The following is a 70706-nucleotide window of genomic DNA, read 5'->3' as shown; positions in this document are numbered from 1 at the left end:
GATGCTGGACTGAATTTCTCGGGTTCGAGTTTAAGGGGCTGAGGATGGCAGAAGCCTCGTTAATAGGATCTAAAGACGCGAATAGCTGGCCGGCGGAGGTCTGCAGGCTGGGGAGGTGTAGCCCCGCGGGCCGCCCGCCCGTGAGCAGGGATGTGAGATCTGGGGACAAAGCAAAAAAAAAAAAAAAAAGAGTCGGTTACACTTCACAGCAAACCCATACTCTTTGGGCCGAGTTGTCCCTCCCCTCCCCCGAGTCCTCCATTTGGTTTTCCTGGAGCAAAGTCAGGAGAGACCCCTGTCTCCGCCCTAAACCCCTCTCTCCCGGTTGCGGCCAAGGGGCGACACACAACAGGTCCCACACGGCCACCTCCCAGCTGGGATAGCAGGGAGGGACTTCACCTAAAACGAGGTCACTTTCAGGTGCCTTTTAAGAATTCCACAGACCTAAACCACGCAACGGAAGGAGCCCCACGCTGCCCTCTCCCCTTGGGAGTTGAGAGTTCATTTGTTTCTCTACATTCCTCGGGTTCAGATAAACGAACGGAAAGTGTTCCCCAAAAGGGCTTTCCCTGACAGATAATATAGTTCTCTCTCCAGGTATGTGATTAAAGACAGACAGGTGATAGTCATTTCAGCAAATGTTTACAACCACCATTTTCATGAGTATCGATTCTGTGAAGTGTGTTTTTAAAGCATTCCTGGAGGGCTTTTTTTTTTTTTTAATTTAAACAAGGATCAGGTCGGTTTTAAACCTAGTGCTTCATAATCTTCTCACAATTGATTTTCTTCTCCCTCCTTTTATCACCACTTTGTCCTTAATTGTAAAAACACTCAAAGGTAACCCGAACTGCCCCAGGGCCCCGTCAGAGGCCTGCGGTCTCTCGCCCCAGACCTACCTCTCAGCGTGTTGCCTTCCTTGACTTTGGGGTCAAATTCTGCAGACAAAATACGGTCAATTCCAAATTTGAGGTCCTTGCTGGAGGGGGCTGGGGCCGAGCCGCTATGGTGGGGGTTCGGGACCACCCGTGTTCCGGAGACTGGGGGCTGCACGGCGCCGGCCCGCGGTGGAGGCGGAGGCTGTTGCTGCTGCGGTAGTTGCTGCTGCTGCGGCTGCGGCTGGTGATGGTGGTGGTAGGCGGCTGAGAGCGGAGACAGCCGCTGCGGGAAGCCAGCCGGGACTTCGGAGGGCGCCACCACTGGGGTGGGTCGGAGCGGGGACCTGGCGGTAGCTTGAAAAGAGGCGTGCGGGTGAGCTGAGCCCAAGTGCGCGGCGAGGGCGGCGGCCGAGGCTCCGGCCAGGCCCTCCGGGGCCGCCCCCGGCTCCCCCACGCCGGCGTGCAGGATGTCTGCGATGCAGAAAGAGGGTTTCTTGACCGCAGCTGGGTCTAGGGGGAAGGAGCAGCCGCCCGGGCCGGCCGGAGAGCAGTAAGCGGCCGACCAGAGGCTGAAGTTGGAGGCGTAGAAGGGAGCCAGCCCGGCGGCGAACATCCTGGCCGGGTGCGCCTAGCGGACTCCGCGGCCTGGCCAGGCCGGGCCGGATGGATGGGTGGGTAGGGGCGCAGGGAGCGGCGCGCTGAGTCCCGGAGGAGGCGGCCGCCCAGCCGAGGACGATCCTCTTTCGTTTCTCCGTCCGCCCTGAAAAGAGGCCAGGGAGCCCTAGCGCCAGCGAGGAAGAAGGCGAGGGCCGGATCCCCGCCGATCACAGCTCGCCCTGACCTCACTTTGAAGGCGGCGCGGGACCCGCGTTCCCCGCGGGCTGGAGGCGAGCGAGGGCGCTGCGGTGGCTCGCGGGCCGGCGCCGCGGCTCCGCACACGCACGGGAAGCCGGAGAGACAGGGGCCGGGCACCGAAAGAAAAACCCAAACAGCTAAGCCCTAAGAGCTAAATTTAAAACAACAACAATAATAATCCGTTAGTTAAAAAAAAAAAAAAGGAATAAGAAAAAAAAAAACTCCTCTCTAAAAACTCCCAAAGTTTTGGCAGAAGCTTTCGAGTCAGACTCAGGGTAGGGCCTCGATCTGAGCTCTGATTGGCCATCCTTGAGACCAATGGGAGAGGAGAGTGAAGGGGAATTGGCAAAGAGGGGCGTGGCTCTCCCCTCGGCCACGCCCCGGCCACGCCAAAGTGTTTGCCGCTGCCGTGTGGGCCGAGCAGGGTCCTGAGCGTCCCTCTCGGCGGCGCCAGGGAATTCTGACCTTCCAGTCACTTCTGCAGCGCCGAACCGGCACCGGGCGTGGACAGTTGGTCACAGAGGCCCTGGCGCACTCTCCTGGGGAAACGGACGATCCCGCATAATTTTGGCGGGTACAAAGCCCGCCTCCCAGAACGCACTGGAGGCCTCCGAAGTGTCTTTCTCTTTACATCTCTCGGGCCCGGTTTTTCTTCAAATCGGACCTTCATCCCGAAAATCGGTGTCCTCCCCAAGGCTCCGTCTTTCGCGCCCCACGCTGCCCAGCCCCGAGCTCGCGCGCGCGAATGTTGCGGCCCTGGGTCCCCACCCGATTCAGCACCGCGCCCTCTTCGCCGCCTCTGAGATCCTCCGGGAAGAGAGGAGGAGCGGCCGCAAATTAGCTTTATTTTGAGCTGTCACACGGTGACAGCTTGAACGAGTAACTTTTCAAACAAAATAAGATGAATGGCTCCAAACGTCTGCCTTGGACGCAGCCAAACTTTCCCTCGAGCCGCAGAGACAGCACAACAGGCCGCCGACCGAAACCCGGGAGGGCGGCACGCGCGTCGCCTCTGCGGCTGCACCTTGTAGGAAACGTCACCCTCCCTCCTCGGCCACATCCCCGGATCACGTGGCCTCCGCTGTTTTGCAAGTGCCCACAAGAGCAGATTTCCTTGGGGTTAAATATTACTTTCAATGCATCGACTGCTTCCCTAGGAACCCCTGGGGCCTGGTCTCCGGAGAAGCTGCAGGGGCCGCCTGCCTGTTCCTTTCGCACTTTGGGTTTTTGGGGCGCAGGGTGGGTGCTGTGGGGGGTTTTCCGCAACATCAACATCTCTATTTTAAGAATCCCGTTCTCTTTTAAATTATAGTAAGAATGGATTTCCCCACCCCTCTCCCAAACAAACCACAGGCCACCCAAATGAGCTCTTCTTGCACATTTTCAGGAAGAAAATAAAATAATAACAATAATGAAACCACAAAATCTTTTGTTTTCGATTATCCTAATAAGCATCTCTTAACAGAGCAGCTGTGCTTCTGTGGTATTCCTCACCCTCCCCCCCCCCAAAAAAAAACCCTCTCAATATAGTTGCAATAAATCCTCTGTGGCATTTTTTTATTTCACTTCAGCACTAAGGTTTCTTACCAAATAAACCCAGGAAGGCGATTGAATTTGCCATGCCGATTTCGAGTTTAGGATTTGGCCTAATTGAATTAATTTCTAATGGTGTCTGGCCCTCTATTTGCAGATGTTAAACTCTGACTTTCTCCTGAAATGTAATCAATCGCTAATCAATCATCTCCGACCTGCCAGCTGAGAACACCCCCGCGTCCCCAGTCTCTCTGTCTCTTCCTCCGTCTCTCTTTTACTGAAGGGTTTTCTTGCCCTGCTCCTTGGAGCCAGCGCAGAGCTGGTATTTCCAGCGACTGACTGTGATGGACTGAGAGCACCGGCACCTGGGGCAGGAGATGCCGGGAGACCAGTCCTTCCGTTTCTAGTGCGAGGAGGAGGAGTGACAAGCCTAAGGCCACTTGAGACCATTAGACCCTCCTCGGAAGGCAACAGTAAACGCGTTGTGAGCAGAGGCTGAGGATGCTGACGAGGGTCCCGTGGCAGGGCGCGGCCTCCGCAACTTCACAGACCTCAGGGAAGTCACTAGGACGAGTGCGTGTCGCTCTTCTCTAGGGTCGCTTCCAGTTCGGTTTCAATTCCAACGAGACAGCCAACATTCCAACCGCGGCCTGCGCCTAAACCCTCCTTTCTAAGAGATGCATTTAGGGCCCACCCCAGGCCGCCTACCCCCAAATAAGACGCTGCCCTCGGGGGTGGTTGCGCGGGGCAGACTGGGGAGAAATGTGGGCCCTCCGGGTTTCCCGCGGCAGCCACGACCCGCGCCCGCAGCACTTAAAGGCCAGGTGCACAGGGGAGGTTGGGCCAAGGCGAGGCCGGGAAGTCGGGTTTCCCCACCGACTCCCCTCTTTCCGCGCAAGGTCCGCGGCTCAGCTGTAAATTGCACCTCGGCCCGCGCGCCCCTCGGGCCTCCCAGGCCCTCGGCTTCCTTGCAGCCGCATCAGCGCCACCCTAGCCTATCCGGAGCTCGGGGGTGGGGGTGGGGGACCGCGAAAAGGGGAACCTTTGAAACGGCCCTCTGCCCCCGGACTGCCCCCTCAACACACACACACACACACACACACACACACACACACACACACACACACACACACACTCCTTCCCCAGGCCCCGTCTCCACCGGCCCCCAGCCCTCTTCGGAGGCCGCAGATTCCCCTCCTCCTTACTCTCCACCCCTCTGAACCAAGAAAGCAGCAGGAAACCCTGAGCTCGCCGGAGTTCAGGTCATCTCCTGTTTTTTTGATGGACTCAAACTCTGAGCAAATGAGCGGATGTGCCTGCGAGATTGGTCTCAAAATAGAAGCGGCCTTAGTATTTTAGGATACTGCAGAAATCCTTATTTCTTCCGGAGAAAAACTCTATAATGACTCCTAGCACTTCCCCTTTTAATATTTGTGCAACTTTATCTCCACCGACAAGTTGCTCGGGTGACGCAAATCCGCCCTTGTGTATTACAACTACCAAAATAAATGCACGGAAATCAATTCCCTTCTAGCAATGAAAATATAAATATACAGCTGCGACTTTCCCCTTTAATCTTTGCTTCCCGAAGGGCTCCGAGCTGTGGCGAAATGAGCTGGCCCACGAGCAATTGGGCCTGGCGCGGAGGCTCAGAGGCTGGGGCAGAGGCGAGGGCTCCCCGGGCCTGGTAGCCCCAAAGCTCCAAGCTCCAGCAGAAGTGCCGAGGCCCGGAGCAAACCAAATAAATGAACTTGAGCTTAAACGTGGCTGCGCTGTCTTTGGAGGAAGCTCATTTGTAAAGATTATTTCATCTGAGACCGCATAGCTACAGGAACCAATTACAAATGGACAATTAGAGCAACGGAGAGAGTTCTTTATACTTGAAAGTTAAACAGGTTTTTTTTTGGGGGGGGAGAGTGGGGGAAGATGCCACCATGGTAGGGGTCTCTGATCAATTCTGATGACTGTCTTTAATGCATAGGACTCCCCCTTCTACCTTCCTGGGTAGACACAGCCAAACTACTTCACTATCCTGGGAATGCACAGGGACATAGAAGGATCGTTTTATGATGTCACATGTGGTTTACAGGGATTTAGGATTGAAAGAAGGGGTCTAAGTTAAAGGTTTAGGTATTGATCCAAGCCAGAGGTGGAGGCACCCCGCCATGCTTTGATTGTCCAGGGCCTCAGAGCCACCATACTTAAATCACCAGTGAAAATTCTTGTCCTAAGCCTGGGGACACAGATAACACACCCACTGAGCATAAAAGTTCAATGAGAGTGACAGAGAGGATTTGCTTATCACATCACACTTATGACTGAGGCTGTCCAGATCTGCTACCTGCTTTTTTTTTTTTTAATAGACTCTGGGCAAAATAATGTGCTCTGTAGATGCCCTCTTCATTTTACATATTCTTTCAAATCTGGAACATTCCCACTTCCAAGAAAGAGATGGAAACAGTGAAATATTCACAGTGAGAGAGAAGATATGAAGCTTCCCCTGCCTTGTGAGACTACAAGAGGTTTGCAGCCATGCTCCAGTCTGTGTGCATGCTGCCCCTCATTCTGCCGGCTGAGGGATTGCAGACTGCAGGGCCCAGTGCTCACATTTAGTGGTAGGTGTGGGACTCCTGTTCCTTGTGGATACTAGATGCCAGAGTTTAGGGCTCTGGAGGCCTCCACCCACCCACACACCCCACCACACACACACACACCTTGGATCATTCTAAGTAGGCCACAACTCCCTTTTGCTGGAGACTTTAGTATTCTCAGCACTCCACAGAGTTCCCGAGGTTTTTGAAGATTGGCTTTGATATGCGGTAAGAAGTTTGAATAACAATGTGATGAGACCATGAGAGGTCCAAAGTCACTGGACTTATTCCTTTTTCCCTTTTCTGGTTTCCCAGGTGTGGCAGACTCACAGGTGGCCATCTCTTTATGTGGCCATAGCCCTGACTTTGACCTCTTGCCACAGATCTGGCTTCAGAGCCTCAGACAGCCCTTTGGGCCTGGTCCCGTTTGCTCTCCTTTTCCCCATTACTGGGATCCACCAGTTCACACATGGGTGCTACCTCTCTCTCTCTCTCTCTCTCTCTCTCTCTCTCTCTCTCACACACACACACACACACACACACACTCACTGGAAAAGGGTGGGGTTTCTCCCTTGCAAACAGCTACTTCCCTCTCTCTCCCCAGTCACCTTTTCCACGCCCAGCCAAGAAAGACTTCAGACCTCATAAAACTTAACGGTAGGACCCATTTCAACATGACTCAATATGTGTGCAGTGAAATCATGTCCCCACGAGACTAGGCTATGAGAGATCATCCTTGACACAGAAGAGACTTAGTAAGTACTTCATCGAACAGGTTTCTATTTGGCAGCTGGAAACAGCACTCACCTGCTCCAAACATATTAGCTAATGAGCTTGTGGGAACTACATTTGTTGCCTGGATGATTATTGAATCTGGAGAGCTTGGAGTTTGCCTCCAGTGAGTGAGCTGAACATTAAGGTAGGAGATAGAGATGTAGGCGAGATCGTATGTTCAAAACAAGCCTGGCATTGAGAGGGAGAGAGGAAAGTCATTGCCCAAGTAACGCTGATCGAAACTAAGGCTTTCTTTCCTTTGGGACAAGTTTCCCAAGTTAGAGTTGAGGACAGAGGAGGGACTCAGGCCCAGACTAAGAGGCAGAAATGGAAGGAACCCTCTAAAGGGGGAGGATCCTAGAGCCGAAAGAAAGGAACTTTGTAGATGGAGCTGAAGGGTTGTCACCGTCTCAGTGCCCCCCCCATCCCTCCACCCCCAAACTGACATCTCTAGATTTAATGGTAGAATCCTGCCAGCCACTCAGCCCACCACGCCCCAGCGTCTCCTGGATCCCCTGAGGAGCCAGCCTAGCACCAAAAGTTGGTTCTCTGCTGCCACCTGCTGGACTATCTCTGCACTGCTGTCTGGCCGTGCCTGTCCTGTGCCAGCAACCTCGTTGTGATGAAAGCCGGCTCTTCCTTTTGAGAAAACGCACGCGGGTTTCTAAAATTGGCTTGGACCAGCAGCTGTTTCCTTCCATATGGCCGACAATATGGAAAGATCTCGTATTAGGCGTTGAAAATCACCAGACAGGATGAGGGAAGCTCTCACCCTTCAGCAGTCACACCTCACATTTTGCAGCTCTCAAGGCCAGTTTGTGTGCACAAGCTCACGTACCCTTTAACGTCCTAACCAGTCCTAAGAATACAGAGGTGCTGTTATCACCCCTATTGGAGTCGAGGAAGTTGACCCTCAGAGAGGTTAAGTGGCTTGCCCCAGGTTACATAGTTAGGAAGCCGTGTTCCAGCAAGCTGAGGCTGCATTTTCTGACTCATCAACCAGAACTCCACCATTCAGCCAATTTCTTTACGGGAGGCAGTTTATTCAGAGGAAGAACTCTCTGCCCTCAGTCAGAAAGTGCCTTGGTTTCAGGCCAAGGGGCTGCAGAACAGAATCCTAACTCAGAGAGCGTCACAGGAACAAGGGCAGATTGGGGACCACATCACTGCTTTGGGTCTCAAGGTACTGGGAAGACCCCAATTCACAGATGGGCTCACCAGGTTTCTCTCCCTTTCCTCTCAGTGGCTGTTTTGTTAGGGACAAAATGGAGGAGGTTCTGAGAAGGAGATACAACCAAGGACACCTGTGACTATGGGTCACAGAGGGAGCTGCCTGGGAGCACTGGGCACAGGTTCCCTGCCGGGTGCCAACGAGGGAAACTGGAGGGTGTCAGTTCTTCTAGGGTCTGTCTTCTCTGTCCACAAGTGCCATACATGGTGAGAAGGGAGAAGAGATGGGTACTCGACACCCTGGCACTCTGACATTCATTTCCCCCACCAGCACCAAATCATTCTATAGCACCAAATCATTCTATAGGATTGGACTACAAACAAGTTGTTCACTTTTGAAGTTCATGGTCATCCACCAGTATAACTGTATTGTAGTTATTTCATGTACATACAGGTGTTTCACGGTCAGTGGCTCTTTTGTCTGAGTTTAGGTATAAAAATGCCCACAATACTGGTTTTCATGGGTCTTGAAGAATCAGAGATGTACAGAAGCAGAAAGGCAAGACTGGGGTCACCAGGGACTTCCGTGGGATGGGGATCCTGCTAACCAGTGTCCGCCTAGCTCAGCCTGCTTAGAGAAACTCTGTTTCCTGGACTGAAGCCAGGGGCTGGTGGGTGTGGATGGAGACAAAGGCAAGTAACTTAGGCTGCTCAGGTGGTAGAATGGACAGGATAGTCAGTGACTTCATCTTTAAACAGTCCCCATTAGAGAAAATTGTCTTCAAACACACCACCTAACTGTACTCAGTCACGGGTTTATAGACAGAGCCCCGGATGATGAGTTAACACCCAGGTTCATGGTTTGTTTCTCTCTTGTCTGACTGCTTCCTTCCCCGGGAGAGGCTGACTCAAGGTGCGCAGTCCTTCAAAGTGGTTGGTTGTGTGTAAGTTTAGACTTTTGAACTCAGGGCTAATCACTGTGTCTACTTGTAATTGGACACACATAAATAAGCTGTTAGGAGGCAAAGAGATAAACAGATTGAAGGTAAACAAGTTGAAAAAGATATATTCTTTTCAAGTTGCTGTACTAAATCAGACAAAACAGATATTATAATAAAACTTATCACTAGAGCCAAAGAAAGACATCTTATGCTATAAAAGGGCCAGTCCATCAGGAAGATATAATTACAGTCACATATGCTCTTAACAACAGAGCCCCAAAGTAAGCTGTTAGGTTCAAAATGGGATAATTACAGCTGATTTGGAACTCCCATAAGCCTGCTGAAGAAGGCAAAGTTTGGAACATAATAGGACTACTTCTATATCCTCACTCTGTAGAAAATAAAACAGTCAGGGTACATTTAATCTTCAAGTGGGTTATCTTATTTTCCATTGAGTGGTTAGCTTTAACAGTGCTGTAACAAATCGCATTTCCACTGTCAATTATAACATTACTTCGCCACATCCCCGCCAGCAATAGATGTTATTGGCCTTTTAATTTTTACCAGATTGAGATCCGATATTATCTCAATTTGCATTTCCCTGCCTTCTGCTGAGAGGGCCCCATTTGGCTTCTCTCTGATACAGCAGATGGTCATAGTCACTAATTTTTGCTGCCCTAATTGGTAAAAACACAGATAATTTTTCAAGTGCCCCCCTTTTCCAAATTCTTAAGTCAGGAGGAATCCCAAATTCCACACCAGCCTGCAACCTCTCTCCAGCCTTCAGAGGGGTGCACATGCCACCATGGGTGCCAGGCTGGCCACCGTCAGACTTCAGCGAGTGGCATAAGACTGTGTCCAATGCACATGTGCAAATGACAAGAAATCCCTCAGTTGATATTCAGGTGTCTGCATCACTGAACGTGAATCAGCCTGAATAATTACAACATTCCAACATTCCAGCAACAGGTGTAGTCTGGAAGGGCCTAGGGAGGCGTCGATTCAAACAGTCCCACCTTCCACTCTTGCTTGCCCTGAGTCATAACATCCAGGTCACCTTTCTCCATTGCAACCGGAGAGGGGCGTCTATTTCGGTTGCAGGCAAAGCCCCACTCAGGCTCCATGACTCACTCGCGCTCTGAAAATGCCTCTCGGCTTCAGATGTTTCCTTATTTCCCCGCCGCACCCTCCTTTCCACTGCCACGTGGGACAGAGAATTCCACAGGAAGGGTGGCATCTCAGGTTCTCAAGACACAGGATTGCAAGAAGCCTATGGGTGGATTGTAGGAGGCTTTTTGGCAGGTTCCCTAAGGCAGGAGCCCTGGAGAGCAGCAAGCTACACACGCAAGCATGCACGCACGCACGCACGCACGGCCTGTTATCCCAATCTGCTGGGAAGGAAAACAGTTTTAGCTGCCCTCTCCCTCCCCCATAGCAGATACAATTTAGCCATCAAGGTCACGGAGAATCATCTGCAATTGATCTTGGAATTTTTCACTTCCTGGGTCAGTCTCCTTGCTTCAACGCCTAGATAAACAAAAATGGGGCACGCTGGGCCCAGCATCCTGCTGGGCACTCACAGTCATTGTCCCACATGACCCTCAGATGAAGCCCAGGAAGGAGCTCATTTCCATCTCACTCAGGGAAACAGGGTTTTAAAAGATTAACTAACTTGCCTGAGGTTGCAGTTAGTAGGTGATGAACACTGGATTCAAACCTGCTTCTTTGGCCACTGGGGCCCTTGTTCATCTCTTTTCCAGTCTGTCTGTGTTCTTAGTCTTTCTATACTTCAAAAATGAAGTAGAAATTAAGACATTTCAAAATACATAAAACTAACTATATATATATTTAACTAAAAAGTGTACTAGAAAATGCCTAACACAAAATAAGGTGGTAATAAAGAGCAATAAAATGAACATAAGACTATAAAAACATAAAACCACAAGAGATGTAAATCTTACCTTATTAGTAGTTATATTCAATGGAAATGGACTAGACCCTCCAATAAAAATAAAAATTAGCAGAAAATGTTTAAAACCATATTCCAATTGTACTATCTATAAAAAACATACTCGAGGTTCAAAGACATAAACAGATTGAAAGTAAAAGAGTTGAAAAAGATGTATCTTTTTTGAGTTGGTATAACAATATCAGACAAAACAGACATTATGACAAAAGTTATTACTTTTGTCAGAATTACTAGAATCAAGAAAAATGTTTTATAATGAGAAAAGGGTCAACCCATCAAAATTATAATCACATATGAACTTAAAAACAGAGTCTCAAAATACATGTAGCAAACAGTGGCAGAATTTGAAAGAAGAAGTAAATAATTCAATAGTAACAGTTGAAGCCTTCAAAACCCCAATTTTAACAATGGATGGAACTGGAAAATAAATGTAAAAAACAAAGACTTGAATAACGCTATAAATCAGCCAGACCTAACGGATATCCATAAAACACTCAACCCAACAATAGAAGAATATACATTCTTCTCAAGTGCATCGTGGGACATTCTCCAAGATATACCACATGTTGGGCCATAAAACAAGTCTCGTAAATTTAAAAGGATTTAAGTCATAAAAAGTCTGTTCTCCAACCGCATGAAGCTAGAAATCAATAACAGGGAAAAGAAACCTGGGGAAATACATTAATATGGGAAAGTTAAACAACATACTCCTAAGTAACCAATGGATTTTTTTAAAAAGAAAGAAATCACAAGGGAAAATAAAGACTATTTTGAGACAAATGAATATGAAAATACAACATACAGAAACTTATGAAAGATAGCAAATGTGGTGCTTATAGGAAAATATATAGCTGTTAAAGACCTATTTTTTTTTAAAAAAGGAAGACCTCGAATCAATAGCCTGACCTTTCACCTTAAGACTTTGGAAAAATTAGAGAAAACTTAATTCAAAGCTCAAAGAAAGAGAGGAAATAAGGTTAGAGCAGAAATAAATAAAATAGAAAATTAAAACATAGAAAAAAATCAATAAAACCAAAAGCTGGGTATTTGAGAGGTCAATAAAAATTTGACAAACCTTTAGCTGGCCTGACCAAGAAAATAAAAGTCTCAACTTACTAAAATCAGGAATGAAAGAGGTGACATCACCACTGATTATAAAGAATAAAAATAATTATAAGAAAATAGTGTGAACAATTGGGTGCCAACAAATTAGATGAAGTGGACAGAGTTGTAGAAAGACTCATGTCCCAACACTGATTCAGGAAAATAGAAAAGTGAATGGATATAAAATGAATAAAGAGATTGAATTAATAATAATAATAAAAAAAGAAAGTCCCATCAAAAATAAAATCTTATCTCCAAGGCCCAGATGGCTTCTTTGGTGAATTCTATTCACCCTTTAAAGAAGAATTAGCATGTGCTTTACAAATCCTTCCAAAAAATAGAAGAAAAGATCACACTTCCCCACTTTTTATGAGGACACCATTATGTTAACATCAAATTCAGACAAAGACATCACAAGAAAGTACAGAACAACAGCCCTTTGAATATAGATGCAAAAATTCTCAACAAAATACCAGCAGAATAATCCAGCAACATATGGTCTAATTTTTGAAATATTTTAAAAAATAATGTGTTGCATCTGTTCGGTGTCAGGTTTTATACATATCTTTTAGCTATACATATTATTCTTCTTATGCTATTTTAATCATTATATAATTATAATAATTATGCTATTATTATAGGGCTACTCATTTTTTATATTTAACCTTGTTTTTTCCATTGTGACCTTTGTCAGTTTCTTCTTGCATTTCTATTAGTTTTATTTTGTATGTTTTGCAGTTGTCATTCAATGCTAAGGCTAACTTTTCCATGGACTGTACTTTTAATCGATATGAATCTGTCCCCTTCTCCTTTTAATGCCTTTTGAGCCTAAATTCTATTGTATCTTCTATTAATACTAGTTTATTTAAATTTAATTTTAAAAATTTGAATAGTGTTCTATTCCCATAGTTCAACCTTGAAAAAAAATCATGAGCATATCAGAGAAGTTGCCTTTCGGTCTGGCTTGCCCCAGCCCCAGAACTTCCCTCCCCAGACACCTGTGTTTTCAGTGGATTAGATACATATCTGCATCCGGGGAGGTACAGGGTGGCTGGCTGCCATCCGAGCAGTCAGCACTGGGACTGCCGTCCGAGCCAGTCTCTGTAGGCCCCTGTGCTGGGAATGTGGTCTGGAGTGGTACAACCTCACCTTAGACCCAAAGAGAGTTCCCATGATCTACTCACCTTGGGCTCATGGGTGAGGGAAGCCCCTTCTTATTCGAGGACCACTGGCTTCTAGCTTGTTGGTAGGAGGGGAGGAAGTGGTGGATGTGGACGTGTGGACATAGGTGTGAGCCTTGACTTAACCCATCCTGGAGAAGTTTGCAGGAGTTAGTCCTTGAAACGCCCACACAGGAGACTTTCTGACATTTCAAGACTCTGGGACTTAATCAATTAATTGATCAATCAATCAACTGCCAGTTTTCACTGATACTATTTTAGTGTGGATAATCATTACAGACACAAGCCAGCTCCTACCCTCGGGGAGCTTAAAATCTAGATGCAGTGAAAATATTTGTGAAACAAGTAACAATATGAAAAGCATAAAATCAGGTGTATATATCAGGGCAGTCTCATTGGTCTCAGAAGAGTGCTATTGGGATAGTTTACAGGCTAGAGAGATAAAATGTCGTTATAGAAATATTCTATATATTATATTATATTGTTATTATATTATAGAACTCGTCTATGTGTATGTATATACATAAATTTCACAGAACTCTAATTGTTTTTATGTATATCACTCAGATGTCCTTTTCCCTGTATATAGTTCAATATTTGTTGATACCTGGAAAGCATAGTTATTTTAATAGAAAACATTTAAGTAATGGAATTAGCCCTTTATATTTTAAGTAGAATGACTATTTTTAAACGCGGCCTTTCTATCTCTAAATGGGGCGTTCTCTCCTGCTGGCCGTTCCTTGCAAAGCGCACTTGGAAAACACCCCGTGACGTTCATGGGAATTGCGTCCAATGCCGGATTTATGTTAAGGGACCACATACAGTTGCCGAATGCTTATTTGTATCACAGACGGAGCCTGAACTCTTCTCTCTACCCTTCATCTTTTTGCCATTCTCCCTCTCGTCATCCTGTCTTTTCCTTCTCTCTCTACCACCCCCCTTCCGTTTTCTCTCCACAATTCTTCTCCCTCCGCAGGTCTGATGAAGTTATTCCCAACCAACCAGCCCTCCTCCGCGGGCCTCCCTCCCGAGAAATTAGGTGGTCGGGTCAATGCCTCTCTGCCTATTTTTACTCTCGTGTTTGTCCGGCGTCTGACGTCGTCCATCAGTCTCTCCAAAGGCCCATTGTCCGGCACTTCAAGAAGAATGTTGTTAAATTGACTGTTAGTGCGTCAGCCCGGCTGTCTCCAGAGGAGGCTCTTGGATGAAATTAGATAATTTCCATTAAGAGACTGTGCATTATTAGTCCCTGGTGCCAAACTGGAGAATAAGCCAAGATGACTATTTCTGGCCTGGCTCACCTCAGGAAGGAACCTTCTTGACTTTAATGGGATTTTGCTATTGTTGGTTGCCTTCTGTTTGGAACCAGGCCAGCCCAGGGTTGGAAATTGTTTAGAAAGCTGCATGAAATATAATAGAACCCCAGCCATTTGCTGAGGTACATTCCTCCACAATGTTTATTTTGAAGAAGGGGGAAAAAATATATTGTCCTTGGCAGACAACAATTAAAAAAAAAAAAGCAGTAACTTGAATCTCTGACCATATGCTTCTTATTACCAGTTGTGTTTGAAAACTCCCTGTTGGTATCAGAGAATTTCACACTGAAGTGATAAATCTCTTGTAATATTTATAAGCATCTTCATTGCAAGAAGATATTTAAAATCGCCGCCGTCTTCAAGGCCGAGGCTCTTTGGACCGGCTGGGTGTTGAGGAGGGATCTGGAAGAATATTCCAGGCTCACCTTGGTCCCAGTCTGGGCCCAGACCAGACATCAAGCCCACAACAATTTCTCTGCCCTGCTGATCTAGTTAAATCCTTTCTCATGAAGCTGTAGGAACCGAACCGAGGCGTTGTGAGTTGGTTGTGTTCTTTTTTTAAGACTTTATTTTTATTTATTTTTAGAAAGAAGGAAAGGGAGGGAGAGAAACATCAGTTGCCCCAACCAGGAACTGAACCCAGAACCCAGGAATGGGCCCTGACCAGGGATCGAACTGGCAATTTCTTGGTTTGCAGGATGACTCCCAACCAACTGAGCCACAGCAGTTGGGGCGTTTGGTTGTGTTCTGAGCAGAGGTGATTGTTGAAGCAGCAAAGGATGGTGGGAATACACTTCTCTTCAGTCTCGTGGATGTCATAAAGATCAGTGTTTGATCAGAATGGTGGTTTTTTTTGTTTCTTTTTTGTTTTGATTTTTGTTTAGTAAAAGCTGGTCCACCATCAAAGTTGTCTCTACTCTGGCAGAACTACTGCATGAAGTGCCTAAGGATATGGAAAGGTTGGACAGTTTTAAATGAGACTGAAAGCCCTCAATTGCTTTCTTACAAATTTGCTTAGTATCGCAGGCTCAGCCTTCTTTCATTGTGCAATAAGATTTCGGGCTAAGTGTCTACACGTGAAAATGGTAAAGTGCACCAAACCAACTCTCAGGTGGAATGCCAAAAGACAATCCTTGAACAAGCCCTCAAATTCCACTTATAAGAGTTGCTTGGATGAAGTAAAATAAAGTTTTCTAAGGCTGTTTGAAGATAAAAATCTTCAGGCCTAGAAGCTGATTCCATCCATTAACATCTGGATGTCCTCAGACATGTTGCTTCCTTTCCATTATTTGGCGTTAACCTTGGCCGTTTCCTCTGTAGCTGTTTCAATAAATAATATGAACAATTAAGTCTTGACTGTCCACAATGATGGGGGAGAGGGAAAACAGAGATAATTAAAAGATAATCACCATAGATAATCACCACATCAACTTCAGACATAAATGTCATCTTTTTCCCATGAAATCCTTCATCGGAAATGCTGACCCATGGCCAAAAGTGGCCAATGGGTGGCGGAGGGGCCTCACAAAAGAGGAAGTGGAGACGTACAATTCCAAGTGCACACAGCTCGCACACACACTCTGCCCCGGCCTGGCCTACATGATGGGGTCCTATTTGAACCTGAAGGTGGCCAACACCTCCACAGCCATCAGGAATGAGTTCCACGTGGCAGGCAGAATCCTAGTTCCAAGTCCCATTCCTCAGGTATGCATGTCCTAATACCATCTCTGCCCCCTGAGATGGACCGAGCCTGTAAACAGGACAGGAAATCACTTGTGATTGGGGCACCTTCTACAGCGAAGATGAAGGGTTGTTGCAGACCCAGCTGAGATCTCAAATCAGTTAATTCTGAGTTAATCCAAAGGGAGACACTCTTGAGTGGATCTTACTTAATCAAGTAGAAGACCTCACAAGGAAGATGAGACCCCACGCCCAGGAAAGAGCTATTCTCCTATTGGCCTTGAAGAAGCAAGTAGCATGGCATGGGCAGGCCATGGAGAGGGGCAGCATCTCGGCATTGAGAGGCCCGACGAGGACAAGGAACCGAACAAATTCTGCCAACAATGGGGTTGAGCCTGGAAGCAAAGCCTGAGCTCTCGCTGGGAACCCAGCAGGTCAGCATTGGACTGCAGCCTATGAGACCCTGAGCAGAGGACCCAGCCCGGCCGGGTCCAAACACCTGGCAGCGGAAACCGAGATAGCAATGGGTATTGCCTTAAGCCATGAAATATGTGGTAATTTGTGGCACCGTGTTAGGCGGCTAATGCAACTGCCCGGTGGACAGCTTGGCCAGTTCTAAAGAGCCAGAAGCTCTCTCTGAAGTCTGCCTCTGACGCAGGCCCACCACGGGGAGAGGCCCTCTGTGGGACGTGCCTGCACTGGGCTGGAAGATTCCTCAGGGTCCAAGACCGAGACCCCCCAGTTGCCATCAGCTGGGCCCGACTGCCCTTCCCGAGGTTTCCGAGGCCCTGAGGAGCCACTGGCCTTGTGTTTCTGGAGGCAGCGTTGTGGACAGTGGGGGGAAATGACATATTTGAAGACCACACTTCCCTGGTTTGAATGCCCTTTTTGATATGTATCAGCCACGTGCCTCTGTGAAGTCAGTTAAGCCCTTTGAGTCCTAGATTTATAAAATGGAGATGAAAATGCAATGTTCAGAGTTGTTGTGAGAAGTAAATGAATCGTCTATGTGAAACACTTTGCCCGGAGACTGGATTATACTACGCGTACTAAGTGTGTTCATTTTCTTTCAGACTTAGCCTACATTACATCAGCTGCCAGCTTCGATTCCCGACTCTGCTGCTTGCTGGGAGTTACTTACATTCTCTCTGCTTCTGTCTTATCGTGAGTAATATAAAAACAGCATGAGCATTTATTGTATATAGTTAGTATAAGGATAAAATAAAACAGTCCAAGTAAAATACTTACCACTCACATGGCGCATAGTAGCATCAGTTTGTATCATCATCACCCCCCCCATTCCCAAACTGGAATCCATCACTCCCTTTTCTGTGGCCTCGGGTCTTTGATTAGATTTCTAAAATGACACTTCTCCTATTCGCAAGTACCTGTACTGTAAGAAATTATGTGTGTCTCTTTCTTTCCCATCCCATCTTTTGCTTATAAGGGCAGAAGCCATGACTAATTCAGTTCTACAGTCCACCAAGGCCTTCTTCATTACCTTCCACACAATAGACTATGAAGAAGTACTGACTTGACTGAATGTTAATTGACTTGATCAGAACTGCTGTCAGGAGCTAACTGTGGAATCCCCAAAACAATAATGACCTTATAGAGTCGCTTGGTCTCACCTTCTTGGTAGATCAAGTCAGTCGAGATCCACAGGTCCCTAGCCTTGGCTGGAGGATGCTTACCTTAGGAGCTGTCTATACTATGTATTCATTCATCAAGCACTTGAACACTGATTTTCCTGGGCACATGTATAGATGCCGTGCAACCAAGAGGTAGAAACAGATTCATGGGGTCCCAGGAAACACCACCCCCTAGATGGGAACTTCTTTTCACTCAGCACCCCTCCCTCCCTGCTCAAGTTCGGCTCCTACCTTCGCCTTTGAACTCAAGGGAGACTCTGAGGTCAGCTGCTCTCCATCCACAGCCACGCGATGCCCCCATAGTCAAGGCCCATGACTGACTCACCTGCCAGCCCTGCCTCTCACGCAGGGATATTGATGGTGACCTGCCTGGCAGGGCGACGGTAAGAAATAACTCATTAAAAAGGCCACGGGGTGAGAGGGACGGGCCAGAGGAGAGGGCCAGGCTGCCTCCTCGGCACTCCATTCATTTTCCAGGGAAAACAGCTCTGGGTCCCAGCTCTGAAAAGGGTGCCAAAGACAGAAGATAAAGCGTGCCTTGCTCGCTGCCTGGGGCCGTTTGTTTTCAATGAGGACCCGAGTGCCTTTCACAGCACATTTGTCATCCGCTCTTACGTTCATGCTGGGTCATTTTCATTGTCTCCTGCTCTGAGATGTTTGATAAGGATCTAGCTGAGAGGCAGAGGAAAATCCGCTGTTCAACAAAGGCACCCACCATTGTGCCCTGGGCACTTCAAAGCTCACACAATATCTTATTTTTATTATTTCTTCTCCCCCCCCCAAAAAAAAAAAGTATGAACCGTGTGTTTTGCACCCTAGACTGTCTGTGGGAAAATGTATGTCTCAGTTGGATCCGGAGCTGCTGACAACTGACAAAAAGAGAGAGTAATTTGGGCTAAGATTTGTTTAAATGCTTTAAATTCCTTTTTCTTCTACATGGTGTACAATAGCACCCATTAGACCTCAGCACAGCAGAAACCTGGGGCAGGATGCTGCCAGGAGGTTATTCCAGACTTCACATGAGCATCTCTGTTCCACTGTTGGTTCGATGGCTCTGAGTATTGGGATCAGGGTGAGCGGAGTGGGAAGGGCCCACATTCTCCTAAAGGTCCTGACGTGTCTACCAGACACTATTGAGAAAGACGGAAACAAGCCCCCCCCCCAGTGGGATGGGCATGGAGTGCCAAGTTCAAGTGGGTTTTAGACTTGAAGCTCACAATTCTACAGACCACGTGGCCCAGTACGCAGGGCAGGTGAACAGATCCAGTTAATCCCACAAAACTGAGAATATATCACAGACGTCGGGAATTAAGAGGGAATCCAGCAGGTGGCAAGGAAGCATCAATGGAGGGAAAATGATAAAGGGACTTCCTGCGATCCATCCCCCGAAGCAGAACTGATGGGGCAAACTCAGCAAAACGTCATTATTTTGGACTTTCTTCTTCTCCAGTGCCCCCCATGGACTGAGCACAGGACCAGAGGTGGCTGCGTCTTTTCCTGTCCTACTGTGTGGGCCTGGCCACCCCTTCGAGACTTCCTCCCTACAGCCTGGGACCCTGGAGGCATTGAATTCTTGGTCTGGACATTTGCTGGAGTGGAGATGCATGGGGAGCTGCAGGTGGCCCTGGGAAAACTGCGGAAGGCTGTCTGGAGTTCAGAAGCCCTCCCAAAGTGCAGCGTGGTGAATGTGGGGGAGAGGCAAGGTGGAGAGGGAGGCTGCCCTGGGGGAGGAGAGGCCCTTATTGATACCTCCGTTGGCTTCAGCCAGGTGATCGCTGAGGACAAGGAAGACCTTGTGGTCCTCTCAGGAGAACCAAGGAATGTAACCTGATCCCCGAGATCCATCCCAGCCCTTCCCAGGTGGAGAAGCTGAGGCTCAGAGAGGAGAAGGGCCTTGGCCAAAATCACACAGCAAGGTCAGGAGCAAGGTCAACTGTTTCTCTCTGTGGCTTATTACTACACCAGAGAAATAGAGAATGTGGGAGAAAAGGCAGGTGTGAGGAGACGACGTGGAAATTTGGAACTCGTGCTCAGCTATTAGAATGATCAGAACTTTGAGGTCAGAGGGGTTCTTTCATTTTTCTAAGAAAGAAATGTGTTTTTATCATCCTACTTCATGGCTGGTGGGAAAAAAAGCTCTTCAAGTCCCTAAGGACTGTTAGGAAACCCTCCATTAAATCTAGTCCTCAGATCTGAGTCACAGTAACTATAATAAACTCTGTGAGTGTGTTTTTCTTTTAGGGTTTCTCTTTTGGCCGGTCACGTCAGGGGTACGGAGGGGGTGGCCAGTAGGGATGGGCAAGGGTTCTGAGCATAATACAAAAATACACAAATGGGGCTGGTCTCACAGCCAGCTGGCCTCCCTGTGTGTGCTCAAGAAACCCCATCTGCATCCTTCCGAAGGGAGACGGCTCTGGGGACCGGCCCTACTGAGGGACTGGCCCTCCTACTGGAGGCTGGGTTGGGGTGGGAATGGTTATGGGTACGTGTTCCCTTTGCTGCAACGGCTTTCCCCACTTCCGACCCCAGCCACTGGCACCCCCATCCCTGGGCTGCGGTGTCACCCTGCAGGGCTCAGGTGAAATGTCACTCTGACACCCTGCACTTCTGCCTTGTAGCACGCATCACTCTTGCAAATACAGGTACCCCCGCTTTTTGAAAGTCTGCCTTATGCCTTTTTTATCCTTGCCTGGGAATATATTTATGGATTTGAGAGAGAGAAACATCAATGCAACAGAGAAACTTGATCAGCTGCCTCTTATACATGCCCTGACTGGGAATCGAACCCGCAACCTAAGTAGATGCCTTGACTGGGAATCAAACCTGCAACCTTTTGGTGTATGGGGTGATGCCCCAGCCAATGCAGCTACCCGGCCAGGGCTACCTTTGTTACTTTTTTATTTAAATTTAAAAAATTGAAGTATAGTTGGCATAGCACATTGTATTAGTTTCAGGTGTGCAAAGTGCCGCAACATTGATATACCTTACGACGGAACCAGCTCACACCTGCTCTTTCATGGGAGGCCCACACTAACCTGTGTTCGGCAACCTTAACTCATCCGAAGAGCATTTTTGCATTTAGGAAACAAGATGAGCAGTGAAAATACGGTTCAGCGTGTGCTTTGCATAGGCCATTGGAGGGGCTGCGGGAGCCCAGAGTGGCGGGAGTGGCCCCCGGTTTTAACTCCCATACAAGCCGAGTGTCATGCGCACCGGGGGCACTATTGTCACCGTCGCGTCCATGCTGCATTATCGTCATCGTCCCTATTATACGGGTGTCTGGAAGGAGGCCCAGGAAGGTTAGGGATCCTGCCCCTGGTCGCACAGCCAGAGCTGGGAGCAGACGGCTGCTTTCCCTGCCACCCACCTGTGTCTCCTCGCCCAGCTCTGAGGCCTTACGTCTCTCCAAGGGAACTGGTGCCGTTGGCGCTGGAACCTGGAGCCCTGCCCTCTGGCAGGGCCTCATCCACCTGGATTTTTCCACAGGCTGACAACCCTTATTAAGCTCTCTTGACCTGTGACCCGACAGTGACCCCAGCATTTGGCCTCTGCTGTGTGTGGTGGTGTTGGGCACGTACCTGGAGTCTCAGCACCCCTAGAGGTGGGGGCTTGTGGAAAGCCGACCACTGCAAGTTCACTGCCAAGGCCCGGGAACCAGAACCCAGGCCTGGTTTCCGAAACCAGCCTCCAGGCTGTTGTCCCCAGAAGAGGCGACCTCAGGGGGGAACTCAGTCCTGAGCACAACTCAGGGGCAATAAGGGAGGAAGCCAATGAAGCGGTCTATCTCATTTATTTCTTTTTCCTCCCCCATTTCCGCTTCGGCTCCTCCGACCCCGGGCCCCCTGCCTCCGGTTTCCGGCCACTTTCCGGCTCCTGACCGACCTCCCACATGAGCGTGCCAGCCCCTCTCCGCTTCCCCTAATCTCTGCACCGGACTCGGCTGAGCTGCGTCCACCACCGCACAGGATTTCCGAGGGTGATAACTGCGGAGCCCGGTCCCTCCCCAGCCGCCCCCCCTCTCCTTGGGGGTGTCTGCTGATGGCAAGCGGAGGATTCGGAACTCCCCCAAGACCGGGACTGTCCCTAGGTGTCTCACCCACACCCACAGCTGCCCGAGCCTCCTGGTGTGTAAGAATCGCCCCCACCCGGTCTTTTAAGTGAACGGCTTCTCCAAGTGGAAGATGAGAGATAAGGTACCAGGGTTAATTTTCCGAGGCGGGTCGCTCACTCACCAAGCTCTAGTCTGAGGACTGCAGGGAGGGACCCGCAGAGGCCTTGGCACAGGCCCCGTGATCAACCAAGGTCCCACCGGAAGGGGACCGGCACCCGGCGCCCCCGGTGGCCATCCTCACACCTCGGGCGGCCACCCCACTGCACTCCTGCCCCGCGGCACTGGCAGCGCCGCGCTCAGAAACCTGCCTGTGGCGCATCCGGAAAAGCGCACGAGGCGCAAGCTCACTGACCTTTCACAAAGTGGACACGCGGGGGTCATCGGCGCAAACAGTAACCAGACATCTCCCGCCGATGGAACCTATTCTTCTTCTTTTTTTTTAAAAAGTCCCCCGAGGATATAGTCACAGATTCCAGAGAGAGAGGAGGAAGAGGAGGAGAGAAACACAGAAACATCAGTCTGCTGCCTTCTTGCTTGCGCCCCAACCGAGATGGAACCTGAAACCTAGGCTGTGCCTCCACTGGGAATTGAACCCACAAACTGTCGGTTTCTGGGGCAATGCTCCAACCAACTGAGCCACAGCAGCCAGGGCTGGAAGCCCTGTCTTAGGTCCCAACCGGGCCACTGCCCCCTCCTCCCTCCCCCAGCCCCCCACAACCACTGTCCTGACCCCATCCCCGCCCTGGTTTTGCCTCGTGGGGTTCACAGTGAAGAAGCCAGATTCCACCGAGGCATAGAGGAGACTTTAGTTTTTCTTCTTCCACAGGATCTGAGAGGCAGGCGGTGTGCTGAGGCTGACCAGGGTGTTCTATTTTATTTTCAGCTGCCAAGACCCCTACTTCCTTAGCATCACGTACACTGTGAGGAATTTGGGGGAAGGAGTTACCTTAGTGAGAAACTCAGCAGCCAGCAGAATGCCACGTTGCAGGGTGGGGGGCACAGGGAATGAGACAAAGAAGAGGAGGCATTGTGAGGTGATGGGGGCGCCCCAAAGCCAAGGCCTCCAGGGGGGCTGCCAGGCTTCCGGGAAACTGACCGCATGTTGACATTTTGCCCAAAGAGGGAGAGAAAAGCATTCCACTTGCTCCCTGCCACACCCTCACCTGCTCTGCTTCAAACAGGCGTTGAACAGCAGGCGTATAACGTGAGCCACAGAAGGTACGTCTGTCTCCTTGTTGGGGTAAAATACACGGGACATGAAATGTGCCGTTAGCAACATTTAGTGCATTCGCAATATTGTGCGGCCACCACCACTGCCCAGATCCAGGATGCTTTTGTCACCCCAGAAGGACACCGCACAACACAGTCACTCTCCTTCCTCACACCCATGCTTAGATGCCACCAGGTGGGTGACCACGCCTTAGCCACCTGTGCACTTTCCGGGCCCAAGGGCCTTTTCCATCCTTGACAAAAGGGTAGCTAAGCTTCTCTCCTTTATACGACACCCACCCTACAGTTGTAGACTTTCCTGTAGCCACGTTTGAAAGATAAAAAGGAACAGATGAAATGAATTCTAATAACTTCTTTAATCCAATTTATTTAAATCAGTATCATGTCATTAGGTGCAAAATAATTGCACGAGTCTGTGAGATCTGGTGTGTGTTTCACACACACAGCATATCTCCCTCCGGAGCAGCCACGTTTCAGTGCTCGCGCCCCATCCTGGCTAAGAGCCCCCACCGTGGGACAGTGTGGCTTTACGCAACCCACAGGACTCAACCACCTTTCCGTAGACTGATCGTCACACATGCAAGCATTCTGAGTCTATGGTCTTAACTATAACTTTCTTTTCTTAATTATAAAAGTTAATTATGTGTAAATCATACGGAAAATAATCACCCACCAGCTCCACCACAAGGGAAAATGTAATCACTTTTTAGCGCTCCGTATGTTATGACCTCTCTGTCATTCCTTCCTCGTCACTGCTCCACAGAGTGGCACCACCGTCACTCGGAGGTGGGAAACTGGAGGCCAAAATGACAGACAGCTAGCTCACCAGAAGATGGGAAGCTGCCCCCAGAGTCAGGGTTGTCATTACCCAGGACCATGAGCCTGACCTGGATGGTAGGGAAGTTGGTGAACGAGCTTGTGTCCAAGACTTCTTCCAGCCGGAACATCCCCAGGTGCTAGGACCCCGCTGGCACTCTCCACCCAGCAGGCACACACACTGCCCAGTCTCCAGCTTCACCCCACAGAACAGCGAGCAAAGGACCAAGTTCACCTCTGCTCGGCCCTGCACGCTCGCTGGGAGCCACCGAGCTGAACGGAAGAGCTTTTATCTAGCATCCATGCTCAGAAAGAAGACCGAGCTAAAACCCAACTCAGTGTCCAAGGCTTTATAAACATTTTTTTTTACATCCCCAGAAACTCCTTGCCACAATGCCCCACGTGGGGAAAAAAATGTGCTGTTTCATAGGTTTGAAACAGCATCTGATTTAATACTATACAGTTTTGCTTTGTCACAAACCAGAACTACTACTTCCAGATTGATGACACCCTTCTATTCAGAGACCAAAGCAATCCTGGTTAACAATGCGGCCATTCCGTGGCTCAAGGAATAGCTTTATAATTCTTTGGGCCTGGAGATTCCTGAGAGACAGGTTATTTTCGAGAAGGATTTAAGGTTTTAAAGCTCTCAATGAAGCTTGAAATTCATCTTTTCCAGCTCACATAAAAGGTTTTCCTCTGAAGCTTGGCCGGGAGGTGGGAAGAGAGAAAAAACAGTTGGCACAAAGAATCTCCCTGGGCTCTTAGAGAGCAAGGCTATCACTCACCAGCTTTCCAAATCCTGACCTTGTCTTAAGAATAAAACAAAACACAAAAAACCACACCACTGGCTCTTGTGTTCCTTACATTGTTATTGCTGTGTTTTGAGCCTCTTACTGGTGGATTCATTAAAAGATACTAATTGATTCTTTAAAGAAGCAAATATTCTTACAAAGCATCCTGTCTCATTTATCTATCCCCCTCCCCTAACACACAGGCATTTGGTACAGATGTGTACACAATTGTTAGGCCCCAAGCCTGGCCTTTTCCTGGCATATTGATTCAGGATTAGCTAATGATGGGGCAGTTAGCTCAGTTGCTTGGGCCCGTAAAGGGGTCCTGAGGACCCGTGAGGGGTGAGGGACGGGAGTTTGGATCAGTGCGCACCCGTCACCCAAAATGGCCACAGGCACGTTTAACCAAGATGTACTCGAGCGAGCTCTATGTTTCTAAGAAAGCCAGAATTTCTTATGCCGGTATTTCCACATCGTTAAAGAGAATGTCAGCACTAAATTGGGGTAAGAATGTGTGTGAGAGAACTTGACCTACAGAAAATCAGGTGAGCGTTTAGAACAGCTGGGTCCTTATAAAAAATGGGGACTCTTGCGTCTGTCTTGCTGCAGACCCACTCCGGGATGGCTGGGTGTCAGATCCCGAAACACCCACTAAAAACGTGGTTCCCAGGTGACCCACGTGCAGCAGACACACACACACACACACCTGCCTCCAAGTCCCCTCCACGGAGTCATCAGCAAAGGTTTCAAAGTAAGACTGTTGGACTAAACCAGATTCTAGTGGAAGATGGTGCCACTGTTTGAATTAATGCTGTTTTGAAAGTTTTTGTTGATTGATTTAAGGTAGAAACATCAATTAGCTGTTCCACTTGTTTATGCATCCATTGGTTGCCGCTTGTACATGCCCTGACTAGTTATCAAGCCCATACCCTTGGCCTAGTGGGACGATGCTCTAACTGACTAAGCTACCCAGCCAGGGCCTGAATTAATTCTTGCCAACTTATGGGAAAGGTCAATTGCTTTAGCGCTATGGCCAGAAGTCAAAAGTCTTGAGTTTTAATTCCAGCCCATCGCCTTTAACCTGGGCACGTTACTTAACTTTATCAAACCTCACTGACAGGAGTCATGCAGTTAGAGAAACGTGAGATTATCATTCTGGGGCAGCTTGCACAGGGGTTTACACCCACCTGACCTCCCTGGATTAACGGGGAGCTCAGACCTCAGGCAGACTACAGGTCGGATTGTTTCTGAAATTTTATTGGTGCGAGGACAGTGCTGTGATACTCCGGGTGGCTGGAACTTTTTGATCTGAGTCAAAAGTGAGGCACATACAACTATGTTCATAACAGCACTGTTCACCGTGGCCCAAGACCCAAGTGTCCACCGACAGAAGAATGAGTGGTAGCCTCTGGCAGACTTCATGGCAGTCACCGTGTGCATTTGGGGCACAGTTCAAATGTGGACGTCGCTTTAGATTTTTTTAAAAGTCCTATTTATTTTTTTGAGCTCCAAATATCTGTTTTATTACTGGCAAAAGCCAGGCTGCAGAATGTGGTTTACGAATATAGAAGCAATGGAATGTCTATGATGGGTCAGCAGAGTCCATTATGTTCTGCAAGGCCTTTCTGTGGTCCACAAGAGAAAATGCAGATTCTCTTGTATTTTCCAAATCAGATTATTTCGAGCCACGTTGACCGAGAAAACCTCTCAGAGGTTAGGCAGTGAAACCTGGTGAATCACAAAGTCACCCCAAGAAGAAGATGTTCTGCACTTGAACTTAACCCCCTCCAAAATATCAAACTGCCAGGGAGCCCCAACTCTGAAATGAAACCCCCTTACAAGTGAAGGTTCGAAGGAGTTAAAACAAAAAGGTAAAGTCTGAAGTTAAAATCTCACCCTCCATCCAGATTAAGTTCAAAGACTTCACATTTTCAACGTCTTATCCTTGTTAGGCTGGGCGAGGAGAGTTCTTGATGTTCCGGGTGGGGGTGGGTTTTTTTTTTCAGTGTCTGTGGCCTGGGCTGTTGCCCCAAAAAGGGACTTTAGAGTTTGGATGAATTCACCTCCATGTCTCTGATATGCCTCACTGTATTTCCTTTTCTATTTTTTAATTGCGGTTAAAAAAAAAAAAGCTTAAAAGTTACCCTTGTAACCATTTGTAAGTGCAGATCGAGTGTCGAGTACACTCACGTTATCGCGTGCCTGTCACCACCCTCCATCTGCAGAACTCTTCTTGTCTTGCAAAACTCACACTCTGTCCCCATTAAACAGTAAGTCCTAGTCCCCTGCCCCCCAGTCCCTGGCAGGCACCATCCGACTTCCTGTCACTCTGAATCCAACTACTCCAGGCACCTCAAAGAGGTGGAATCTACAGTATTTGTCTTTTTGTGACTGGCTTATTGCACTCAGCACGGTGTCTTTGATGGGCACCCACATTGTAACTTGGTTCACAATTCCCTTCCTTTTTTAAGGCTGTATAACATTCCGTCGTGAGCATCTGCCACATTTCGTCCACTCGTTCTTCTGTCGGTGGACACTTGGGCCTTGGGCCACAGTGGACAGTGCTGCTATGAACATAGTTGTATGTGCCTCGCTTTTGAAACAGATCAAAAAGTTCCGACCACCCAGAGTATCCCAGCGCTGTCCTCACACCAGTAAAATTTCAACAATAACCCAGAAACGTTCCAGGCAGAATCACATTTCTGAAGCCCCTGTGTGATCCCGGCAGAGGCCACTGTGGATGGAGAAGGGAAGATTCTTCTAAGCCAAGAAGGTCCCTGGCTGTCTTTGAAGCGCTCTTCGGTCATGGCCAGGTGACCACAATCCACAGAGGTTAACCGTGGCCCCGTGTTTACCATTGTTCGGGGGGGAGGGGGATGAACTCACCGCTGCAAACAGTCTGCCTTCTCGGAGACTAGCCTTTGAGGCATTACTGCCTTCAACGCCGTTTCACGGTTCAGCATGAGAACACAATTAGCAAGCGTGGAACAAGGATTTATATCCTGCCTGAGAAGCTTAAAATGTGGCCACTGTGAAGCAAGGCCAACACTTCTGAGGGGGACGTCACGGGGAGGAGGACGGAGGGCTTGATCTGTCCCGTAGCTCCTGTCTGGGGCAGCGTCTGCCAACACATGGGGTGCCCACTGGAATGACGCAAAATGTCACAAACAGCTGAGGAGAAGGGACCCCCCCCCCGGAAACAATGTGGGCACCGGAGCGGGGTGAGGGGGGAGGACTCACATAATTAAAACTCGAAGAGGGGGTGGAGCTCAGGAAACAGCAGCTGAGCCACACACGGCGAAGACTTGAAAGCTTCATTTTGTTCCGTCTCAAAAGCCTTTATTTTGTCAGCGGAACGAGAATACAGCTTTAAGAACTAAGATTCACCCCACCAGGCATTAACAGCGTCCAGAAACTACGTGAATAATCTTCCTCGACATCCTCAAGACGTTTAAATCTGTCCAACATAAAACCGCAGGGGGAATCGTTAATTTTCTCAGTTTTCTCAGCACAGGTACACCAGATCTCTCAGCCCCACAAAAAGCTCTAAATATATTCTCTAGGACTTCAACCGCCTTAAAAGATAGCCTTGCATTTATCTTGGCCACATTAACGAGATCTGTTTGACCAATACATTTATATTTATGATGACTAAGGGCAGATTATGCTTGTTAAAATTTGTCCCTGGGACATGAAAACACTCCTCTGTCATTAATACATTTTGTAATATAAACCATGATGTCAGGTCAACGTAAAGGGTGAAAACGTTCCGAAAGTATGCACACATCATTTTTTAAAGCAATTGAGCCTAATGGAATAACAAAGGTCATCATAACAAACCATTACAGCCTCGGTCTTGGCAACTCTAGCCACAGAAGAATCTCCAAGAAACGGTCATCATTCCTCCAATGTTATGGCATCCGGACGACAGGAATGGCTCGCACATGAGTCATACGGGCTCAGATCCTCGGTAGCTATGTGAGCGCCGGCCGATCAATTATTCATGTGTTTACAGAGAGCTTTCTTGGCTGATGTTAGCCAGAGCTGCTTGCAGAGAAGAGCCCTCCAGCTGTCCTCGGCCGTCCCGGCCTCTGACTAACAAGCCGCTTTAATTGCTTAAGCAAGTCATCTGGAAGGTGTCCCTCCCCGAGACCAAGCAAATGCAATCTCTCTGAGACTTTCCTACGTGTAAAAATATTCGTCAGAAATAGCGAGGACAACAACGCTTTATGGACAGCACCCCCAGCAAATCCCAAAGAGAGGGAGAGAGTTAGACTTGACTTAGAGACCGCAGGGCTCCACTGGGACGGGAGTCTGGACTTGAAGACACAGATCAGGGATTGGTGGAGGGTAGAAAGAAGGAAATGAAGGGGAGAAAGTTTGGGACTATGGGCGTATAAGGGAGGAAGGAGAAAGAGCAGTCTAGAATGTTCTGTGAAGGGGAGGGAGCATAACTGAGGATCACCAAGGGGATATGATTACATTGGTCAATTGCCAACCGTGAGTGAACTTGACCTACCCATCAGCGTTGGGAGAAGTTGGATGGGAAGCCATTTCTTGGCCCCCTTTGTTACCTAATATAACCTACAGCCTGTCCTTGAAGACTTGGGACTGAAAACGAGTCCCAAGGGAATGCTTCTCCCCAGGACTCATAACAGGAAAGCTAGTCTGACACCCTCTCTACCTGTCCTTTACCCTTTAAGCCCCAGTCCCATCCCTCCACAGGGGAGAGGACAAGAGGAATCATGCCAAGTCCAGGAGGCCTGTGAACTTCCTCAGCCTTCCCAGGCATGCACATTTCCTGCTACCTACGATTCCTTGTCTTGGCTGGCGGTCCCTGGAGATGGGAGTGGTACTTTTCCCAGGGGATTAGACAGAACCCCCTTGGGGGGGCGCGGTGTGAACCACCAACAGCTTTCTTCCCTGCGGGTCTCCAGAGCCTTCAGTGGGCTGCTGGCCTTTGAGGAGTATGGCAGACATAGCACTTCCCAAAGCTACTGGTGCACGGAACTCTCTGAGACGCATCCCTCCAGGCAAACTTTCCCAACTGCATGGACCGATGAGCCATAGGGAAGTGCAGTGTTGGGACACAGCAGACAACAGCTACCGTGGACACCTGGTCTGGGAGCTGCTCTGTCTGCCATTGTGGACTGTTCGAGCTCATCACACTCTCAGAGTTCGGGGGTCACTCCCAGCATGCCAGCACTGGTGGCGGCAGCCCCACAGATGGTTTCCCAAAGTCACACTCGGCTAGTCGAGCTCACCGGGCCTCCACCCATAGTTTCCCCAAAAGCTCCTCACCCTGCCCTCAAATCGCTAGTCACACTGGGGGAGGCAGCGCATTTCCCATCGCCACACCATTGCCTCGCTTCCTGAGCCCACCTGAGTTCTCTCTGCCCTTGGGTGTGGAAGAAGCTGCTTTTATCCCCTGGTTGCAAATTTCTAACTTTTTCCGTAGAGCCTCTCAGCAGCCTGCGCAGAGCCCTCCCATGCTGCCGGTGGCCAGATGTCCAGCTCTGGCTTCGTAGCGCCACTGTGACTGCAGCCCAAAGTCGCCACCAGAATGAAGCCCCCATCCAGGCTGGAGGCTTTGACCTCGACTCTGCACCCCCTGCAGCCGCAGGACCTTTCTGGGGGTCAGGGGCCCACAGTGCAAGCAGAAGGGTGTGCAAATGTTCAGTATCCAAAATAACAAGACATCGGCCCTGTCTTTAGCATTAATCAGCTCATAAATATCAAACAAGCGCAAGCAAATGGCTTTTAAATCTCACTGACAAGAAGCCTGGCAGCTACTTGGAGATTCTGAGGCCGTTGGAACCTCTGTGCTCGAACAGGAGTTTTCCCCACACTCCGAGGAACGGAAAAGGGGTGCCCCCGCCCTTTGGGGGATTACCCTGCGATGCAGGAAGACAACAGATCTGTGCGCAGTGTGGCCTTTGCCCAGGTGGGGTGTGGGCTGGGGAAGTGCACTACTGCCTGCAAGGGTCAGAAATTCACGTCCAAGGTGTCCCGCTTGCCCAGCTACAAACATCCAGGCGCAGCCCCCCAACCAGCCTTGAGCTTCTCATTGGTTCCTAACTCTTGGCTACTCTCGCAAAGCCAATATTCACATAGTTTCTTAAACCCCGTGGGCGTCCTCCCCTGGGTTCCCCAGGTCCCATTAGCAATGCTCTTGTGCTGAACTCTTATTTTTGCCACAATCTATCTGTAGGTTCAACATAAAGTGGATTTACAGGGGGAGAGGATGAGCCAGATTACTCGACTCTTTTAATTCTTCACCTCCCAGCAAGTGGGCAGAAAACAAATTGTAATGATTCACTGACCAGAAAACACATATATAGGCACCTGTTCACTTGTAATTTTACCTTCAAGCTAGGCTTGATTCCAACAATTTCTGAGCCCTTTTATAAAACAGTAAAAAATGCACAGCTTTTGGGGGAAAAAACATGGTTATTTGATGCCCCTTCAAAAGCAGGAGTTTGCTGAGGCTGCTGTGTGAGCGGGCCCATGTCTGCAAGCCCCAGGCCACAGAATTAGTGGCTTTCCCTTTGTCCTTACCTGAGCCAGCTCTCAAGGCCTGCCGCAGAGCCCAGAAGTTAATAAGATCTGAAAGTACTCAAAGTAGCTTCCTTTTATTTACATTTTTGAAACTTTTTCCCATGATTTCATCAACTTCCTAATAATACAATCAAAGGACAAAACAGTGATGATACACTTTGTTGGAATGTAGTTACCTCATTCCATCAACAGAAAAATAGATATTGTTTTTAATATATAAAAATTTATTGCATTTCTATACACCACAGTAAGATATCACCTCACACATGTTAGAATGGCTGCTATCAAAGGACAAGAAATAATCATTGTTAACAAGAATGTGGAGAGAACTTTTTTGTTGTTTTTTTTTGGTTTAGTTTTGTTTTGAATTGTTGTTCAAGTACAGTTTTCTGCCTTTTACCCCCATCCCAGCCCACCCCCCTCAGCCCTCCCCACCTCCCTATCTCCACCCCCCACCCTGTCATTGTCCATGTGTCCTTTATACTAGTTCCTGTAAACCTTTCCCCCTTCCCCTGAAATTCCATCCCCTCTCCCCTCTGGTCACCATCAGCCTGTTCTCAGTTTCAGTGTCTTTGGTTATATTTTGCTTTAGACATTGGTTTTTAAATGAATGGACCTATGTATTCCTTTTCTCCCATGAGAGGTCTTCAGTGGCTTATTTTGAATCACACAGTCATGTTTGTTCTATCTGTGGACTTCAGAAGTTTCTCACCCTGAACTTGAACATGAGCATCCAGCCATGCACTAACGGGGCTTCAAGGGTCAGGAGCACTCTGGCACAGTACGGCCACCCTTTCAGAAGCACATATGACTCTGGCAGAGACGCAGAAAACACCTGGAGGGTACCGGACTTCTTTATAAAAAATGCTAGAGTAGAAAACTAAAACCCGCCCACAGGTTTTTGTTTTTTTTTTTTTCCCAGTCTTTGCAACAGCATGGCCTGTGCTGCCGTTCAGTGCCACTAGATGGCACCACCTCCTGTCAAGAAGCTTCCTTTGGGTTCTCTCCTGCAGAGGCGCCCCATCCTTTCTTTCCTGGTGGTGCTGCTGTTCACTGTCACCTGTCAGGAGCAGCTCTGGATCATGAGTGCAATGTGTTTGATTCTCTTTTTTCCCTGCAGGGACATTTGGGTTGGTCTTGCTTTTCACATGTTTCCTTATCAGCGTGTGACAGCCACCCTGCTGTCACGGGTGGGATGTCCAGCCTGACACCTCTGCTGCCCCACAGCCCAGAGGCCGTGGGCTGAGGAGGGCTCCTCAAATCTTCGTGGACGCTGACCGAGGGGCAGCCGTGCCAGATCCAAGATCTGTGGTTCTTACGTGTTCCCCGAATTTCCTTTCTAACGCCAGCCCAGGGCTTGAGGGGAAAAGGAAAGTGATATCCCAGCCTTATTTGGGGAGGTATTTAATTTCCATTGCGTGCCCCCCACACGTGGCAATAAAGCCTTCTGAAACGTTCTGGAACATTCCCCTCGCTCGCCCACTCTTCCTCTTTCTCTTCTTGTCTCTTTCCCTAGGGAGTGGTAATGAGGTGATGGAGGTTAGAATTCTGGGTAGACGAATGTAGAAGAAGGAGAAAGAATTGTTCCACAATCGTAGTTAAACACGGTCTCAGAATCCTGTCATTTTAAGTGACTTCCTGAAGTCCTGCTTTGTTACTGAGGGTGTATTTATCTGCTCTGAGCACCGGGACATCCAGAAGGGGAAAGACTTGGGAATCACAGATCTAAAGAAAACCCGGAGGGATCCGTTCCCAAATGCTGTTCTGCAGGAGCTGGCCTTTCTGAGGACATCTTTTGAGGACACCTGATATTCCGGGACCTGTGGTTCCTATGACGGGCCCAGCAGGTACAGGTGTCTCCCACTTTGTCCCCAGGTTTTCCAGAACAAAGTACTGTCCGAAGAGAGGTGATTTTCCACCTAGTTTTTATTCAGGCGGGTCACACAGGCGGTAACTACAGTAGGAGAGAGATTAGGTGAGTCACAGCCCCATATTAGCAAGAACTCGACCCGCAGGGGCTTCCAGTTGATGGATCAAAGAATCCACCCCAAAGCGCCATTCCCATCAAAGTCCAACAGAACAGCGCCCCCCCGTGCACACGCTGCAGAACTGCAACCAACGACCAGATCCCCACCTCCTTTGTCCATGCATGTTGCCTGTACTTCATGTGTTTAGATCTATGCTACCACCTTCCTTTCCCCAGACATCTCTCCTCCTCACTCCTCACATCTGTCACCAGGACCATGGTCCCACTAGTCACTTTGAGCCCATCTCTTACACCTCTGCCCTGGCTTTCCACAGCTGGTGCCCCCTGGCCCAGTCCCAAGATCCCCCCTGCACCCCACCCTTTGGACTTGCTCCCCCTCCTGCCATGTCACAAGCTTGCTTCACGCAGGCTCCGACTGCGGTGTAACTTCTCACCCAGCCTCTCCTCCTCCTCCCCCCCCCCCCTCCCTTCCACTTCTTATCCTTACCCCGGCCCGGTCATTTCCCGGCTTGGAAATGTTCAGTGGCTCCCCAGTGCCTAGAGAATAGCACCCAACTGTGCAGCCCAGTGTCCAAGGGCCCTCCCTGGCCCTAGACAGCCTTTTCAAACCTGTCACCCTCGTCCCTTACACGCACCTCGGCAGCACTGCCCTGGCCTCCCCCGGGTCCCGTTGTCCCCTTTGTGTTTTACTGGGTTGGTGGGACACCCCGCCCCGGTTCCCATGCACTCAATTTCTACCCTGTCCTCAACACCCAGGTCAAATGGCACATTCCCAGGTAGGAAGAAGCCCAGGAGACCCCAGCCAGGAATATCAACCCCGCCTGTTTTCTCTGCCTGGGCCTCGAACACTCACAGGCCTGGTAAGGTGGCGTCAGGACACATGTCTCTGTTCTGCCAGATGGGGAGTCCCTGGAGAGCAGGGACAGCATCCAAGTCCCCTGTGCTGCTCCCACCCAGCGTGGGCCCCATGTCCCCATGGACCCCTAGTCGTCCGCAGAATGGACGAATGTGTCGGTGAGTGAAGTCCTCTGTGAGCTGCGGTATGAACATCGTTGTCAGAGAAAAAAGGCCAGAGGCCCCAGGGAGAGCAGACACCTGGGAATAACATGGCAAGAGGCTCCCTGCTTTTCCCTCCCCCGGGGGAGAGTTGTCTTTCAGTGTCTCATTAAACTAACTCCAATTTCCATCACTTTAATATGTCCAACACTTTTTACAGAAAGCATCCATTGCATTGTATCATGCTTCAAAAAAACCAACAAAAAAACTATTGCAACAACTCGGTCCCAGTTGCTTTCTCCAAATCTGAAACACAAACGGCAAATGAGAAAACACAGGGTCGATTCTCTGTAGTTAGGTTCCTGCCATGACCCTGGCCCCCGGGCTCCCAGGCGCCTCTCCTGGCCCGCCTCTCCTCTGCCAGTGTGCAACACCGGGGTCACCTGGGGATCTGCGTAGGTCGGAGGGAGTCCGCTTCAGGATCGGGGGGGCAGGGATCCGCTGCTTTTGTGCCTTAGGGTGTCTCCTCGCTGCCAGGTTCTGTAGTCTGGGCTCCTGATCATCCCAGGGAGAGACCCAAGACTCAGGGCGGTGTGCATCACACACGGATGGTTTATAAAGGACGCCACACCTGTCATCTCTCAGGCTTTGCAACAGGCCTACGTGGGAACTGGGGTCATGCCCACCCCACAGGTGGGTCTCAGGGGAGTAGCCGACTCACCGGAGACCTCAGATCTAAGGGGTTGGGCTGGGGCCGGAGCCCAGGCCTGGGTGACTCCGTAGCAAGGACCCTTTCTGTCGGGGATGTGGCCCTGACATCCACAGACCTGGTGAGTACGTGCAGGGGCCTGGCGAAGATGAAGATGAACGACACCTGCTCATCCACACAAAGGGGTAGCCACTCAGGGGCTCACCTGACCCCGCTCACCAACCACTCGCATCACACTAAGTGCCCCCCCCCCACTATGCCCACGGTGGCTTTGGAGTGGGGGGAGCCAGAGAAGCTTTTTAACGTCAGCAGGTGGGGCAAGGGGGTAGGTTTGTACAAGCACAGCTCTGGTTACCTGGCTTGCAGGTGGTGGTCCATTGCACTGTTTTGGAATAGAAATGGAAGCACTACGGGAGCAGAGTGTGGCCCTCCATGGCCTGGCCAGCCAGCTTCCCTAGGTGAACCTCTGGTCCTGCTCACCCAACCCAATTCCTGCCCCACCTCCAGCTCCTGCTAACACCTCCCGCCAGCAGGGGCTCCATCAATGAGGTCAGCAGCGCCCTATTGTGGGCATGAGGAGGTATCGCAAGCGGTTATGAAGTTCCGTGCACTCCAAGCGTTTTGCAAATAAAGAAACAGACTTAAAGAAGTCAAGGGACTTAATGTCACACAATGAGCAGGGGATGCTCCAGATCAGGGTGGGGTGTGTCACCGTCACTGTGTCTTTCCCCCTGTAGCTCAGCACAGCCCCTCCTTACATACACGGGGCCCTCATTCTCACAGTATTCATTCATCCGACCGTGCTGATGCGTCTGCAAAATGAAGGGGCTTTCTCCTTTCTGTGAGAAGCAAGATACTTGGAGGCAAGAACGGTAACCTCCCGCGACTCTGTAAGCATGGAAGCCATTGCCCCTCAAGAAAGGAAAGACTAATTCCTGACTATTTCATAGATGAAGGCCCCCTAGCCCCTGGCCTGCGGGTGACTGGCCAGCAGAGGTCTCCACGGCCCCTGGACACCAAGAGGACACAAAAGAGGGAGGGAGGGAGGGAGGCTCCGAGCATCCTGGCCTGCGCCAGGAGGGCGTTCTGGACACCACGTTTGCTTTACTTCCCAGGATTTATGTCATGCAGCTGCTGTCTCTGCAATATGTGTGGTTACCTGTCCTGGGAGAACATTAATTACTACCATGCTGGCAACTTAACTCTCAGTGAGCAGTAGGAAAAGACACCTAGTCTGGCTGCTCTGTCTCCTCGGGGCTTAGGGGCAATTTCGGGAGGGGGCTGGGGGTCCGCAGAAAGTCCACAGAGGATCAGGAGGGCTGGCCGGTCCCTGTGACCCCAGCCTGCCTATGTTTGGGATCACTCTGTGTTTGGGATCATCTGTCCTCTGTAAACACAGGTTCCCAATGCGGGGGGGGGGGGGGTGCATTGAAGACTCTGAGGAGCGGCCCAAACACATGGAGTCATCTCAGAAGGCCGGTCTGCCAGGGAGGCCCACAGGGAGATGTACCAGAGACCCAGCCACATGGGGGGGGGGGGCGCAGGGAGAACCAGACATGATAAAGGACGACGGCCAATTTCCCCAGTCACTTGGCTGGTTTGACACAGTATCACCCAGTTCTGCCCCGTGCCTCTCATTTCCTGGAGAAGAGCACCCAGCGCCTGGGCCACAGGGGGACCTCGTGATCATCACATCAGTCGAGTGTAGCAGAGCCAGGGTCCCCCACAGGGAGGGGTCAGGGTCCTTTCTAGGGCAACAAGATCATCAGCAGAGAGGTTTGGTGCCGACCAAAGGAAACTGAACTGTCGGCCCCGAAACAAGTGAGAGGCCGGAAGGCAGGGGAGCAGCAGGACTCACACTCTAGGGGCCGACTCTGGCTCCCTCCACGGCTCCCCGCTGAGGCTCTACAAGTGACACCTGGGGGCACAAGCCAGGGTCAAGGCCAAGAGTCTCAGGAGTGGCTGCGATGAGACCTGACACCCCACCCGTGACCCTGCACTGCCTCTGGAAGGAGCCAATGAAGACGAGCATCATTAGTTCACATTCAGCGTCTTGCCAATATCTCATCCCGGGTTTGACAGGCGGCAGCACTGAAGTGCACGGACCCTGAACTGTTCCGGCAAAGCGATGCAGGTTGGTGGACGGAAGTTTAGAGAGGACAGGGACGAACATACACGCGTGGGCGAAAGGGGGGGTACCCTTGTGAGTACGTGAAACGGAGTTTACTCTTGGGTTACGATTTCTTAGCAACTGTATTATTTGTTTGTATTACAGCAGTAAACCTACTTTTCCCCACGCCTGAATAGGTTCTTTTCTCAGTTACCCAGAGACTGCCTCCTCCATTCACATTTTGGTTTCCAGCCTTCTAGGCTTTTATCTACTCAGGTGCATCTATATAATTTAAAAAGTAAAATCGAATGACAAAAAAGGAAGTACGGTATGTGCTATTTTGTAGAAGCTTTTAACACTTCATGTTATCCTAACTTTCTATGAATTAAACTTTTTTTCTATAACTGTGTCTTTCACATTATGTTTTTTTAGTGGAAATCTTAAAGGAGACATAAAAGGAGAAAGAAGAGGGCAAGGAATCCCACAGTCATCACCCAGATTCTATTTCTCAAGAATCTGACACATGTTTTCCTGTGTCCTTTGGTTTTTTGGGGACACAAGTATCCACAGCACATCCCAGACATCATGCCACCCCCCCACGCACTTCAACACCCTTCTCCACAACACACAGGTGTTTCTTACATCACCTCAATGTCATCATCACACCCACTACATTTTGAGTATCACCGAATACTCCATCAGTCATATCATTTGCCAAAATACCTAATGGTTTTAAATCGGTTTGTTTGAATCACGAAATCTCCATGAAAATTAAAATCCTATGTGCAAGCAGACATTCTAGGGGCCCAAACAAACAGGAATGTTTCCCAGGTTCTCAGCCACCAGGCCCCCGCCGGCCCCAAGACTGAGCACGTGGTGGGTTTCACTGCTCCTTCCTGGGATAGAGCTGATGAATCTAAGTCACTGAATCCCTACCCCCTTCCCACTGCTACCCCTTCAGGGTCTCCAGCGGCTCCTTCCTGCTCATGACGCCCGTGTCCGTGTCCACTGTCGTCAGAATGCACCTGGACACACGGACACACAGACCCACAGAGCATCACCCACGGGACAGAGCGACCTCGCCCTTCCCATGCTTCTCCCAGGCAGCGGCCGAAACGCCTTACCTGGAACAAGCCATCACCCTCTTCAGCTCCACGTCTCCAATACGAACTTCGTTCCACGAATCCTAGGGGACGGAACACAGAGTTCACAGGTGCGCTCCTGAGTGCGCTGAAGATGGCAGGCCGTGCGTCAGCCCTGAGAAGCCACACACCTTCCTGTCCCCCGCTCTGTGTCTTGGATGATGTCAGTTCATTCACTTAAAGGGAGATGCTCCCTGCTCTTACTTGTCCAGCTGTGATGGAAGATTGCCTCCTTCAGGAAGCCTCCAGGACTGCCCCTGCTTGACTTGAGGAAAAAGAAGGGGGCAGAGGAGTGGGCGAGAGATGGGAGGCAGCTGGAGACAGGTTGTGTCAGATTGGCTGGTGCACAGTTAAGGAGGATTAAGACCCGAAAGCCTTTGCACATGTGAGTAAGTCTTGCCTCTGCCCTGGCCGAGGGGAACGAATCAACAGCAGGCTCTCCCAGCCGGCGACTCGCAAAGTGGGCCAGCCCAGGAAGCTCCGCGGCACCTGAGGACCACTGCCCGGGGGTCCCGGCTGCGTCCTTTTCAGGATGACTCAAAGCAATGGACTGCGCCCCCTGAAACCAAGCAGGGGAGACACGACACCCACATATGAAAAGCTAATGACCAGTGTTCTTTGTAGAAGTTCCAGAAAAGTGAGAAAAGGCCTCGGAGGGTATCACAGCTCCTGCTGGTGGAAGTGTGCAGGCGAGAATTGTCCTGTAGCGTTGGAGGACGAATCCTCAGGATTTGCAGGAGAGGTGGGACTGTACCGAGTGCCCCGGGCGGAGATTTCGAGAGGGACAGGGAAGCGTGAGGGGGCTCCAGGCAATCGTTAGAAGGGGGGACAGTGGGAGACAAGGACATCAGGTGGCAGGGTTGACCTTGCGCTGAATGAAGATCAACACCCGTATGTTAAATCCCACCTGCTCCTTCCGTGGGTGATCACAACCCAGGGACAGAGTCCCAGACTCAGAATTTTAACTCTCACAGCGTGCGCTATCCTTGGTACGTGTATCGGACTTTTCTCGCAAGTCATGAAATAGGCCAGGAAGCCGGGCGCCTCGGTTTACAACAGCCCCAGCCCACGATGTGCACACTGTCCCACCAGGGGGCACTGTTGTCAAAGAAAACATCAAAGATCCCACAAGGAGAGTTCCAGTGAGGACATTAAGAACTACTTCCAGAGACTTCCGCCAAGATGGAGGCATAGGTGGAGGTGCCGTGCCTTCTCACACAACCAAGTTTAGAGACAACTAAATATTAGCAACAGGAAACACAGCCAGAACACGGAAAATTGAACTTTTCGGGAGTCCATTAACAACAAATTCTTTAGCCTGACCGGTAAGGGGCGAAACCAGCAGCTGGTGAAGCGGGGTTGCACAGGAAAACTCCGTCAGACGGACTCAGGCGCGCGGAATCCAGGCGCAGGGTTGGACCTAGTGAGTGACCGAACAAGCGACCAGGCGAGCAACCGCGGGGGAGACAGCGGGGCAGCGGGGCTGCCTGTTGACTGTGGTCGCGCTTTTGTGCGCAGGTGGACAGGCGAGAGAGTGTGCGGTTGGACCAGGCCCGGCGGGTCCCCACAGCAAGCGGCAGGGAGGGCGCCGCCATTTCCCTGCTCTGACCCCACCTCCGCATGTAGCGTCATAACCCAGCGACTCTGAGTGGCCCCGCCCAGGTGAACCACCTAAGCCTCTGATCCTCACCCAGCTGTGAGAAACAGCAGAGGGTGCCGCCATTTCCCCGCTCTGACCACGCCCCCACATACGTCACAACCCAGCGACCTGGGAATCCAAGGCGCTGCTTCTCACACTTAAAGGGCACGAACAGACCAAAAATGGCACAAGAAGAGCTCAAAGCCCCAGGGTCTATAGATCTAAGCAATGAAGAAATAGCAAAACTCTCAGACGCACAGTTTAAAACATTGGTGATCAGGATCCTCACAGAACTGGTTGATTATAGCCACAAATTAGACAAATATATGAAGGCGAAACTAATTGAAATGAATGGAATTGCACAGGACACCAATAGCAATGAAAAGGAAACTGGGACTCAAATCAATGGAGTGGACCAGAAGAAAGCAAATAATGGCCAAACAGAAAAGAGTGAAGAAGCAAGAATTCAAAGAAATGAGGAGAGTCTTAGGAACCTCTAGGACATCTTTAAATGCTCCAACATCCGAATTATAGGGGTACCAGAAAGGGGAAAGGCACAGCCACCAGTGGAAAACTTATTTGAACAAATAATAAAGGAGAATTTCCCCAATCTGGCAAAGGAAATAGACTTCCAGGAAATCCAGGAAGCTCAGAGAGTACCAAAGAAGTTGGACCCAAGAAGGAACACACCAAGGCACATCATCATTACATTAGCCAAAATTAAGATGAAGGAGAGAATCCTAGAAGCAGCAAGAGCTAAGGGGACAGTCACCTACAAAGGAGTCCCCATCAGACTGTCAGCGGATTTCTCAAAAGAGACCTTCCAGGCAAGAAGGGGCTGGAAAGAGGTATTCCAAGTCATGAAATCCAAAGACCTACAACCAAGATTGCTCTATCCAGCAAAACTTTCATTTAGAATGGAAGGACAGATAAGGTGCTTCTCAGATAAGATCAAATTCAAGGAGTTCATCATCACCAAGCCCTTATTATATGAAATCTTAAAGGGACTTATCTAAGAAAAAGAAGTTAAAGAAACATGAACAGTGAAAGGACAACAAACTCATAGTTATTAACAACCACACCTAAAACGAAAGCAAACTAAAAGGACAGCTAGATCAGGAGTGGAAACATAGAAATGAAGATCTCAAGGAGGGTTAGCAACAGGGGAGTGGGAGGAGGAGAAGGGGGGAGAAGGTACAGAAAATAAGTAGCATAGACAGTAGATAGAAAATAGATGGGGGGGCAAAGAATAGCATGGGAAATATAGAATCTAAAGAACTTGAGACACATGGTCATAAACTAAAGGGGGGTAATGGTGGGGATGGGGGGTAGGGTGGAGGGGAATGAAAGGGGGAATAGAACAACTGTAACAGCATAATCAATAAAAAAATTTTTAAAAAGAGAGAGAAAAAAAAAAGAAAAGCAAGTTTCTTCAGCCCCCCCCCAAAAAAAAAGAAATACTTCCACAACTGCTTTCATGTGCAGTAAAAACTGTTAGGAATTGATTCACAGATAAGTTAGGTAAAAAATTCCACCATATAAGGAAATATTCTACAGTATTTGGCAAAGAGGAAGAAAAGGAGAATCTATTGTTTATTCAGTACAGAGTATGGGCCCAGAGCTGTGTTCAACACCTGGTGGGAAATCCGTGAATGTCCCCCAACCAGAACACAGCGAGTGGAAGGGAAAAGAAAAGTGTGGGAGCTCTCGCTGGTGTAGCTCAGTGGATTGAGCACAGGCCTGCGAACCAGAGGCTGACGGTTCGATTCCCAGTCAGGGCACATGCCTGGGTTGCAGGCCAGTTCCCCAGTAGGGGGCGTGTGAGAGGAGGCACACATTGATGTTTCTCCCCCTCTCTCCTTCCTTCCCCTCTAAAGATAAATAAATAAAATCTTTTAAAAAAGAAATGTGTGGGAGAGGCTTTGAGTGGGGAGCAGTTCTGCTGGGCCTGGCAATCACAACCAACTTCTCAGAGGAGGCGGCTTGTGATTAGGACTTTTAAAAAGGGCCAGCGGGCGCAAGGGGCAGGAGTCAAGGTGACCAGCAAGGCAGTGGGAGCGGTAAGGGAGCGGACCATGCAGAGGTATGAGGGAAGATGCCAGACAGAGGCGCCAGCAAGTGCAAAGGTCCTGGGGTAGAAAGGAAGCCAGTGTGGCTGGAGCTGAGTGACAGAGAACAGGAGACTGACAGGACACGGAGCCCCGAGCCAGTGGCGTGTGGCACCACGTGGGGACCCTGACAGTCATCAAGATCCAATTTTTACACTTGAAGAGGGACAGAAGCTCAAGAGACGGTCCGGCATAGGAGAACGACGGCAATGGGGCATATGGGCTCCCTTTGGCCGACATGCAGAAGATGGACCGTGTGTGGTGGGGGCTGGTCAGGGCGGCAGCAGAAGGACCGGGGCGAGGGGAGCCGATGGCAATAAACCATGTGAGAGGGGGCGGAGGCGTGGCCCTGGAGGGAGAGGAAGAGAAGTGGAAGAGGACAGAGCCAGTGAGATTTATCCATGACTTGAGGGCAGGAAGTGACAGAAAGAAACCAAAAAGAGATATTATCGGTTTGGGGCCTAAGCCAGTATATGGAAGTCTGAGCTGCTATACACTGAGATGGGCGAGACTGGGCCGGGCAGGTGGGTGGGGGGAGAGTATTCAGTCCTGGCTCTGGGACACACTGAGATTAGCAGCCCTGTAGAAATATGGAGCGGGCAGTAAGGATACTAGTTAGAGGATCCTCAGGGTAGAGACCATTCCAGAGAACAGACGAGAAGCATGAGCATAGACCGAGATGGTCACAGACTGAATGTGTGTGCCTGCTCCCCCCAAATTCTTACATTAACACTGCACCTCCGGCAGCCATGGCGGAAACGCCATCTTCCCCAGGAGAGCCACTGGCTAAACAGGGAGACTCTCTTCAACCAGCCAGAGCGCACTCCCTCCCGGGGCCCACACACCTCCCGTGCCCTGTGCTAAGGAAATCGGGCTGCCAGACTCAGCTGCTGCCGGGGAGTCTCCTGAGCCTCAGAGCCTGTGCTGCACCCTGAAACCTCCGCTCGTGTGCATCTGTATCCCCCACAGTGATGGGGGCTCAGCAAATCGAAAAAGTGAGCTGTGTCGGAAAGGGCCAATAAATAACACATCAGCGAATCGAATGCCAAAGACTCTTGTACCTTAAACATCCAGGGGGAGGGCAAGAAAGGCATAGTGTTACCTCTGGGTAGACGGCACACCCTGAAATTAGGATGCTGGGCCTGAAGTTGGCTGCTCTGACTGTCCGCTGCAGCCTGCTGCTGAGATCGCCAAGAGTGGGCTGGCGTCGGCCTCGGCGACCTGAATAGAAGACAGCAACTGTTACTGCACAGGGGCGCTGGGGGGTTTCTCGGTGGTTACACAGCTGTCCTTGGAAGCCGACCCGCAATCCCGCTGGCCCCCAGTCTTTCTAAGCATTTCTCTAGTCCATTTTACAGAAAAGTCAGTAATTCAGAAGCTTTCACCAGCCTTGCAGATAACAGGAATTATAGGGTGGAGTAAAGAGGACATGAACTTGGGATCCTAGCGTGGCCGGTGGGCAGGTGCCCTTGGGGAAACCAGTCCCCCTTTTCAAGCCTCTAGCTTCACAACTGTCTCAGTAAAGGTGGTTGGGTGCAATGACCTCATTATGTGTGACTAAAAAGTCATGCAGAGTTCATGGGCATTTACTTTTTAACGCAACCTGCCAGTCAGTGTAAGACTGGAGGGACTCTGCTGACCCTCACTTTTTAATGGTCTAGTGACTGGACGCCATAGCATCGTGCTACCGGCCCCCCCGCTATGATGCAGCCAAGCAGCCCCATCCCTGTAAGGGCCAGCCTGGTCACTTCAAGCCTGTGGGTCACCACACCCACACTCATTTGCCCCACGGTGAGCTGACCCCTGTGCACTCCAACTGTTCACAGGCCAGACTCCCCGTGCAATGGCAGAAGGGAGCGGAAAAGACACTGCACAGCACCATCTGAGACACCAGCAGCTTAACAAATAGCCAGGTGGTTGCTCGGAGCCAAGAATGCAAGGCTCTCCCCTGATACACAGATGCCGCTGCTGAGGAAAGGGCTGTGTTTCTGCCCATTGCTACAGCCTGCGGGACGTCCAGCCACACGGCACAGCTGAGACCAGTGACCTGCACCCTGTCTGATGGGCTGGAGAAGGACAGACAGTGCTCAGCTTCCCAGGGACCCTGCCTTCCAAAGGATGCCCCCAAGGCCAAAGCCAAGGGATGAGCCTCTAACCTGGTCTGTGGGCCGGAACACGTCCTTTATTTGGTGAGACTTCCTAGGTCGAATGTGAAGCTCGAAACGCACCAGGCGGCAGGGCTGGGTCTTCAGGAAGGCAGGGATCCAACGGGCCACCACCTCGCCGCCATCCCTGCCCGGGATCTCCAGGCCATGAACTAACTCTGCAGGGTGGCAGGAGCAAAGAACGGCCATGGCTTTGAAAATCTGGACATCCCACCATGCCCTGCCCATATCAGAAAAGCTGCAACAAACTGTAATGTCAGTCATTCTGAAAGCGGAAAAGACACCGGAGTTTGGGCTGTCTGTCACTCCCAAACCCAATAAGCAGTGACAGCGATCAAATCTTTATGGGCCCTTTATTCAGATGGCCGGCATTCTGAGAAGATGGCAGGTTCATACCCTAACAGACCATCTTGCCTTTTCTTTCCAGGACAAGGTTTTTAAAGCAGGAAATGAACAAGGTGTGGTGAGGGCTTTTGAGATTCAGGGAGGGTCAGGTAGAAGCAGCTGCAACATTCCTGCCCTGGGCAGTTAGCTGTTCCCAGGGGCAGGTGGTCATTAGCCCCTCCCTGAAACACAATGGTCTGGATGCCTCCACTCACCCCTGGGCAATAATCTTCTATCAGGGCCCCAGGACTTCGGCTGTTTTCCCAGGAGCCAGGGTGGGCCTTATCTGTAGTTTCTGAAATGAAAGCTTTAACATACACATGACTTGCTAGGCTTATAACTATTTACCATAAACTAAAATTTTCCAACCCTTAAGTCCCCTATCCATTCCTAAATTATCAGGAGACACAATTTTACCCTGTCCCTGCCTCTGTGAATGAATATCTAGTTTTCCCAAGACCATTTATTGAAGAGACTGTCCTTTCCCCATGGATTACTCCTGGCTCTCTTATCAAATATTAGTCAACCATATAGGTGTGGGTTTATTTCTGGGCTCTTGATTCTGGTCCATTGATTGACTGTCTATATTGATGCCAGGACTGTTTTGATTATTACTGCTTTGGAGTATAGTTTGAAATCAGGAAGTGGGATGCCTCCAGGTTTGTGGGTCTTTTGTGGTTCTATGCACTTCTAGGATTATGTTCTTTTATTTCTGTGAAAAAATGCCATTGGAATTCTGATAGGGATTGCATTCCATCTGTGGATGGCTTTGGGTAGTATGGACATTTTAACAATATTAATTCTTCCAGTTCATGAACATGGGATATCTTTTCCTCTATTTGTGTCTTCTTCAATGTCTTTCATCAGTGTCTTATAGCTTCCAGTGCCCAGATTTTTTGCCTCACTGGTTAAAATTATTTCTAAGTATTTTATTGTTTTTTGATACATACTATTGTGAATGGGATGAATTTATTTATTTCTTTTTAGCTATTTTATAGTTAATGTTTAGAAACACAAGTGATTTTTTTATCCTGCAACTTCACTGAATTTTCTGGTTAGTTCTCACCCTGTTTTAGTGGAGTCCTTAGGATGTTCTCTATATAAGATTTTTTTTATCTGCAAAAAATTTTATTTCTTCCTTCCTATCCATTCTAAATTGACCTCCTAACAGTCAGAGGGCTGATGTACGCATGCTATGGGAGATAATGAGGCCCTTTTATCAACAGACACAGGAGCATCTATCTACCTTGCTCTTTGCTGGGTCAAGAGGAAGAATAAATAAAATGAACAAAATAAAAAACACCAAAATTCATCCACCCCAGTGCCTATTAGCTTTCAAAGTAGTCACCTTGGGAAGCATTGTGGTCATTCTAACATTAATCCTACAGGGGGCAGTGTGGGCTCTGTGGGCACGCCATGGATGACAATAATTCTAAGACGTGATCTACTTGGGGAGGAAAGGTGGCCAGCCTCTGAGAGGAGAAGGGCCTGGACCCTGTTCCTCAATGGGCTTTTATGGGCTTTTATGGGGTTTAATTTCCATAGGAATACAGGGTGTAAATCTCATCAATCATTGTCGGGCGGTAATGATGAAACAATAGGTAACATTCAAAGAACTATGGGGGCTTATTCTGCATCAGGGTCAGATAGCAAGAGGGCCCTAAAACTTTGGGAAACAAACTCATTTTATGCTTGGACCCTTATCAGAAGATTGAGGGCATTCTTACCAAAGCAGGTTTCACAGGGTTTTATACATTCTTTCTTTGGCCTGATTGCCCCAGGGTACCTACCCTTTCCAGCGCAGGGCCGCACCCACCTCCAGCATTGTTTCAGGCTTAAGTCAGGTGGGGATGTAGGCAGCCAAGTGAGTAGGAGACTTTTTACCATTAGAACAAGGACTCAGGCTTTGTCAAAGCCCAGCGGTGAGGGTCCATCAACCCCTTTTTCTACAGCCCCCCAAGTCCTTCCCTGATAGTCCCATCATGGCCATGCCTGTCTTAGGTTGTCCCTCCCTTGAGTAATATTACCTGTCATTGGCTAATCAGTCATCACCCTGGGGCCAGGCAGGGTGAAGTAAAGGGGGCAGAGGCTGCACCCCTGCCAGGAGGATAAGTTTTGTCTCCTTAGTGGCTTATGTCCCAAGTGATAGGGGACTTAAGGGTTGGAAAATTTTAATTTAAGGTAAATAGTTATAAGCCTAGCAAGTCATGTGTTTGTTAAAGCTTTCGTTTCAGAAACTACAGATAAGGCCCACCCTGGCTCCTGGGAAAACAGCCGAAGTCCTGGGGCCCTGATAGAAGATTATTGCCCAGGGGTGAGTGGAGGCATCCAGACCATTGTGTTTCAGGGAGGGGCTAATGACCACCTGCCCCTGGGAACAGCTAACTGCCCAGGGCAGGAATGTTGCAGCTGCTTCTACCTGACCCTCCCTGAATCTCAAAAAGCCCTCACTGCACCTTGTTCATTTCCTGCTTTGCCATCTTCTCAGGTCGCCGGCCATCTGAATAAAGTACCCATAAAGATTTGATCGCTGTCACTGCTTATTGGGTTTGGTAGTGACAGGCAGCCCGAACTCTGGTGTCTTTTCCCATTTCACAAGGTCTTTTTACTTAGCTTTAGCCATGGTGGGGGGAGGGGGTTACTGCTTCTGAAACTAGGCAGGGTGGTTCCCAACATAACCCTAAGCAATTAAAAAAAACTCCCAAGCACTGAGCCCTGATACTTTAAGTAAATAAATAAAGCCCCCCCACCCCACAAAATCCAAATATTCCTAAAACCTTTGACAGAAATAATGTTGCCTAAGTGATCCTTACAAAGGCCCCAATTTTCTGTATCCTAAATGTGGTTGGCATGGCTTGTGTGAAAATCAAGTCACAACCTCCACCATGAAAACAGATGTGCTGGCTATGACTGTGACCTTCTCAAGGTGACCCTGAGGTCTCCCAAAATCAACACAAATCTTTAGGAAATGGTTGTGCTGAAGTTACAACTCCGCACAAGAGAACGGCCTGGGCTGTAATGGAAACCCGAGTCCAACACGTTCTGGACATCTTGCCGTAAGAGCATTTCTCAGTTTGCAGTTTCCAAAAATGCTCTTGGTTAGTCTTGGGGGCACAGCCCTTGATCCCAGAAGCCTGTATGGGATCAAGGAAAAGTTTTCACATCACTGCAAATGCATCAGAAATTACATGAAAATAATTTTCACAACAAGAAAGAAGGGGCAGGGGCAGATGCGTAACCGCGGCAGACAAGCAGGAACCCGGATACACACAAACACAAAAGAAAAACCGCAATGGGCATATTAAAAATGCAAATTAAATCAACCAGATCTTTTTCCCCATACAAATGGCAAAATATTTTTGAACATGATGGTCAGGATGTAATTAGGGAAAGATGCCCAATCATTGTCCGTGGCTGTACAGCTGGCAACCATTCTGCAAAAAGAATTAATTCAGCAACATGTAACAAAAAGCCGAGGGGACCCAACTGCTGCTTCTAACAAAATGACTGCTAAATTTTCCCCTAAGGAAACAAATAGTAAGAGAGGTGAACAACAGTTTACGCTGAGATATTTATCACATTCTTCTTCATACTTGGAAACAATTAAAAAATAATTCAAATGTTTAAATGTGTGGACACCCACACAAGGAAATACTGTGCCAGCATCAAAAATGGTATTTTTTAAGGTTTTTTGACAATATGAGAAAATATCAATGTAGCGACTTACGTAGATAACAGTATTCAAGACTCTGATTTTTTGTAGGGCTTCAATTTGGTTTTAAATGTATTAGCCACAGAAACAGACAGAAAATATGTCAAAATATTATAATTACTGCTATTTCAGGTGGATTTTGTTTCTCTTTTGGGAGGGTGGTATTTTCTAATTTTTCAACTAGGAGTGTGTATTCGTTTTGTGGTCAGAAAAAAAAACCAAATTATAATAGAAGTGTATTACTATGTTTACAACTCCAGGGTATTATAGAAATTATCATTGGTATTGCCCTTGATGAACTTCTGGGTGGGGGGGGGTCTTCAGACATTTTTCAGCTATCTACGTTTTTGGATGTGATACATTCTACAGTAGGTTATGTGTTGTTATATTCGGCACTCTTAGTCAAAAGCCAGAAACTGGAACAAAAGAATAGTTAGGCCAAATTTTAATCTTCCCATAAGAGGCTACAAAAGTCAACTCTAGGCATGACTTCTGAGAAGTGAGGCCACTTTCCTGGGAATTGCTGCCTCCCCAGAGCTCATCTGACGTTGGCGGACCAGGGCCTTCGCACAGAGGGGCTCCCGGCTGACTCCCCACGCTCCCCGGGCCCGCTGGGACTGGGAAGGGTCCCGGTCACCCAGGCAAAGCAGGGCAAGGCCCAGATCGCACACAGATCTAATCTCGCCTGGCCCGGGCCAGTCCCCCCAGTCGCTCCCTTCGTATTCTGGTCCTCTAGCCTTTGCTGGTGCTATTTGTCCCTGCGCTTTTGTCCCCGGGGTTTACTCACACAGGACTTTTATGCCTGTTACCCCCTCCTTGTTCCTCCTCCCTGTAGATCGTCAGGGTACTGAGGCCTGCCCCCCACACGTGGTGCCCTTGCACTCAGGGGCACACTTCTGACTACCTTTCTCAGGATGCCCTCCCTAATTCGAGCTTTCTCCACACTGCGTGCTTAGATGCTGTGCCAGGGCTAAGGACAGCCGTTCCCTTACCTGCACTTCAACACTGCGCCTGCGGTGGGCGTCCTGCGGGGCAGCAGCAGGTCCTCCATGGAGGGTGCATGGAGGTCAGGGCGCCCCCCTCACTGGTCACGGAAATCACGACCAGGCAAGGTTCCCGGCGAGAGGTCACCATGTTTGCTGTCTCATCCATCACCAGCCCAAACCTGCCATGTTCAAAACAGGAGATGTGCACGGGCCCCCGTGACAGGCTGCGAGTCAATGGGACCTTCAGTCACGACTGTCCTCTCTGAATCCCTCCCAGTGAGCCTGGGGTGTGTGCGTGTGTGACTTTGCGTGTGTCTGTCTGTCCAAAACATCAACTCGGCAGCCCAGCCAGACTGAGTCTGCCAGTCTATTTCAAAGGGTTGAATAACCACTTGAGCATCCGATGTCATTTCTGGAGAGCATCCCAAGCTCCTCAGTGAATTCTATTTTCATCTCAACTGCCAGACAGTCTGACCACTTTCATTCAATTGGCCCCACAGAAGTGACGGTTATGGATTTCCCAGCATGACCCGCAGTGCCTGACGCGCAGTAGGTGCTGGGCTGAAATCACAGCGCTGTTGCCATATCGTTCACAGAGCTTGGAGCTCAGCTGGCCACCTTCAATGCTATGTGCACCTTCCCAGATCCACCCTCCCCTTTAAAGAAAATTAATGCTTCTGCATTCAGAACTGTGAATTCTGCCATTTACTGAAAGGTCTATTGCTAATAGGGACCATATTATTTCTGGCCAGTACTCCTGGTCTAGAGGTACTTACCACAAGAAAAAAAAAAGGAGATATAAGAGTGATAGAAAGAACCGTTTCCAGAAAAAGAACAGTGGTAAACACATCGCTGCTTTGGTCATTTTGATTCACACTGGATTAGATAAGCACCAGTGCAGAGGTGAGCTCATGCTTTGGGGGCCCATAGGTGCATGGAAAAACCCGGCAGGTGCTTTGGGTCATTGCCTCTAGTCAGTGACGGTGGTCCAAGTGTGTGAGAAATTAGCAGGAAGAGGTTAAGGTAAGCCTTTTCCGGAACTGCCCTTTTATTGGCCCTTCGCCCTGGTGGGAGACGGAGCTCTGGCCTGAGCCAGACCTCTGGGACCAGCACGAGAACGTCCTCTCTAGTCGTTCTCCCTAGTCACGATGGCTGTCTGCTCTTTCTAAAAAACAAATCTGATCACGTCACCCCTCTGGCCAGGTCCCTCCATGGCTCCCCCTCTCAGGATAAAACCCGAACTCTTCAGTGAGGTAGAAATCGTCACCTCCCTGTGCCCTTGCACGGGCTGGCCTTTCACTTTTCCTGTTCATTGTTGACTGCAGTGATGTATATGCATGTGTGTGTACACATATGTACACACATATATGTAATGTGTGCATGCACATATTTACATGCAGCATCAAATACCTGGCACACTCGGAGGTGTACACCCCAAAGAGTTGAAAGCAGGACCCAGAGACTTGCCCACCCACGTTCACAGAGGCACCGTTCACGGTGCCAAAGGGTGAGACAACCCTCTGTCTCAATCATTCTTTTCTAAAAATGATTTCCAACGCACCACTCAGCGGCACTGGGTTGCACAACCTCCACCACCATCTACGTCCAGACCCTTTCATCATCGCAAGCTGACACTCTGTACCCACGAAGCGGTGGCCCCCGTGGCTCCTCCCCCAGCCTGGGAACCTCTAACCCAGCTCCGAGAATTTGCCCATTTCAGATAGTTCCCGTCAGTGGACGCCATGTAATACTGTTTTCTGTTGTGTCTGGCTTATTTAACATAATGTTTCCAAGACTCAGCTATCCTCCAGCACGTATCAGAACTTCATTTTGGGGGGCAGAATTATAGTCCACTGCGCATATATGTGCTGCTCATCCAGCCATCTGAGGGCAGAACTGGGTTGACTCCGCCTTTTGGCCACTGTGAATAATACGTCAGGGAACTGGTGTACGAGTGGTTTCTCAAGTCCCTGCTGTCGATTGTTTTTGGCAAAGAGTCAATACCTTGGAGCACACCAGCCTTTGCCCCAGCACACCCGTCCTCTCAAACGCATGGTCTTGACCCAGCAAACTCCGCCTTTCTAGAACGTTCGCCTCCCAGCTTGCGTGTCTGGAAAATTCATAATTACTCTAAAATTCTCAGTTCAAGCTCCAGTGTCATTCCTGACCACACGGAACAGTTTCTGGGGCTCCTTGCTCAGTGTTCCCTAGCACTTGTCAACTGAGTGAGTTGTCGCAGAGGTCTGGAAGCCTTTGGTTACATCTTTTGGCTATTATTTCTTGGTAACATAACAATAGAGAGCTTACCATCATTTCTGGTACAAATGCTAGCTCTTCTTAGTATCCATTTTAATGTGAGCTCAATACATTTTTCTGAGTTGATGTTGCAAAATTACAATGCCCTTTTGCCTCCGAGCTTGCCAAATCAAATCCTACCATCTTTCAGCGTCTGCTGAAAACAAGGTTTCTGCTGAAACCCTGGCATAGCTGCGATTCTTGGCTCCCTTCCTAAAGCAGAGACAGACAGCTCACCTTTCAGATGTCTCAGGAATTGCCCTCTGGCTGGGGAGCTGGGGGGAAGAGTTACAGCCCCTCAGCCTGCGGGTCAGCCACAGAAGCTGTGAGGGCTGCTTCGGAGAACAAGGAGTTCGAGGTGCAGGCCTGGAGATGGCCCGGAACCAGACCCAGAAGAGGTCGAAGCCACTTGCTCTGGGCCTTTGTGACCTCTGCTGAACCCCAGGAATGCACGGAGTGTGCCTACCCAGGTAGACCCACAAAACCACTATCCTACAAAGTCACAGTGCGCGCCAGAGAACCAGCCACAGTCCTGAGTCCACTGCAGTGTGGCTGCACATCTCAGCTTCTCAACCCATAAAAGCATGCTTGAGAGAACTGGGGGTAATAACCTAGGCAACAACACTTTTTATCCGAAAGGTCAGCTTCAACTGCTGACCTGTGCTTGGCTCTGGTGCTCTCTGAGGACTGGGCTTGGGGCCTCCAAGCTGCCCCAAGGTCTCAAGAGACGGTGACTAAAATTATTGAGGCGGGGACCTATCCTGGGTCCAGCTTCTGCTAGACGAGTTTAATTAAGTTCATGAGCAGTGGCTGACAACTGGGGATGGAGGCCACACCTCTTTAGAAGCGAACCATGTGAACAAGGTGGAAAGACAGTCACCCAGGGAAAGCTGGTCCGGACCCTGGGGTGTGCTTCTGGGAGAAGAGGGAACACTTTTCTCTTTGTCCTTGTCCCACGCAGCTCTCGGTTACTGGAAGGATCGGGGACTTCTGGCCCCACCCCATCCCCAGCAGGTCCTGGGCAGCCCCTCACCACCCAACCCCACCCCCGACTCCAGGACTCCGTCGTACCTGTCCCGCAGGTGCCCCTGGCACAGCCCGAAGGCGGTGCACTCGGCCTCGCTCACCGCCACCCCCTTGTAGGACTTGACCAGGTAGATCCACAGCTGCGCCATGGTGCCCATCTGCTGCAGCCGCCACCTGGGACCGCGTACGGCGCCAGACGACCGTCCCCAACACCACCCACCGAGGCCAGTCCCAGCACCGCAGCGAACCAGGCGGGCCTGCGGGGGTGGTCGAGGTGGTGGGACACCGAGGCGGTTCAGCATCAAGGAGCCCACAGCACCCATAGCTCAACGGTTGTGGGTGGGCCAGGCGGGGAGCTGGGCGGGGTCACCGCCGTCGGAGGTCCGCCCTTCGTCTGACCCTTGGTCCAGAGGCCAGCAAGGGGGCCGTTCCCGGAACCCACGCCTGGCCTATCAGAGCGCCCTTTCCGCAGGGGTGGGCCCGGGTCACGGGGTGCCAGGCAACCCGGCTTCCAGTGTCTTCCAGCAGCCGCTTCCTCCACCTTCTGCGCCTGCAGCCGCCAGGCGGTGCGTTCCCCACTCCGGGCCCTCAAGAACGCTGCCAGTGACCCCACTGCTTTACATATTCTTGGGTTGTTTACCTAAAATAGACAAAAATAAAGGCCATTTGCTCACAAAGCGTGATTTCGGGTTAGAATCAGGCAGCGGCAGAGCCCTGTCCTTGGGAGCGTGGGGCGCGGGTGTGCACACGGGGCCTGCTGGCGTCCAGCTGTCCTGGGCCACCCTCCCTCCCCGCCGAGGCTCTAGGGGCCAGGAGCCTGCGGCCAGCGGGAAACCGGGGAAAACAAGATGATCCCCTTTCTCCTATCCATTTCCAGTCGCCGGTCAGCCTCTCCATCTCCCCACACCCCTGAAATGTGGAATTGTGGTCAGAGGGACAGGTCAGTGTGGCTTCAGCTATTGGCATGCGTCCACGACCTCTTCCAGGAATGAGCTGGAAGGAGAAAGGTCTGTTCCCCCCAAAATGTTGACTGCTGTGCACCTTCCTGGGGACAGAGTCAATACCCATACATCTCAGAACATTCAACTGTGTATTGCAGTTTCTCTCCATCCTTAATTTCTCTTCAGAAATTTAAAGGGGAAATTTTGATGCTCTGTTCATGGTTCACTCTCAGGGGAGCTTGGTTTTTCAATTTCCTCATTTCTCAAAGTTACCCAGGACATAGCTCAGTGAACACCTTCCTGTCACAGGGAAAGGAGGTGAGTTCCAGCCCCAGCAAAGGACACCAGAGAAGGGACAGCTACTCCTCACTGGCCACTGGAGGCTCCTGCCAGTCACCAACCAGCTGCTGCGGACGGGCTGCCCGAGTCCTCCCTGATGTCCCCTGTCCCCACCACCAACAGGAGGTCACATGTGGGGAGCCTGGTTATGTCTCTGCCAGGGCATCAGAAAGGGTGAATGACAAGGACTGACGTTCTAAGGAAAATGACAGAGCCCAGGAAACAGACTCACCCATACCAAACAAAAAGTACAACAGAAAGTCACATTTATTAACACCAAAGGAACCACAACATTGAGTAAGTAGATTGGCTCATTCACATGTTGCTTCAGTGAGAATTTGTGCTCAGTCATTCCAAAGGACTTCATTGCTGTTAGCAGGAAAAAATCAGCTGCGCCTAAAAACATACATGCAACCTCCTTTCTTCCCACTCGACTCTCTGAATCCCACTCTATTTAACCCCATTCTCTTCTTTATCGAACCTGGCATTCCAAGTCGTGTATCTGGCAATTACGCACAATTACTTCTACACGGCCGCAAAGCCACACAATTGACTGTAAAAACGGGGTCTATAAAATCATCGCCATACTCAAGTACAGTCTGACTCTGAGAGGGCTGAGTCAAAACTGCATGAGCAGAAGGTCCACAGGACTCAGTAGGCGTGGAAAAACCCACGGAATCTTGTGTGTTTGCATACAAAGGCACATCAGGACACCTGTTCCTCAGGTCGCCTAAGACACGGAATGGTCAGTCATAAAATGTAAACATTTAGAAAAAATGTTGCCGCTTTTGAGCAGATTCTGTGTTATCTCATCAATATTAGTGTCAGGAATATGGGAGCTACAGTGACATTTGAAATAATTGTAATACAATTTTATTTATTTCAAAGTCTTCCTGACCTAAAATCTATATAACCTTCTTATTCCCAAATCACCTCTAATACTTTCCTTGAATTAATCAGGAGCCTGATTCCAGAAAGTCAAGAACAGAGATTCATTTCCAGGGCGGAGGCCGAGGCAGCGCTGCTATGGAAGACGAGACCCTGACCGATGTCCGCTGGACACCAAAACCTGAAGAAATAATGAGAATCTCTAATTATTTGCTCATTTCTCCTCCCGGTCATACATAATTCAGAAACCCACAAAACAGTCACTTCTGGGAATGCAGAAACTGTCAACCGTGTCTCACTCCAAGTCACCTCACTGGGGAAGAGCAGCCTCAAGACGCAGTCCTCACGCAGCTCTGGGGACAGCCCGGAGCCAGGGGTGTCCTGCAACACGAGGGCTGCGGATGGGAGTCAGCTTTTCGAGGGCAGTGGGTCAGGATGCTACAAACCATACACCTGTGCCCCGTGAGTGATTCACTCCACTTTCAGGTTCAAACTTATAGAAAAACTCCTATATTTTTAAATATTCTGCTGATGAGCATATGTACAAAATTATTAATAACAAAGTTGGATATAGTCCAATAGTCAAATACTGTACAATGGTGTTTAAAAAGTACTATATTTATACAATGTAATGTTATACAACCATCAAAATGACATTTGAATAGACTGGAGAGCTATGGAAGTGCTTATAATATCTATCATATATATGATATATAGAGTATGATAGATATGTAGATATGATATATAAATATGTGATGTGTCATATATGATATATATGTGTACATAGCATATTATGTATATTTATATATCTGTATGAGGCATACTATATACAATTATGTATATTACACAGCTACACCAAACCAACCAGAGTAAAATGTATAAACACAGACAATGGGTGATTTCTTTCCTCTACTTTTCTCATATATTCTAGTTTCTAAATTTGCCACGGTGAACATGCATCCCACAGACAACAGAGCCAACACGCCTCAACGTAATTACACTTTAAATGGATACGCGGGCCACGCCGGGAGCCCTGGTGCATGGAGGGGCTGCTCTTTTTACTTTTCAGGCTTTGAGTCAGGGTGGTGCAGGCTTGGCCCCACCTCCAAGGTGGCGCTGTAGAAGCAGGGGGCACTTAGGAATTTCTCCTTCCAGTGTCGGCTGCATTTTATCAAATCCTAAGAGGCACCATTGCTTTTATGCATTGCTGAGATTTTTTTTTACAGGAATCCTGACTGTTGTCACCTTTTCGACTTCAGTGATGTTAAGATGTGGGGGAAGTTGGCATCTCAGAAGTGTTGAAATATGGGGATGACTATGAAAGTGCCGGATCACGACAGGTGGCCGGCAGAAGTTTCTCTCCGGTTTGCTCACCCCAAGGGTGAAGCCCGTCTCATCTTTATGACGACTCTGGCATCAAAGACAGGCCCTCAGCTGGGGCACTTGTTGGAAATGATGCCCTTAAAAATTAGAACACTGATTATTTGCTATGTTTTGGTGGCAATGCTGTAACTTCTATGAATTAATTCCCCATATAATTTGTATTGGCTGTTTTGTCCTTATTCCCACTTTGCTGATAAGGGTCCTGGGGCTTAAAGGCTGAGAGAAATATGCAACTGAGTTGGAAAATGTTGCTGCTGGGATTAGGAACCCAAGTGCACTGAATGCCAGGTGCAGACTGTCTAGTCCACTAGCCCATGTTGTCCATTAGGACGGTCACGTGAGAAGGTGGAGACGGTCAGACAACAGTTAGAGAGAAGGGTGCGCTAGAGTTTTGGGCATTAGATAACTCCAATACCTGGGCTATGGATTTTAGGAGAAGAATTACCAAAAACAACCTCAGTTTGAAGGCTCACACTGACTTCCCTGTCATTCGGGAGTCTGGCATTATGCGGGTTCAAGGCTTCATCTGACCTGATGACATCACTCTGAGAACACGTTATTCTACCTTGTGAGTCTGAGTCCGGGCACCTCGATGCACTGGCTTTTTTCAAGCTTTGCGTCACACTTTAAATACTCATTTGATATAAAGCACTTCCCGTCCCCCCCCCCCCAAGTTGATGCTGAATCATCTCGACGTTTCCCTTTTGCTTTTCTGTCAGAGGCAGAAAAAAGATCAGGCTGTAACCAGGGAGGGCCGGTCCCCTTCACGTTCTTACTCCTGATGACTGTCCTTTAGTGGGTGGGGCCCAGCCACCTGTCTTCCCGCAGCTCGTGTCTCAGCATTTTCTAGCGGAATGGAAGTGGGATGGAGCAGCCGGGGTGGGAGGAGACCAGTGACAGAGGGGACTGGAAATAAAGGGCACTTTCCACCTCTGAAGACCTAAATGCAAGCTGATCACTCTGCCAGCCGCTAAAGCGGCAAAACGTGAAATCAGCGCAAGACCATGTGGCAGTGATTTCGAGGCCCCGCTGTCCCAGAAGCAAAGCTGGCCCTTTACCATGTCACCTTTGTGGGTCTCTCACTGTATCATCTGGTACACGGGGTCCCCGACTTTCAAGCTTCCAAGTTTTTCCACTGAATAATAGATCCCAAAAAGTGGAGATGACTTGTAGATTCCCCTCTCGGAAGGATCGCACAGGCGGTAGCTGGAAAAAAGCAAAAACCCATCATTAGGTGCAGAAAGGGAAAGATAATCCAGGCGCTTTCGACGGAATTCAAGCTATCACCCCCTGCCGCCTACCCACCCTGCTTGTTTATAAAGGAAGAAATGGCCAGCTTTTTTTGAAATGCTGACAGAGAAGTTTAGGGGCCATTAGTCAAACTGCAAGTAATTCTGGTTTTTGGGGACGTATCCTGAGAGTCTAAACAATTTTTCCATGACTTCCGTTTGAGACCAAAGGGGAAAACACTTTTCTGGGCTGAGTACTTAAACACCACCCGTGCGCTTCCGATTTCACAGCTCAGAGAAACAAATGTGTATGCAACCCCAAGGGGAAAAAAACTCACTGTCCCTTTAAAAGCAAAACACAATGGAACTGGAACTCTTCATGCTTCCAGAAATAACCCTTCTCTAACCTAGACTCACGAGAAACCAAGAACGAAATGGAAAGGATACACCTCCCCAGAAATGTTAACTTGGGTTTAGAAACACATTTTATATGGAGAACGAAAGCCAGCCCCAATTTTTTAGGTAACAAAACACACTCTCCGGCATGGGTGAGGTTCCTGGAGTAAACAACTCCCTGCATTCTGTCTTTTAATATTTTATGGTACGACTTCAAGTATTTTCACAGCCCTTGACGTGGATTCTAGAAAAGAAATTTGAGTTGCAATAAAAATAAAGGATACAAATGCCTTCATTTGGGAAGAAAACCCCACGTGAATGTTAGAAATTGACAGGAGAGATACAAAAGTTCAGAACCCACTATTCTATCATTAAAAATCCATCCCAAGCATTAGACGATGTGTGCAGAAGAAAAAGAGGACAGCATCACTCACTGACATTAACTGATAGACGCAAACCAACCAGGAGGCAGAGAGAAAGGTGTCCAGGCACAGCGCCTCCACCCACGGGTCGTCCCAGGTGGGGGGAACATTAAAAATACACTGGACATGCGTTCTACCTCTTCAGGGTCTCCAGTGGCTCCTTCCTGCCTATCACTCCGGTGTCTGGGTCCACTGTGGTCATGATGCACCTGTCACGCAGTAACCGAGGGTTAGGTGATGATCAAGAACTCGTGGGCATACCACAACCCAGACGCCAAGTCTCACAAGAGCCCGTACCTGGGGCAAGCCGAAACCTTTTTCATTTCTGTGTCGCCAATGAGGATGTCCTCCCAGGTATCCTAGGGGAAAAGGAAACGTTATCTCTTAAATTAAGGCTTCATTTGTATTTAAAGCAGTTTCTTCTTCAGCTGGTGTCAGCAATGAAGCCAGCAGTGCGAGAAGACACCAAGACCGGTGTCCCCAAAAGACTCACAGGTGGGCTGCAGGTTGGTGACAGCAGGCTCCACCTGCGACTCACCGTCGCGGAAACCTGACCGTCAGCAAAGGAGCAGACCTTCTCTGGCGGACAGCCATCATGAGGATCATAAATGAACTCGAAGGCAAATGTAAGGCTATATAACGAGAAATGTATAGCTTGCAAGACAAGCCCCCTCTCTCCTCACAGCTCACGTGGAAGCCAAGTTAAAACTGGACACTTTGGGGGTGAGTAGGAAGGACATTACCCAAGGGGAGCCAGTCATAAGGTTCCCACATTGAGCACTCCTATCCCTGCAGAGGCAGCCTGAGCAGCCATGGTGACCGGCCCTGCTTTTCTGGTTTCTTTCCTAGCAACCTCCACTGTCCTGTTTGTTCTGCAGCCTGGGACCGGCCCCCTGACCCCAGGGTGAGAGGGGGCCCAGTGCGATTTTGCCGTGAGGCCTGGCAGTGCTTGAAGGGGGCAGAGTTGTGCAGGCAGCTCCGCCTGACGAACTTCTGAAGGGCAACGGGAGCGCTGGTCCTCACCTGGCTGCACCATTGCTGTGTGACACGGGGCGATTTGCTCAACCTCTCTGAGTCTCAGTTGCCACCCCTGGAAAATACTACTCACCTCAGTGAATACCAAGTAATTGTTTTCTACTGAGAACCAAGGTAGAAAATTACATTTTATAATCGCCAAAACTTGGAAGCAACCAAGGTGTCCTTCAGGAGGTGACTATAGCAGTAGGGAAATATGGGAAATCTCTTTACCTTCTTCTGACTTTTACTGTAAACTTAAAATTGCTCTCAAAAAGTCTTTTTAAAACATTACATTTTCTATGGTTTCTAACGCTCTTTCACACACACCCCTAAGGTATACCTTAAACAAAAGTTTTGCCAAATAATTCTTACCCTTTCTACATATGGTTTACTCTGATATCTTTTATTCTATTGTATTCCTTTTTTTAAAAATGCTGGTCAGCCTCCACTAAAGTGATAGAATAACCCAGTGATGAGCTGGGACCTGCTCTCTGGGTAGTGAGGATTAAATGAGATCAGGCACGCAATGGGTTCAGCACAGCCTGCTACACTCCAAGCCTTTGAGAATTGTGAGTCCTAACTGTTATTATTACTCTCATTATTGTTTTTTATACATGGTTATTTTTATTGTTGCTACTTTGGAAATCCCTGAAGCCAAGCAGAGGGTCACTGTCCTCACGCCAGGGCACGAGACTTCTTATCTAAACCCCCAAATAGAACCCTGACTCATCGCGACTCTGATTACTGGCAGCAGAAAAGTCCGGTTACGACGGTTTGCAAAAGCTTTGTTTCTCAACAGCTGCCAAGGATCGTTCTGGGAGGCTCGGATTCAAAGCACAGCCGCCTGGCTTCAAAGTCCGCTGTGCCTCTAGAAGCTTCTTGGAGAAGCACTGCCCGAGGCACAATTCCACAGCAATGGTTGTCTGCAAGGTTCTCCTCTGTTCTTTCATCATGTGGAGTGAGGAATGATACAAACAGAACATTCCAAAGAAATGACAAACGCTGCTCCCCAGGACAGCAAGCAAAGTTTGGGAAACATTCAGCCACACAGCGGTCAGCTACAGAGCTTAGATGCACTGGTTAATTTCATTATGTTTAAATCTCACTGCCCTTCAGTCTCAGAACACAAACATGCCGCAATGGCCCAAGGGAAGCCGCCTTTTAAAATCGGCTTAATAATCTGAGTTACATGGAAAAGTATGAAGTACTTTGGGTCACAAAAAGTAAATGTTGCACACGGAATTCTCCTATTATTCTATATTTTTGCAATAAATAATGGCCTGAGGTTTTGCACCCTGCTTAGTTTGCTATTTTTTATTACTAGTCGGTCTATTAAGTACTTATGTGCATTATCACTTTGCATTAATATTTAACCACGTCCCACTAATTGGAAGGCAGTGGTGCTTGGTAGATAGGTTAATGCATCAGGCCACTAACGATTGGGTTTCCTAATTGAAGGGAGAATAACTCAACACCACTGGTATCATTTTATGATAAGGGCTTTTTTTTTTTTAATGTGCATAACCAGAGGACTCTTCTAGAAAACTTTGAGTACTCTAGAAAAATATGAGCATGACTATTTCTGTGTGCCCACTGAAATGCATAAATAAAAGAAAGGGACTTGGTCAGTGAAGATTATTTTCATTTAAATAAAAAAAAAAGGACTCCACCCACTCAGACTGCCTAAGGGAACACAATTAGGCTGCATTAGCCTTAGGTTCAGCCTGACAAGTTACAGGAACGCAAAAAATTCTATAGGCAGGAACAAGACCAGCTTTTCTCCTTCCCCTGGCACAAGATCTTAAATGAAAATGAAGAGCAAAATAATTTCTCTCTCAGGGGCATCAAACCAAGAAAAATCCTATTTCCTAAAAGGAAAGTTTCTACACTTGATCTTAGCCAAGACCAAGAAGCTATTGAAAAAAAAAAAAAGTTCTCAAAATATTGACCCAATTACCGGATTCCCGTGAAAGGAGTTTTTGCTTTGTGGACTAATTTGAAGCTGGGATTTAGTAACATGCATCACAGACCCAAAGCGCTAATTTCATTCCGCTTTCAACAAGCATCTAATGGCTCCAGACTGAGGGGCCTCGAAGAGAGGACTCGTGAAAGTAGAAGGGGGGAGGTGGGTGGCTTTACTGAAAAGCTAGTGAGCCTTGAATCTCGGTCCCCCCACTTTCACTGGAGCCTTTCAAGGACCTGCACCTGATTTTATTATTATTACTTTTAAAGAGGCCCCCAAATTGAATAAACTTCAGGTCCGGCCGAATCTGGATGTGTTCCTAGGGAGAAACATCAAGTCCCTTCAGTCAAGGCCATTGCTCTCCCAGGGGCAGATTCTGAAGGGCAGGATCTGGGTCTCGAACCTCTATGTCCAGGCCCACAGTGCCAGGCCCATAACAGATGATCAATTAAAACACGTTTCTAACACACGGAAAGAGGAATTAAAGAGAACAGGTAATGAATGACAGGAAAACACCAACAAGGAGACAACATCTATGTGGCTATTTTTCAAACTATCAAGTAACAGGAAGTGTCTACAGGTGCAAGGATTTCTGTTAGCTGTCTGTAAAAGTGGACCCTACAGAACAAGTCAGAGGAGCAAATAGGGGCATGTTTTACTCACACAAAAGGAAGTGCAGGCACCCAAGGGTGCAGAGAGCTGGGCAGGTGTTCGGGAGCCTCTCCCCTCAGGGAACCATTTGGGAATCTCTGCATTGGAACCTGGACCTTAGCACCCAGAGGCTGGATGGAGTAGCCAGACTCGGGTCCTAGGCCAGAGTCACCACTTACACACGTAACATGCTGCATAATACCTCCTACCTTCAGCTTTCTCACAAAAAACAAGGAGAAAATAACAGAGACTTCACGGGAGGGTCGTAAGAATTGATTAGTAAACTTGTAGGAAGTAATTTATTTGCTCCACACCCAGTGTTTATGATCACCGACGTTACCTCTAAGAAAGCAACATCTAGATCTGTATTCCATGCGCACAGGGCAGGTGACAGCTGGGTTTTCATGTGACTGTCCCTTCAGAGCTACAAGGGGCTGTGTCTGGAGAGGCTGGGAGTTTTCTGTGGTCAGCCTCATGGGAGAGAGAGCCTGAGTCCCCTGGGAGACCACTCAGGCCTCAGCATGAACCGTCCCCAGGGGCTGTTCACAGGCAAGTCCCATGAATCTTCTTGGCTCCCACTTTGGGATCTGGGGAGAAATTCCCAGACCCTCAAATCTTGGAAAGCACCCCTGGGCGGTACAGGAAAGGAAGAGATGGCTGTTCTCCCTTCAGTTGTCTCTGAGCTACGATTATATATGATAACCTACGCCCAGACTTGCTACAATTTGGATTTCCCGTTTCTTGCTTCAGAGCCTGAGCCCTCCAGGGTGAGCAGCGCCCCCTGAGGCGAGTGAGGAGATAGCAGCAGTGCGTGAACCACGACAAAGGGAAGGTGACTCCGGGAAGGAGTTTGCCAGCACTGCCCACCCCGGAGGGTCTGAGTTGGCCCTGGCTGAAGGTGATGGCAATTCTGTTAGTGCCTTGAACAGCACATCTGAGCGTCATGCACAAAATCAGTGATCTACTTACTTCCTCAAAAGCATCACAGCCTGTTACCACGATATTTGGCCTGAATTGGTCCATCTTCACTTTCTTCTCCAGCCTGATGTTCAGATCTGCCAGAGAGGCTTCCGAGAGGATGTGGATGGGGCTGCAGTCCGGGTAGGCCACCTGCACCAAGAACACGGACCCATCGGGCCTTGCTGCAAAACTCCTCAGTCCAACTGCAAAGCTAAGCGAAGTCTAGAGGCAAAGCCCCCGGCACACAGAAGGGGACCGTGGCATCTGGGGAAGGAGAAGCGACGCTTTGGGCATGGAAGTGGCCAGCTCAACTCTGGGCTTACGGAGGGGCCTGGCCCCCACACAGAAGGCAGCAGCCAGGCCTGGGGATGACCTCACCCTCACACCCCACCTTCTTTCCTTCCTCACTCCAGCTCCCAACAGGTGATCCCCTTCCTAGTCATCATCGACCAGGGAAAGGGGCTACAGCCAAGCGGCTCTGCTCTTGTAATGATTTCTTTCAGCTGCCACTGTTTCGTCAACATGCATTTGGTAAGCACCTGGATGTATCCGTCAGGCCTCGTTGGAGGTGGGGACATTGCAGAGAACAGAGCAGACTCAACTCCCTGCATTCAAGGAGCTTGACATCGGGGGGCCTTGGGGAGACCCTGAGGAGCGTGCATTTTATGCCTGATCTTTATCCCAGGGTCAAAGGCAGAGGGGGGCCGTTTTCTTCGGGAGAAAGGGCCTTGTCCCCGTACCTGAAATAAGCAGCCTGCACTGACTGTGAAGGCAGTGCTGGAGAAAGCCTGCTTCTGCAGAAAACCTGGATTGAGCCCCAAACAAACCCCTCGCGCCCGCCTCCCCAACCCATTTTCCCCTGAGCTCCCATCTCACTGCGGGGGTGGGGGGGCGCCCCAGCTTCTCCCTGCACAGGTATCTCTCATATGCCATCCTCATGCATCCTGGAGAGCCCTGGGGGTTCGGGTACCCACCTCCCTCTCCATTCCCAACACCTGCAGGTGGTGCCCTCAGCACTGCTCACCTGGCCATGCCTGCATTCCCGAACTGGGGACCCCAGAGGCTCCTTGTGGCCACGAGGGAGGCAGAAAGGGAAGCGTGACTGACTGGTGGATGTGAAGGGCAGCTCTCTGGCAGCTCACCTGGTAATTCTGTACCGCAGACGGGAAAATGTTCTTTGACAGTCTTCCCTTCATGCCCTTTTCAAACTGAACCAGCCTGAAAGATTCCGTTTTCAAGAAGCTGGTGAACCACTGAGCTGCTTTGTCACCACAGTCCCGGCCCTTAACGTCCAGACCGAAAATCCTGGAGCGGGAACAAAAAAGACCAGGGTTCCTTCTTGCATTGACAGGTTCTTTTGGGGGCAGGAGGTTGGGCTGGGACCTGAGACTCTCTGTTCCAAACAAGCCTCAGGACGCCTAAGCAGCTGGTCTGTGGACCACACTCCGAGTAGCAAGGGTTTAGGATACTCTCAGAAAGGGGAGAAGGGTGCATCTGGGGTGTGGGAGATGCATCCTGAGCTGGGTCTGCAGAGCCGGCTCCAATTGGAACGCTCCCGTTCTATAGTCTGTGGGCTTTAGCAAATCACCTAACTCCTCTGACCTGCCATCTCCAGTGCTAAGTAGGAGATAACAAGTGAGCACTGACCCTACGTCGGGCGCAGATTTCATTAGACAGCGCAACGGTCTTCAAGGTTATTTTGCTTGAGTAACTAAGTGTAGAAGGACTTTTTAAAGCTTTGCACCACTCACAGGATTTGAAGTTGACATGGGAACTTTTATATGTTTAGCTTGTGGTGAAAGATATCATTCCCATTGAAATGTAAATACTAACATTCAAAATAACATTATATTATATTAATATTTAAATATAGAAAAACGTCGAAATAAAAAAATCATGCTTTTCAAAGTATGCCATGGAATGTAAATGCCATAATATTTTGATAGCCAACCTTCTCCCTTTAAAAAAAATACATGATTAAGCTCTTCTTTTATGGTCCACATTTTTAAAAACTGTTTTTCTCCAGTTCTGCGGAGATATCGTTGACACAGAGCCCCGAAGTTTAGGGTGTGCAGCTTCCTGCCCTGACTTACATATGTTAACCATAGTCAGGTCGGTTAACATGCACCGTCTCATAACAGTTCGAAGAGAAGAAAGCGCTTCTCCCTTGGGGATGAGAGCTCTCAGAATCAACGCGCAAAGGCACCCTGCAGTGTTCACTGGAGACGCCATGCTGTCCGGTCCACCCACGTGTTTACTTTCTCTGGTAACTGGAGGTTTGTACCTTGTGACCGTCTCCCTCCAACCCCCTTCCTGGGAACCACAGGTCTGATCGGTTTTCCGTGAGTCGGATTTTTGGGGTTTTTGTTACTGTTGTTTGGTTTGGTTTGTTTGATTCCACATATCAGTGAGGTCCCACAGTACTGGTCCTTTTCTGTCTGACTTATTTCACTTAGCATAACGTCCTCCAAGTCCACCCATGTGGTCACAAATGTCAGGGTCTGCCCTGGTCTCTATGGCCCAGCGACCACTGAGGTTATTCACATGGGCCCATCCAAAGCCTCTGTTCTGCCTCGCTGTCCTGTCTTCAGAGACCATAATGAGGCTCTTGCTCATGTTATTCTTGTTTCCTCGGCCACGTCCTGGTCAGCCCTGGTGCTTCCCAGTGGGGCCCTGCGTGGCAAAGGCCCCCCAATTTCTAGGGATCTGTGAATATAAAAGAACATCTTTCTTTATGATGGTCATTGCTTTGTCTGCGTATCTTACCACATTTGATTAAAACAACTCCCAAGTACTCCTGAAGCAAAACGCTGCCTCATTTATTCGCAGCTGAACTCTGGCCCAATCCCAACCCAGACTGGACTTCTTGGAAACGCTTCCTTTACCATTCTCTCCACTCTCGCTACAAACTGTGGAGTGCAGGGTGGAGCCTAAAGGAAACCAGGCCCAGGGCAGGCCCCCGAAGCCCCGGACAGAGCACCTGCAGTTGTGGATCCTGTTTGAGGAAGGCAGCTTGCTCTGCAACACCAGCTGGTCCATGCCTGGGGCCTGGAAGGTCAGCTGATTGTCCTCGTAGGTGATGGAGATCAGTACGAGGCGGGGCTCCTGCCGGGCTGTGACCATGTGCCCGTCTTCCTTAATCACCAGCCAAAACCTGCGGAGAAACAAGCTCAGAGTCATGGGCCTGACTGCACGTTATTTCTGACAGCCAGTCCCTCCTTGAGCTGAGTCCTCCCATCCCCCATCCCCCCCAAAACTGCAGCCTTGTGCTCTGGCCCGCAGACCCCAACTTTGCTCCAGCCTGTTGTGTGAGCACATGGGAGATATCCCGAGGAGTTTCCAACCGTGGTGGCCAGAGGTTCCATGCTGGCCACTGCGGCTTGCAAGCAGTCTAACGCTGCAATAAAGATACAAAGTTGCTGTCCCTAACATACCCCAACCAGCCTCACTGCCCCGTCAGCGGGGTCATGAAAGCTACTCTTCACCTCTCGCAGACAAGAGATGCCCAGTGAAGAGTAATTAGTACTGTTCTGCTCCATCTGAAAGAAGGAATAGGACTGGAGTGTGGATTTTTTCTTTCATGACCCTGTTACCCTGACTGAGTCTGCCACACGAACATCCAGCACCTTCACGTCACACCTAAAACGTGAGGGTCTCCTGCGGAGGTCAGTGCAGAGCCCAGATTCTCCAAAACAGCCACAGTGCCCTGTGCGGCCAACAGCGATGGGGAAGCAGAGTCCCCAGACAGCTGGGAAACCTCTTCCCTAAATGTGCAAACTGGCCTGGGACACAGAAAGGACAGAGTCTGAAAAGCGGGGAAGCAGGGACCCCACTACAGAGAGGAGGAGGGCGCAGCAGAAAGAAGCCAAGAGAAAAGGATACTCAGGATTGTGAACTCAGGGAATTCATTTCTCTGAGCCATAATAATAATAGCCTGTGCAGAAGAGTGAGGGGCTGACTTCAGCAAGGGTTTAGACGGATGTGTAAGTGACCGAATCCTAGACGGGGGGCTGAGGAGATGGGCAATGACGCAGTGAAGGAGGGTGGCCACGTCTGGTGCCAGAGGGCTCCTGCCGGGATCCGCTGGCGGCCTTTAACCACCACCCAAAGCTCGGGGCGTTCAAGCCAAGCGTTCACAAATGGGTTAAGAGCTTTGATGAAAATGTCCCTAGAAATGTGAGACACAGAGCCCCGGGACAGGAGGATCCCAGAGCTTAGATCCCAGTTCCAGAGACTCGGGTTCAAAATGCAATCAAATAAAGGAGGCCACCTCCTGCATTCTAGCCTCTTCGCAGTTTCGTGTTTGAAGTCTCAGGCTGAGACAACAGTAGGGGTCGTGGAAGCAGAGGTTTTCCCAGGTGGCTTTTGAGTTTCAATTACTGTTTCATAAAGAAAAGCTAGACCAGACAGGGTCCTAGAGGTCATCAAGTTCAACCTCTGTGTTTTGCAAATGAGAAAAAAAAATGAAGCTCAGAGAGGCCAGTGACTTTGCCCAAGGTCCCCTGGTGCTGGTACCTTGCACTTCCAGATCCCACACGCTGGTTCCACAGAAAGAGCATGAAGGCTGCACCCACAGAGATCTGAGTTGAAATCCACGTAGCACAGAACGGTTTTGTGATCTTGGGTGAGATACAGCAGGTCCTCGAAGAACATCATTTTGCTCAATGTTGTTTCGTTATAAAATTGAGGATGAGCCATTGTGCTAGATGGGACAATAGTCCCAAACAAGGTCTGGGAAGTCTAGTCCTTCATATCTGCATAAACTCTAAACATGCTCTTTCTCTGGACAGTCCCAGATAAACCCTCTACTTAGAGCATCAGAGTCACTCGGGAGATGCTGACTTCACTCTTGGATGGGAGTCTTAGGAAACTACAGCTTTAAGAAACTCTCCAGGATTAGCTGTCTGGGATGCAGGCGGATGGACAATCTCCTGTGAGTTCCACTGTCCACATACACAACACTTCCTAAAAACAAGGTGAAGTTTTTCCACGCCGTGGGAGCCCGCATTTTGAAGGACAGCAGTATTCAGTGAAGAGTGAGTCCGTGCGCCTTGGAGTGAACTCAGGGCAGCCAGACTGCCTCTGCTACAAGGTTCCTTGAACAACCAACTTGCACACCTCCCTCCCCTGAGACCACCCCCCACAGGACCCCAACTAAGCCATCCCAGCCAGATGTGAAGGCATCTTCATCCTAAGGAAATGAAGGAGGTTCCATCTGTCAACTGATGGTTGCTGATTCAGTGCCCAATTTAGGGTGTGGTGAAGAAAGAAAGTTGATTCAGTGCAGAAGAGTTCAGTGATGAGAACAGGACCGCTGGCAGGCAGCCCCCCTCCCACCCCCACCTCTCAGGCTAGATAGCTCTGCTCTGATCCTAGGCCGTTTGCTTTGTGCTGCGCTGGTCCACCCCATCCTGGGCCAGCCTGCTCTGGTCCATGCTGGTCCCCTCTGCTCTGCGAACCACCTTCCGTCTTGCAGCTCAGCCAGGGGGTCAAAGTGTTCAATCTTATGTAGAAAAGGAAGGTGCAATCTCCGAACCAGAGGGAAGCTGGCTCCTGTGGAGACAAGTCCCTGCCCTTGGTCCTTGATTGATCTGTCCGCATGCAAATAAGGACTCCAAATAAGGACTCCACGTTCCAGTCTGATCAGTCCAACAGGCATTGTCCTGATTGGTCAGAATAGAGCCGCCCGGAGTTGATTGGAGCTGTGCAGCTCGGAGGGGATGAAAAAGCTTCATTCCTATTGGTTGACATAGAATTCCAGGCACTAACTCCTTTATAAGGGCTGGCTCAGGGGGCAGAAAGGGGTGCTGGCAGGCAGCTCAGTGCTCGCTTCGCCCGGGAGTGCAGCTGGCAGTGGAGACCCATACATAGGAACAGTGCCAGGCTCTGTGCTTGTTGTGGTTGTTGAATTTGAGCCCAGTTACCTACCAGGGTCCCTTTTTAGCAGGTGTCATCTTTTTCGGGTTGGTACATCCTTCCTTGATCACTCCTATTAGGCACTGGCACCCTTCACGGTATCCAGCTGCATCCTTCTGTGAATGACACATGTCTGTGCCTCACCTTGGGGGTGACTTAAATGACAAGACACCTTGTCTTTTCCGAGTAAGGAGAATGGAATGTCTATGTGCCAGGCCCTATGCGGGTAGACACTTGAAAAAACAAAGCTCTTTGCTGAATGAAGTCTGCTCCGCCCGCCGGGGAGACCAGAGATGCACTGCTCCCGCAGTGAAAATAATCACCCTACAACCATCCCCTCCCCCCACAACCCCTGTCCCCAACACAAGCCTTCACTCCACTCAGTGCCTGTGGGCGCTGGTGTCCCCGCCTCCTGGGTCAGGCACCTGCGGGGACAGCCAACGGTGGGGAAGCAGCGCCAGCAAGGCCGAAGACAGTGTGTCCTGGAACAGAAATTGGTTTCACCACTGCTCCAGTCTGCCGCTGGTGCCGATGGCGTTTCACGTGCCTACTGTTGTGCCGTAAACTAAGAAAGTTTCGAACTAACAGGAGCCTTAGCTGTCACCAGGTCAGACCCAGTTCTTTTACCCAAAGGAAAATTTGGCCCTGCCTACCTTCCCAAATCTGAATCAGACGTGAACTTGACCTTCCCCGCTCAAGGTTCAAAGGCAGAGGTACCAACAAGCAGCTCCGGAAACCCAGGTGGTGAATCCCTATTCTCCTTCTGGGGGTGGGAGGACAAGCCCCACCTCTCCCGCCCCCCCCCCCTCCAACGCATCCCCAGCAGGACCGTCGCCGACCCCCCCACAACCCCCAACTCCTGGGCTTGGGCCAGCCGTACCTGTCCCGCAGGTTGCCGCTGCGCAGCCCGAAGGCGGTGCACTCGGCCTCGCTCACCGCCACCCCCTTGCAGGACTTGACTGGGTAGATCCACAGCTGTGCCACGGTGCCCACCTGCTGCAGCCGCCGCAGCCGCAGCCGCCGCCGCCTGGACCGCCTGCGGCGCCAGACGACTGTCCCCAGCATCACCGCGGCCAGTCCCAGTGCGGCTGCCCCGAGCCAGACCGGTCTCAGCTGCTCCGGGCGACGCGGCACACGGAGGGCCAGGCTGGCCAGCGTTGAGGAACCAGCGGCGCCCATGGCTGCAGCGGTTGCGGACGGCGGCTTCCGTAGGAATGGAAGCCGAGGCCCTGCAGGCCCAGCAACGGGGAGGGGCCAGAGCTGGCCCAACCCCTGGCGGGGACAACCCCTGACCTGGACACCCTGGCCAAGCGTGTGCGTGTGCGCCAAGGAGGCCCAACTAGTTCCGAGCAGGGAGGGAGGGAGCCAGCGCGTGTCCAATGAGGTGGCAGGACCCTGCAGACCCCGGGGAAATGGAGGTAGAGTGCAGCCGGGCACCATGAGCCCTGGGGAGGCAATTGTGATGCTCAGAGCAAGTGGGCCACCCACCCCCATACCCCGCCCCGCCCCTTAATCTGGGCTGGTGACTTTCGCTTAACTTCTCCTTTTACCCGGTCCCCTGCTGCGCAACAGTCACCCAACTAGCCAAGCCCTCACTGCCCCGCCCTCACTATTCCCCCCGAAAATGGCGGACCTGGTTGCTCCGCTGAGCAGCACCGAAAAGCGACTGCGATTTTCAGAAGGGCAGATTGGAAAACGTGCAGGAACTACTTTTTCTGGCCGATCGCCCTGGGAAAGGCAGCCCTTTGTCCCCTAACCCGCGCCAAGGAAACTGCTGGCGCTGCGCTCAAACTCCTGCCCCACTTCTTGCAGCCGAAGGCCAGTCCCCAGGATGCCCCTGTAGACAGGACAAGGGTCTCAAGGTCTGGGCAGTGCTAAATGCTATTTCTTGCATGTAGCGTAGTGATTTGGCGATGCGGCCGTGAAGAGCGTGAGCTGACAGGAAGTCGAGGGCTCCAATGAGCCAGCTGCAGAGAAACAATCGAGAGGCCACGGACCAAACAGTGTGTATAAGCAATGGCTAAGCTTCCCTCCCAGGGGGCAGAGTTTTTGATGGGACTCCCCTGTCTCTTTGACTTGCTGCAGGTAAACAAAACTACCTTGTCAGGGCCACGTCTCCTTCTTGAATAGAGTGCCCTAAGTGGCCTACCCCTGGAGTCCCAGAACAACCCCAGACCCCCACCCCACCCCAT

General features: G+C 49.7%; 2 protein-coding genes, 1 non-coding gene and 1 pseudogene across 4 annotated transcripts in view; all 4 read right to left on the bottom strand.

Annotated features, from left to right (window-relative positions):
• HLX (H2.0 like homeobox) overlaps positions 1 to 3184 on the bottom strand; it is a 7869-nt gene extending 4685 nt beyond the window's left edge. Inside the window, exons 1-2 of the mRNA XM_037128365.2 lie at positions 897 to 3184; positions 1 to 159 (exon numbers count right to left, since the gene is read on the bottom strand). The exon at positions 1 to 159 is cut by the window's left edge and continues 21 nt beyond it. Of these exons, the coding sequence (XP_036984260.2) occupies positions 1 to 159; positions 897 to 1488 (751 nt within the window). The 5' untranslated portion in view covers positions 1489 to 3184. The remainder of the gene's footprint in view (positions 160 to 896) is intronic.
• A 19947-nt stretch (positions 3185 to 23131) lies between these two features.
• On the bottom strand, positions 23132 to 23257 carry LOC119036547 (U6atac minor spliceosomal RNA). The gene has a single exon (XR_005080020.2). It is a non-coding gene; the product is annotated as a U6atac minor spliceosomal RNA (small nuclear RNA).
• An 8375-nt stretch (positions 23258 to 31632) lies between these two features.
• On the bottom strand, positions 31633 to 53856 carry LOC119036516 (mitochondrial amidoxime-reducing component 1-like; annotated as a pseudogene).
• Positions 53857 to 53938: 82 nt separating this feature from the next.
• On the bottom strand, positions 53939 to 69808 carry MTARC2 (mitochondrial amidoxime reducing component 2). 2 transcript variants are annotated; one of them, XM_037128330.2, is made up of 8 exons: positions 69395 to 69808; positions 65579 to 65752; positions 63741 to 63903; positions 62608 to 62748; positions 58305 to 58366; positions 58145 to 58216; positions 57019 to 57166; positions 53939 to 54758 (listed from the first exon to the last, which is right to left on the bottom strand). In XM_037128330.2, exons 1-7 carry the CDS (start codon positions 69691 to 69693, stop codon positions 57040 to 57042), a joined length of 1038 nt encoding a protein of 345 aa, XP_036984225.1. In that variant the 5' UTR covers positions 69694 to 69808; the 3' UTR covers positions 53939 to 54758; positions 57019 to 57039. The 2 variants fall into 2 exon arrangements, with proteins under 2 accessions (XP_036984225.1, XP_036984226.1); XM_037128331.2 differs by having other exon boundaries at positions 57027 to 57166; positions 69395 to 69807.
• Between the last annotated feature and the right edge of the window lie 898 nt (positions 69809 to 70706).

The sequence above is a fragment of the Artibeus jamaicensis genome, unplaced genomic scaffold (genome assembly GCF_021234435.1).
Source record: "Artibeus jamaicensis isolate MK-2021 breed Jamaican fruit bat unplaced genomic scaffold, CSHL_Jam_final contig_467, whole genome shotgun sequence".
NCBI lineage: Eukaryota > Metazoa > Chordata > Mammalia > Chiroptera > Phyllostomidae > Artibeus > Artibeus jamaicensis.
This window is presented reverse-complemented; position numbering and strand designations above follow the sequence as displayed.

Excerpts from the sequence above, each read along its gene's own strand:
- MTARC2 (XM_037128330.2), bottom strand. The coding sequence starts at position 69,693 with ATGGGCGCCGCTGGTTCCTCAACGCTGGCCAGCCTGGCCCTCCGTGTG. Across the intron at positions 63,904-65,578 it reads AACAGGATCCACAACTGCAG|GATTTTCGGTCTGGACGTTA; the intron begins GTGCTCTGTCCG and ends TTCCCGCTCCAG. Across the intron at positions 62,749-63,740 it reads CTGCGGTACAGAATTACCAG|GTGGCCTACCCGGACTGCAG; the intron begins GTGAGCTGCCAG and ends TTCTTGGTGCAG.